Source organism: Melospiza melodia, chromosome 2 (genome assembly GCF_035770615.1).
Source record: "Melospiza melodia melodia isolate bMelMel2 chromosome 2, bMelMel2.pri, whole genome shotgun sequence".
Lineage (NCBI taxonomy): Eukaryota > Metazoa > Chordata > Aves > Passeriformes > Passerellidae > Melospiza > Melospiza melodia.
Window position 1 is genome coordinate 86,474,156 of NC_086195.1, and position 72,089 is coordinate 86,546,244.

Sequence of the window (72,089 nt, forward strand, 5' to 3'; positions counted from 1 at the left end):
TATAGCAAAAGCCCAAGCAAGGATTGTGGTAATTCAAGCTGCTACTAAAACAGGCCTTGAGTGGCTGCCTGGGCAGGTACTGCCTTATACCTCCAGTGATGACCACTGGGCTTATCTGGTTGTATGCTCCCTCCTCCTCCTCAGTATCTTCATCATCTCAGTGCACTTCTGGCTACTGGAACACCCATGAACTGTAAATCCTTTATAAAAATTTTCTCAGCCCCTTCAGTGAGGTCTCCACTCACTCAGAAGGGCTTGGGTTCAGATGTTCAAGTAACAGCTGGGTCTCCAGGTTTCTCCAGAGCAAGGAAGTCTTGTTCCTGGCTTGGTGGGCATCTGGGACATCGTTGTCATCAAATAGTTTGGGTTGGAAGTGACCTTTAAAGATGATCAAGTCCCAACCTCCTGCCGTGGGCAGGGACACTCCTGTAGACCAGGTTATTCAAAGCCCCATGCAACCTGGCTTTGTAGTTATCTGGGACAGCTTTTCCTGTGCCAGTGTCTCCCCACCCCCAGAATAAAGAATTTCTGCCTAATATCTTAACTAAAACTACCCTCTTTCAGTAAAGCCATTACCCACTTGTCCTATAACTACATGGCCTTCTCGTGATATAAATCTACATTTTAGGCAGCACTTCTCAGCTTTGAAAAATGGTATTTAATTACTCTACTTTATGACTCATTGTTCTTTTTTTGTTGTGTTTGATTTTGCTTGTACTAAGTTAGGTTATGTGGAGCTAGGGGAAGAGGTGAATAGTAGAGAGGATGTAATGTTTCTTTCCTTTGCTGAGTACCAGGTAGTGCTAAAGTATTCCTAAAATACTTTGTAGTTGTACCAGAGCAGTCTTGATCCAAGAACATTAATCTTATACTTGATACCCCTTTAAAGTTCCTAAATTGATCAGGCTTTTTTATTAATTGTTTCCATGCAGTCAAGAAGCCAAGTCTCTGCCTGAGCTGTCTCTGTAAATCCAGCTGTTTGTGCAACTCCTTAGTCACTGGTGAGATTCATTTGTAGAGCTGATAGACAAAGATGAGTGTTGTAAGTCAGGAAGAACAAGAGCAGATTAGATAAGGTTACAGTCACAATTGCCTTGTTTTCTGCATTTTAAGAGGGGTGTGGTTTATATATACGTTTACAGTGAGAGATGTCTGGAGTGCTGATTTTATGCTGAGGGAACACTAATATGAAATAGCTAAGGAGAAAAATGTTTCATCCTGAAAGTGCTGCTAACAGAGAGCTCCTTCCTGTGGCAACCAGTTATGACTGAATCTCCACAGAAACCCAGAGGATGAAGTATATTGGAAGGGATCTCACCATGGCATCAAGTCTGACACCCTGTTCCTGACAGGGACTGCTTGAACAAGGTTGCTCAGGGTAGTGAAAGTCTTGACACAGTACCTGCTGGAGACATGGAGGGGATTTCCTCAAGTCCAGCTGATGCTACTTTGGGCCACAGTTACCTTTCAGACTGAGCTTGCCGAAGCATTCTGATGAGGAGTAAACACGTTGGTGGAATAGCAGCTGATGGGGAGGGCAAGCACGTGCTGCACCTTGCAATGCTGCAGCCACTGCTGTGCCGTACCTGGGCAGCTTTTCCTAGGCAAGGGGATGGGACTGAGCCACCCAAGCAGCAGTGCCATGGAATGGCTCCAGGCAGCCAGGCTGCGAGATTTGCTCCTGCCACCTCCGGATGCAAACAGCACATTAATACTGGTGGTGCCGAAGAACTGGCAGCAACTGAAGTCATCTTCTCTCGACTGTTTAATAGGAAAACAAGTGGTCTACATACCATGCTGAATGTGCTTTATGACTCTGCCTCATTAGGCTCCCGCCGCTGCCTGCTGATGCATGGTACTGCTCCACAGAATCTTTTAAGAGGCTATGAACTGTTGATGACTCAAAAAAAAACCATTTTAAAAATCTGCTTTCAACTAAGTAGTCTTGCTGTAAGTGGTTTTAAATCTCTCAGGAGGACTGTCTCCAAAGGCTGAGCATTAATGAGTAGAACATTTATAAAGACCTTAAACTGACTACAGGTTTAAAGGTTCATGAAGACCTTTGAGCAGAAATCATCTCTTTCCAAAGTGCAGAAGACATTAGAGATGCAAAGTTCTATTGCTGTAAATTGTAAGAAACCTGAATTTTAACCAATTGCAATTCATATATATTAGAAAAGCCTGTAAAAGGAACCTTGTTAAAAATAAAGGGAAATAAATGGTTTATTAGCCTTATTTTTTATCTGGGCAAGTGTAATCTTATTTGCTTTTTTGTCTCATCCACCGCTCCTTCCACGTACTGTGGGCTTTGGGGAGGAGCTGTCAGCTTCTGTGTGTTTGCACAGCACAGTGGGCTAAGCCCCCAGAAACCATCACAATAGGAAACAACTGACACAGTGGTATCAGCCTTCCCAAAGGCTAAAAACAGATGGCTGTTGCCAGAATTGCCCAGAATCAAGTGCTTTGATCCAGTTTTCAGCAAATAGTTAAATTTGCTGAAATTCATCTCATGCTAATACAGGTGTTTTAAATAGGTCAGAAGAATCATGCTCCAGAAATGCCTCTTTTCTTATTAGTAAGGCAGTTATTAAAGTGACTACCTTAAATGAGATGCATGTATGGACTACATGGAAGCCAAATCCTATTTGTAAAATGATTAAAGGTAGACATAAAGGAAAGGAAAAACTGCTCTAAATTGACCGACTTCCATTTAAAAGTCGGTCTGTTGTTCCAAACAAACACTTGCAGAAAAAGCATCATTACTAGGCTGGAAAAGTCAAAACACTGTCATTAGGGTTCCCTTCATCTATTTTTGAATACATCCAGTGTAGCAGTCTACATTTGAGCTAATGACCCTGAGTTCTCCTTATACTCAGTGGGAAGACACAAGCATGCTCAGACAGGAGTGTATTTCACCTGCCTGAAATACCTTGTGATGAAACAAATAATGCCCCAAAAGAAGCTGCTTCTTTTCACTGGCCATTTTTCCAATTTTTTTCTGCAGTATTGACAGAAAACTGAGTTCTGGAACTGCCCAAGAGCAGATGCACCTCAGAACATTTCTCTTTGCTTTCTGTGAGGAAGATGACAATGCTGGGAATGTCTAAAAGGAACTCCTAGGCTTCTCTCTATATTAAAAGGGAAGGAGGCTTCAGCCTAAAAGACAAGGAAGAATCTAGGATAAGGGACAGAGCTAGATCCTGGACAGTAAAGGTAATATCCTCTGTCCTTAGCTGCTAAAACAAAACAAAACAAAACAAAACAAAACAAAACAAAACAAAACAAAACAAAACAAAACAAAACAACACAAAACAAAACAAAACAAAACAAAAAAAAAAGCAAAATCAAAAGGTGCTCATCCTTTGGAGCAAAGGTGCAGCTGGAGAAGAGGAGCAACAAACGTACTGAAAAAAGTTACCAGGATCTGATCACTTAACAGATACTGTAACAGAGAGAGATGAGGAAAATGCATTTTTCCAAACTGATGTCTCTAAAGTCTACTAAATAGTAAATGGCCTGGAATTTCTGTATATGATTATTATTGTTATTAGATTTCCTTGCTGCAAGAGACTGTAAAGTTTTTCCTGTCTCACAGTGACACTGCTGACATCAAATGGTGACAGAATAGGGTTCTTTGCACTTACAAATTTCCTATACAACTTGCTATTACTGCTCAAACTTAACAACAATTTATCCTTCTGTGCCCTGCTAAAGCTGCAGGCAGCTGAAGATGCATTCAAATGAAATAACACTGTTAGTTTACTCACTGTCTTTCTGGTGGATATTATTTCCTTTTGCATTTGTGATACAGCTGAAGATTTCAGGAGTCTTCTTCTAATTATTCAGGAAAATGTCCAGCACCAGATATTGTTTGAGAAGAAAAGAAATATTCTGAAAAACATTTTTTTTCCACTAATAATTCTACTTGTTCTATGGAGGAATGATGTTGCAGATATTTTCAGTCTTTCTGACCCTTGAATAAAAACGATTTTCAGTGGATTGTTACGCCTGGAAAGAAATAATCTCAACTCTTTCAGCAAAAGGAAAGATTATCAAAATGTCTTCTCAGGAAAGGTTTCCAAGTGAACAGCATTTTGCAAGGATGGGATTAGGGTATGGGCAATGGGTATGATTATTAGGGTATGATTAGGTTTCCCTGCTTACAGAAAGAACACAGACATGGTTGTTCACATAGATTCACTCTTTACTTGTTCATGGCTCCACCATGCCTCACCATCCTCTGCAGGCAAGGCAAAAGCTCAGCAAATGAAGAAGCGTGTACCTAAGATGAGAAACCATCCAGAGGGATGTATGGAGTGACTGGCAGGGAAGCCCTCTCAGTCAGACCTGAGCAATGCTGTCAGATCCCGAGGACTGGCCCAATACAGGGGATGGACGTGGCTCCCATCTCCTTCTCATTGCATCCTTTGAGTGTGGGGCTTTCTGTTCCCAAGATGAATGATAAAGTAATGATTTGCTTCTTCAATGCACAATTAATGTCCCTTTTCTGAATCACAGTTCAAATCCCTTTTAGGAGTACCTTGATATCAGCACAGCAGTCTAAATACAGACAGTCCTAATCTTAAAACAAGCTACATCAATACTGTAGAATGAACAGATTTAGTTTACACACCCGACACATATGCAAGTATGTATCTACTTTGCAAAAAAGCACTGGAAGTTAATTAATTTTTTTTAACTCATGGGCATATATTTAAATTATTATTTTTTTTCTTAGGAGCTTGTTGCTTTTCAGTGCAGCAGTACCATACCCTACTATGTTAGCAGTATCAGACTACTCAGATTGTCCAGAATGATCTGAGATAAGGTTCGTGTGCTGAACATGCTCCCTTCTCCTGCCAAATCCCAGGAGAGACAGTGTGCATCCAGCACTTCAGAGGATTTGTTGTCCCATCGTGCTTTGCAGTAGGGAGACAGACTGGAATGGCAGTTTAGTCCTTCAGTTCCCTAGATAAAAGTCACCTCTATGCATAAGTCCTGTGCACCACCTCAGGTCCTCTTCTGGACTTGAAATCAGGATGTAAGATGAATTTAAATGGCACAGAGATCTGATTTTGGTTGCCTGCAGAAGGGTGAATTTCACCTACTAGGAGCAGTGACAGACAGGTTTCTGAACCCACGTGGAAGTGCTGGGAATTTGCACCATTTACTGGCTTGGCTGGGGAATGAAAATGCTCACAGGAAATGTTTGACACTTTTGCAGGAATTTGGCTTATTTTGTACTAGAGAACAGATATGCTATACCCGACTTTCTAAACTTATTGTACTGGCATCAGAGTAACTAGAAACCACAAAATGAAAAAAAAATTAAAAAAGAGAGTAGACTATGTATAGATATATTTACATCTACATACATCTACATATAGAAGCTTCTGTTCATGGGAATTCTATAAGCCACTGCCTGCAATAGCATCCATCCTAAGGGAATTCTAGAGATGATTCTTAAGAGACTGAGGAGATGGGGTTGTGAGGTGAGCCCATCTGTGTCAGCACCTTATCCAGCCATTGCAATGGTCCATGCAGATGGATCTCAATCCAGCAGGGTGTGCTTGTAACATCTTGGCGATGATACTCTGCTCCCCAGCCCTATAAAAGGACCAAAAAGTGAGGTGTTTTTTTTTTTTTAAAACCACTCAAAACATTAAATCATAACTCCAGTGCTGATAGTCTAACACAACCACAGACAGTCCACCATCCAAGTTCCCAAGATTTGCTACTTTATCCTAGGGATAATTTTCTCTAAAAACTTAGCTCCTTTTTAAGGTCATTGTTAGCATAATTACCAGGGATTCAATGCTATTAAATTAAAAATCTCAGTTACACTTCCAGGTGCAGAGAACAACTAGCATGGAAAGGCCTGTTTCCAAGCCTGGCTGCCTGCAAACAGCCCGTGGGGAATGGTCCCTGTTGTTTGCACCCCAGGGACATGCCCAGGGAAGTCTGGCAGACTGCTATCTGGCACTGACAAAAAGCAGGCCAGCCTTTTTCATTAACAGGAACTAGGGATGGTCCTGGGCACTGCTTCGTGTATTGGTAGAGATTCATCCTTTGATTCTAAGAATTTAGAATTTCTAAGTATTTGCCTAACCTCTGGAAACTTCCAGCAGTTCCTATGTACCATACTTAGCCTATGTATAAATATTGCCCATGGGTTTTCTATCCTTGAACATGTCCTCTTTGCCAACAAGAGTTCCCAGCTGTCTGCTGTGGGAAGTCCTGCAGTAATTTCTCCAACTCTCTTGGGGAAGATAAGGGATATGAGGCATCTGAGAGAAGGTAGGGATGGGGTGCTGGCAGGGAGAAGAGAAAACCTGAAGTACCCATGCTTCAAGGAGCAGGTTTAAGTTAGGAAAAGACTTTTCTCTCAGAGGATGGTTGGGCACTGGAACAGGCATCCCAGGGAAGTGGTCACAGCACCAGCCTGTTCAAGAAGCTTGAGGGTGTGATTCTTGAGGATAGTGCTGTGCAGGGCCAGGAGCTGGACTTGATGATCCTGATGAATCCCTTTCAACTCAGCATATTCTCTGATTCAAGCAGGCACAGTGTCTAAGCAGTGCAAAGCAGGCAGCCTGACGTCACAGCAACACAAGGCATGCGAGTCACAGCCCAGAGTCTTGCAGCTCACCAGATGTCTCACTGGCAGAACTGATCTCAGATTTCCATAGGGCAATGTGCAAAACATGGTCCCACTACAGGAAGAGGATCTTCATTTGTGGGATGCTGATCAGACACTGAGTCATACCTGTCATTCTGATAAGCAGGCAGGTTGGTATTCTTGTCAAAAAAGGATATGAGGTATATTAAGACTGATGGCTGCCAAAGTCACCAAAATTTGAGAGCGCTGAGCAGCTCAGACAGCTGTGGCTGCCAGTGCAGCTACTTCTTTAGATGATAGCTGGAAAATTAGGATCAACACTAAAATGAGATGTCACCATAAGTGGTCTGGATAAAATCCATGCTAATTAATGAAGAAAAGGGGAAAGAAAGCAGAAGAGTAAGATATGGACCTGCCAAAGCCCAAAGAGTACTTCCAAACAGACAGCGTTTTTCTGAACTACAGAGCATTTATCAGACTAGAAAGAGCCTGCATTCACAGAACCTCAGATTGATGTTCTGTAAACGTTTGCATAAAATGCCAGCACAGTCAGACTTCTGAGGTGGTGAAGTCACAAGTACTCAACTGCAGTGAAGATATGCAAGAGAGCAAGTGTCAGAGGAGCTGGCACACCTTGCTGACAGGCAGGACAGAAAATCTAGAGGAACAGCAATTACAGGATTCAAGCACAATGTGCCAGGTTTGGGGGAGCCTGGCAGGTGGCTGGCCATCTCCCTCTGTTGGCAACTCCCAAACACTCCCAGCGATGCTGTCTCTGGCTGGAGCACCCCCAGGGGAAATGCCAGGAGGGCAAGGACTCTGATGCTCCCTGTATATCACTCTTGGGTTGCAGGTAGCCTCCTTCACCCCGGGACTGAGAAGAGCCCAGAGCTGGAGTTCTCTTAACGAGGGAATGAAGTGAGTACAACTTTCAAAGCTGCAGTGGTGTTTTCCACAGATGGTGGGAAGAGGACACTGGTACTCTCATGGGTCCTGCTGCTCCTGCCAACACTTCCCTCCTCCTGTGGGCAACAGCTCACTCCAGCCTAGTCTCCATGTCCCAGAGTGCTGAGCTTTCAAGTCTGCTAGGTGTTCCCCTTAGCCCCAAGACCTGGAGAGGTGTGGGAGGGATTGAGCTGGGTTCAGACCTCGGCTTGGAGAAACTCTCCATCTCTTCCCTTAGTGCTTCAGCTGCCTCAGCTGTGGAGAGGTGGCAAGAGCCAACCTGCTTTGGTTTTCAGCAGTGCTCAGTGGATGGAAGCTGCTTTCACTGATGATACACCCATATTTGAGCTCCTCTCAGCTGCTCAGTGGGCACAAAAAGGGCATCAGAGGGGACAAGACCTTCACCTCCCTCTGTCCCCATGCCCTACATCAGAAGAGGGCACAGCCCTGTCAAGTTTCTCATATCTCAATCCCTACCTATCCCTGCCTCCCAGCTGGTAGCTCAAGCATTGGTGGGGTCAGAGCAGGATCTCCAGCCCTTTGGGCTGTAGGTGACCAGCAGTGTCTGGACACGAGTCAGCAGAGAAGCCACAGCACTGCCCTGCACATGAGGGCTCTCTTGGACTATGGCTCTGACAGACAGCATGCCCTTTGGCACTGCATCCCCAACATCCAGGATCACTCCTGACCCCAGACTGAACACAGGAGGGCTCACTCCTTGGGAGGCAAATATTTTAGGAAGACTGAATAAAGGAAAGCGTATTTGCAGGCCAGGAAGAAAGAGCCTAGATGAGATTTGCATAGCAATTTTCCAGACGTCATGGGAAAGAGTTCAAAATAACTCCTTGCACTGGTCTTATGGTGACTGAAGCACAATAATAGCTGTTATTATTTCAACAAAGCAAGGTGATAATATGGCAGCAGCATTATACAGTGGATCAACACCACCATTTCTGCTGCCATGCTGGGCATGGAGGCAGATAACACATCAAAGAGCTTGCCCCTGAATCACTGAGATAATGAAAATATTGTGTAACTGGCTATACTGCCTTTACAAACAACATGCCCATTCATGTCTTCCATTAAAGAAAATGCTGTTTGTTGGGTTTCTTGCTTTCTTTTTTTTTTTTTTTTGCCCTAATGCTTGTATGTGAATAAGATTTCAGTTCACTCTCAAGAACAAAGCAGCAGCATGGGCATGGAGATTTTGGCTTGGACTCCTGGGAGAGATTACAGGGCACTCCTGATTCTCTTGAAGACTTAAGAAGATGGGTCCCCAAGGATGGCTAGAAAAAGTTAGACCAGAAAGATATGTAGGACTCAACTCATCAGCTCTGTAGAACTTAAGGAAACTGGACTTGAGCCTCAAGCACTTTTTGGTATCTTAGATGAGAATTCAATCACCTCAATTCAGTCATTTGTATAAAAATAAATCTGCAAGATAAAGGAACATATTCAAGCCATTTTTATGGTACCTAGCAGGACCAAGAACTTCTAATGGTGCAAGTGCTCTAGTTTGCAGGCTGAACATTGCTGCCAGCTCTCCCCAACAGCACTATAGCAAGCTGGTCTAGCATCATCTGGAAACTATCTCGAAACACGTGCCATTCTTTGGGGGTTAGATGCTACAACAGGCATGCAAATAAATCCTAAGTGCTAAAAGGAGTTGAGAGATCTTGTTCTGGTGAGAAGGCCATTCAGAAGGTTTGAGAAAGTCCCACAAAGACTGATAGAGCAGTCTTCCCACAGAGCAGTCAGGCTGTGAAAATCAAATATGAAGGACAGTAACAGAACAGTAATGGATTTGGTAGCCCCTTGTCTCTTCCAAATAACAGGGGGAAGGTAAAATATTCTTTTTAGTTTTCTGTTCTGCTTGCAAGAAGCCCTTCTGGTTGTGTGGCTGGCCAGAGTGAATATCATCAGAAAGTAAAACAGTATTTGTGAGGGATTGGGCACATGGCAAACAACAATTCTCTGCAAGCTCAGTGAGGGATGAAGAAGGACCCAGTGTTTCTTGATTAAGACAATATATACCAGTCTGTGGTACTGGTGAGACTGTAAATTAGCCTAAATACATAAGAACATTCTTTTCAAGTTAATGGCTCCATCAAGCTCTATTGCAAACCAGTAACATTGGGAGAGATCACAACTGCCTAAGATATGTGCTACAACATTTATATATTGCTAAGCCTTTCTGAGTTGAGCTTTTTGAACAGTCAGTGGGGGACCACCACCATGATTTCTCTGCCTATTTTCCACAGAGATTCTATGGAGCACCTGAATTTTGTACTCTCCGACATTTTCAGGTTGACCACAAAAGCTATTGATTTTGAGCACCCAAAAGTTTAAGGCAATACTGGAAAACAAGCAGTATGAATTGCTATTCAAAAGTTGGCTATCTACATCTTCCCTTGGAACGGATTTGATGTGATCTAGTTTTGCACCAAAGGATGCAAGAGAAAGCAAAAGCAAGGATGTAAGAGAAAGCAAAGAATCCTTACTTTAACAAAGCTCATTCGAATCGTACACATCTTGGTCAGCTCATACACCACTTCAAAACCATGATTGACTGACTGGGCAAGAAGCTGGGCAAAGAGCTGGTTGTTGAAGATCTTGAGGCTGCAGCCACTGGGGATCTTGCAGACCGTGGCAGGATGGAAACCGTGCTGGTAGTTACAGTTGCGGCTTTGCACAAAAATACTGCTGTCACTGACACATTCAGCATAAACCTCTCCACCAACGTAGTAAAGATGAACACCTTGAAAAAAAAAAGTAACATGTATTATGTCTCCATTTTTCACAACACACTTTATGCCAGTAATTAATTATTTTACTGGTTTGGGGACACAAGACCAGGATCCTTCCAGGATCTTTGTTTCTCAGTGCTGGTTTCTTTACTTTTACCCAACAGCATAGTTGTACTAAAGTAGTAACTTTATGACAAAATACACATACATAAACATCAAGCACATGTCAACAATATCCTAAACATCAATCAAAACTAAGCAAGAATGGAAAAATCACTATTGCATTACACAGCTAAATGTGTTTTTTTGCTGTTAAGCAAATGTGCACTGGCCAAGACCCACTTCACTGCACGCTGTTGTTTCACTACAGGGTCCTACTGTCAAACATTTAAAACACAGCATGGCATGTACTTAAATACTTTTCTGTATTTTGCTTTATCTCCCACATCAGAACCATGTATTTGCATTTACATGATGTGACTTACTCATCCGATCCTGTTCCAAGGGACCTTTAGCATGAAAATGACTGCTTTTCTTCAGAACTTTCCAGTTCCCAAGTGACTTACCAATACTAACTCAAATTTTGACTGTGACTTCGGGAAATTAGGGTGGAAGCACTTCTATCCCTTCAAATACTCTGATCCACCAAGGATATGTGCTTGCATGAAAACATACCTGAATTGGTGGGAGAATTTATCTTAGCCTAATTCAGCAACCTTGAATTTGGGGATCATCTGTAAGATGATAACTGTGTAGATGCCTTCTCTAGCTGATAGCTAGAGAGAGACGCTGTGACCAGATGATTCACTCCATCTGCTACAGAGTGCAGGCTCAGAGCCAGCTTAATGCCATGGAAGCCTGTGCAGGTGCTGAAAAGACTCTCCCATTCCCTGCCCCTGCTGACACACCTGCTTTCATGCTGGCAGCAACAGCTGAGGATTGGGCTGCTGTCCAGGCTGAGGAACTGAACCAGCTAATAAACTTGAAAACAAACAAAACAAAATTTATTTTCAGTGAGATCTTGTGAGATCTTCATCAGTACAAGTGTGGCAATGGGGACCCTGACTGCTTGAAAAGTGAGCATGAAGCCACAACCTGAAAGGGGACAAGTCATCTGTGAAAATGCCCAGTCACCCTTCCCATGGCTAGATTAGGGGAAATGAATCCTTCCCAGAGCCAAGAGAGGTGGAAGAACTCAATTCTTTGTTCCTGTACAAACCACTACTAAATAAAAATGAAATACTCCTTCCTAATACTAGGTATGCTCTTCAAACACATACAAACGTTCACAGAGCCTCAGCATACTGCCTGCAAAGATACTGGTAAATGTGCTTTAATAATGCAGCTGTAATTAGTTTTATTCCTGCTGTCTTTCATACAAACAGACTGGTTACATATTCCCAGTCTGTTTATCATTCTGCAGTCATAACAACAAGGGGCAGCAGCACATCCTTAGGTCAAAACCAGCCTCTAAACAGAAATGGGAATGGCATGGGGGAAAGCAGGTTGAGTGGGAAAAGAATCTGGGAAAAAATACACTCTCCCATAGTCTTCCAGGGTAACTCAGATGGGAACCCTAAAGTCTGTCTTCAAGCCATCACTTGACTTCTGAGCAGCCACAAGATCTGAAATGAGCTGTGAGTGGCAGGGCTGTGGCTCGGAGCACACTCTGGTGCTGCACTGGGAACAGCAGTGACAGGAAAGCATCAGCTCCAACTGCACCAGGCACTGTGGGGTGCTGCACACCACTGTGACTGATACCACTTGATCTTCTTTCCCATGGAAATGGGCAAAAGGGAAGGACAGAAAGGAACTTGATGGAGTCCATATAGCTGTCTGAAATAATCAGATGAAGTGAGAACAGAGGGTAGGGAGAGAAGAATTAGGACGTAAATGTGCACCACATTTCAAATCTTCAGGAGAAGCTATAGACTTGGGGTCACACAGAAGCTGCTAAGGTGAATTTTTTAAAGGCTGAGTTTTCAAAGTATATTAAGTAACCCATTTTCTGAAAAAAAATGAATGCTTTCAAAGGCATTGCCCAAACATTGTGCTACAATAACAAAAACATCAATGCCACTTCTGAAAGCAGAGGTTACAAATTGTTTTCTTCTTGTGAACTTTTTAAAAGCAGTAAATACAACACTAAACAGTGTGTATTCCTATTATTCTAGTACTCATTCACCAGAGGAAAGCACCCTAAAGGAAACCAAGCAGCTAAATACATATTTGTAGAACACCAAATCAAAGGTCCATATGTTTTAGTGGAATTTCATTGCCTCTGCAGAAACTGAAAATTCAGCAGTCTCCAAGCATCCACATCTTTTTGACATTGATCAAAAGTTACTTTTTTGTCCTTGAAGTCTGACTGCTGAAACAGGTCCAATTGCTCGTAGATGTCGCATTGTGTTCTGGATTGTTTTTAGCTTTGATGTGGTATTTCCAGGAAATGGTTTCACGCTGATACTCTAGATGACAATTCAATCACATATCCTTATCCTACTGAGCTAATCTTGTTTACTCACTCTTTTTTTCTCCAGTGTTAACATGTGACAATTGTATCCATTTCAGCAGCTTTCATCTGTCCACCATGCCTTTGAACTATACGCTTCTGGAGCTGCTCTGTGCTCTTCTGCAGGCCTGCACTGGTGCCACTTCTATTCCACTTGTATATGTTTTTTTAGGATTTGCATAAACAGGGAAGAGCAGTAAAATTGAGGATCTCTGATATATTAAGCTCCTCTCTGGGCAATCTGCTCCCTTCCCTTGGGCACATTCCTAGTGTAGGACTTTAAAGGACTTCCAATCAATTAAGACAGATCTTCACATTTAAATGGATGAAGACCATTAGCATTGACCCAACTTTATTTCTCTTCTGTCTCCTCATCTTTTGGGGCAGAAAGTCACAGACTGTAACATTTGCAAATGACAGCTGGGATCTTTTGTCATTCTTCTTTTAGGGCCATGCTCAGCTTTGATCCACATCCCTCTGACAGCTTACACTGATAGGATGTAAAGCTTTGCTTTATTTTCTAAGTAAGTTAGGACTAGATGTACAACACATTTGCACTCCACACAACGAACCACTATGGCACACATAGCATCTGCAACATAAGTGTTTTTCATTCTGGGGAAAAGTGCAAGAGCTTAGCACAACATTGCCTGCTCCAGCCTTCAGGTTCGCTGCTGTTTGCAAAAAATGTATCACATTTGTCTCAGAGCTTCCTCATATTCAGTCATTCAACACTAGACTATCAAGAGCCAATTAAAATATTGCTCTAGGCCTGGGAAATGAGGTGAGGTTGACAAGATAATAGGAGTGGAACAATTAGAGTTAATTAGCCCAGTGGGAAATGCATTCCCAGGCAGCTACTGGTGAGAGGCTGGGTTGGCAAGATAATGAGTCTAGACTGGATGTACCAGAACAGGCAAAGCTTCATCTGCATGGAGAAGTGGCTGGCACAGGGCTTCTGACTCACCACCACAAACAACAGTAAGTTCTGGGAGAATATCAAACCCTACACAACCCTGGGGAGCTGGGACAGAGTGTGTGTGGCCATGGGTGTCCAGGTGTGGACTCCTGGTGCTTGGCCCCAGCACTGCATGCTGAGGGTATCTGTACACCAGCGCTGGAGCACACAGAGCTGCACCAGCAGCCACTGGTGGGAGGACACAAACCTTAGTTTTACCAGTGAAAAGCTGACAAACCAGGGAATCAGACTGGCAGGAGGTGGGGGGGAGGGGAAAGCTACAAACACAACACCACCAGAGTTCTTCAGCTAAGTAACTGAACTACTAAGTGTTTCATCCATCTCCCTTTGTTACTTGGTGGGAGGAGAAGCAGCCCTGAGGCACCAGCAATTATCCTTTTAGTGGCATTTCAATGGCAATATTCCCAGTTGCCAGAAGCTCTAATAAATAAAATGAAAATACATACTGCTAAATTAGAACACACAACTATAAACAACATTTTTCTCTTTGCTGGCCAAGTAAATAGCCTTTGTAAGGAGTTACTCTGTTGATTGTTATCCAGTCAGAAAAGAATCCTCTGCTTTTCTTCTATTTCACAAGTAATGTCAGAGGTCTGATTTTAAGGCAAGCACATCTGATGAATCAGATAGGTTAGTTCATGCAATGTATGGATCTTCTGAGCTCTGAATATTATTCCTCAGGAGAGGGGATTTCCTCTTACCTTTTCCTATGTGTCTCCTGGTGTTTTCTATAGTAGAATTGCGGTTTACATTTGAGAGCAGACCCAGGCAGAACCTGTTTTTGTTATTTGAAGGATCTGTAAATCCATCTATAAGGATACTTCGAGAGGAGGCCTGGAAAGTCTCCCCTACTCGGTTGTTGAGTTCATAGTAGGCAACTGAGCACCAATGTTGGGGTTCCTCATAACAAACAGGCCGAAAGTCTGTAGGAAATAAAGTTAAGCAGCTGCTCAGGTTTCAGCAATATTTTTTAAACAATCTTGCTCTGTTTTCTTTCATTCCCTCCCACTCTCAGACCCCCATCTCTTTATCTAAACAGTCACTTATGTCATACTTTATCCTCACAGAAGCTTCCATTACTTCTTGATTTTATAACTGAAGTACCAAACATGCAAAAGGTTGATGCATCAGCTTAACTCTAAGCCTCGAAGAGCCCCACTTCTTCTTAAAAGTGGAAACTCCACTGCATTAAATCAACCACACTGACATTCCTTGCTGAACTGGGGCCCAAACTATACACTGAAAATAGAAAGGGATACATCTGCTCTGCACACCAGCAGGAGATAGAGATGACAGATGGGCTCAAAGCAAGTCAAAACTGAGCCAAGTTTTTGGTATTAGGCCTTCAGCCTAATACCAAACTCTGGAGTTCAGAAGTAATAAATCACTCCAATTTTTGCACGCTTTCAGGCTTTCCGCTTCCATGTGGGACTGTAAGCAGAAATGTCAGCAAGGTAATTTCTTTTGGATCTACCCCTGCTCAGGTTTTCTAAGTCAGAGACAGAGAAAGACTCAAAAATGTAACAGAATCTCTGAGCTTCATTTGTCCTACAGGAATTAGTAGGAAACTTTATCCTGCCTGCTCACCACAGGCATGTGAGCCCGCCTGCCCCCAGAGCACCTCTGTGCATAACCTCTAATAAACTTCCAACTAATATTCACTAGGATAGTGATCAGGGATGGTAGGCTGTGATAAAGAGATTAAACTAGCTTGACAATTTATTTATAAGTATTGGTGTCTGATAACCTGTTATTATCCAGCCATTCTGTGTCCCCATCCATAATTAGCACTATCCCCTCACATTCCTTCTGCTCCAGTTCCATGCTAAATACACACTCCTCACTGTTTCAGAAGGCTGGCAATATTTTTTTTTTAATGTCAGTCCTCATTCTAGAAATGACACTTCTTTAGGAAAATAATATGATGGACTAAATTAACATCAGTGATTTTTCATTGCAATAGCAGGAAGCCAAAGCAAAAGCTAGCAGAAGAATTCCATTTCCCCTTCCTACTCTGCAGCACGGGCTCTGAATGGTGGGGGCATTAGCACTAGCCAGTACTAGCCCAAAGGTAGGAAAGGCCATCAAGAGGAGAGGTCATCAAGTTGTTTGAGGGGTGCTAACAGGACCCCAGACCCTTCTTTGACCATTAATGCCTCTCACTAAATAATTCTTATAAGACGACAAAGACTTTGGAGTTCTGTCAAAATATCTTTGTACTCCACTAGAACATGTCCTTTCCTTTTCCAGCCAGCCAGTTCCATAACATTTATACAAAGATGGCAGTAAAAAGGTCCCTACCATAAGGCTTTAAAGTACTTGAAACCTAGAGCTGAAGGTGATAAAGAAATGAGTTCTGATATGGATAACTCTTTTGTGTGTTATATTGCCCCACCATCCCTGATTTGATATGTTTATCTTTACAATGTAGATAACAGTGTTTGCTTGCATTAACAGCTTTTTAACTGTAATAGTCCATGGATGCAAATAAGGTCTAAACTCTGTAACTTTGCACATAATTCATGGAAATATTACTTCAACCTCTCCTGCTAGCTAATGGATGGGTCTAGCACACAGCCTTACTGCAAAACTGACTGAAAATTATTATTACAGATCACTAACCCTTCATGTGCAAATAACAATTTTTTAAAATAATATTTTTTCTTAAAAGTTTTTATTTAAAGAATAATACAAATGGTATTTACTTTCAGCTTCTCCATCGGCAGATTTACCTCCATTGGGCAAAGACAGCACTAGCTGACTTTCAGCTATTGCATCCATTGACCGTCCATTGTGGATTCCTGGAGGTTCTCTTGCATGGTAGGGCGGAGGTGGAGTTTCCACTACAGAAAGAAAGAAAAAAGAAAGGAGAAAGAGAGGAAGAAAGACATCTAAGTCAGTATGTTGGTAAATTCCTCCTGGTTTTTTTCCTGGTGAGTATTTTACCACTTCAGTACTGTTTGGCTTGAGAAGACTGGGAAAAGCACAAATCTGAATCTGACTTCCCTTCATTCTCCATATTAAGACCATTGCATGTTCAGCAAAGATGGGAAGGAAAAGCTGTCATGTTGGACATGCAGTGCTTGAAAGAGAGAGGGGTGGTCACAACAGTGCCTCAGGCCTAGACCCATGTAAAATCAAGTTCTCTGTTAACACTGGTTGTTACCCTAAGAAAGTAATGCAGTTTCATCTGTTATTTCCAGATTTCTGTCTTTAATTCAAAACTTGTGGAGGACAATTTAAATTTTCAGGTAATTAGGGCTGTACTAAGTCAGGAGTTCACAACACAAACAGAAACTGACTTTATTTCATCCTCTGGGAGAAAGCTCTCTTTCTTCATAATATGTAAAAAAAGCTTATGGAAAGCTGTAGAAATCAGACTTGACAAAACTCCCTCCAGACTTGTCTTTTTACCCCTGTCCTACAGGGGAAATGTGTCCCTCCCCTGGTTTGTTCCGTCTCCCATCAAAGAGCAATAGATGTCATGAAAACATTGGGAGGAAAGTATCAAGTCACAACTGCTCAGTTCCTGATTTGTTTCATTTACAGCAACATGAGCTAGAAAACAGAAGGTGACTCTACAGTGGGGATTACCCAGAAAGGCTGGAGGCTTTAGAAAGCCAAATTAAAAAGGACTTCATTTTCATATTATAAAATGACAACATTCAGTGCATAAGCACTAAAAGTGTGTAGTTTTGCCTCATTTGAACAGCAACTCAATGGGATAATATGAAAATTATAGCCATATACAAGCCTGCAGGACCAAGGGTCTCTCTAAGAAGGGTTTAACTTGGTTCCAGACTGAAATTCCCTCTTGTGTTTGGGGTCTGTTGTCTGTCCCTCAAAATGAAGCAACTTGACCCAGAGTGGATAACTGTGAACTGTATCATTAGACAACCACTGAATCTTCCAAGTAAGCCACATTATTCTATTCTATTTAAGCACTGCTCAGGACCTAGGAATTTCATACACTATATGATATTTCTGACACTTAGATGACATAACCCTCCAACAAAAAACAGTAAAACAGAGACAAGAAAAAGTGGAAGAGAAAATAAGTTACAGAAAGGAATATAAACACAGAATCATGTGGTTATATGGATATTTTTGATGTCTGCTCCTAAACTAGTCACATTTAGGTCTCCTTATATCCACTAAAGAAAAATAGGAACCTGCAGACACAGTGTATTGGACATACACAAGAAGATGCAATGAATCTTTTTCTGGGAGTGTCTGTTTTCCTGCTCTGGTTACAGGGAGAGTGTAGACAATTCCATGAGATGCAGAAACCTGCATTGCTGACATCTATATTTGGTCACAGCAATCCCTCTCAAGGTTCTTGATGCAACTCCAGTTTGCTTTAGATAGCCTTCCATCCCTAATTGTTACACAGGCAAATTATGCTTATCAGTTAGCCGTGTGCTGTGATATACTGAAGCTCAGGTTGAGCCACGTCCATTATTAAGTAGCTTTGCAAGGTCCCAAGTTCAGTTAAATGCACGAGTCAGAGTCATTACACAGCTGGAATGGGCCTGATTTACCTGTCAGGACCAGCTCCACTAAATCCAACTTACTTACACACAGGAGAAAGAAAAATATTGGCAAGACAAACAAGTCTTGCTACTTGATGAAATGTTTCAGTGTTGCTAAATATGATATAATCAGAAATAGAGATCTAGAGAAGAAATGAATGAAGGCACATTCAATGAATGAAGAGGGAAGGAAAAACATCACACTGTGTTGAAAGTATTCAATTTAAAAGGAAGTTCAAATGCTACAAAAACCTTGTAAAATAAACTTCTTTCTTAAAATGAAATAGGCATATCATTAAGGACCTGAATTTAAATGCTTCATAGTTAAGACACTAAAATCTTAAATTACAAGATTCTGACCTGAATTCATCTTTGTGAAAAAGCTGACATAACTGAAACTGCTTGAAAGTTAAAGTGCTGAAGTGAATCTGAGCCATTTTTTGATATTAAAACTAGCTCTTAGCTGTGTTGCATTAGCAGTAAAAGCACAGTTAAATTTTCAGGTAATTAGATCTGTACTAAGTTAGGAGTTCACAGCACAAACAATCTGAGTGATATAAACCTGTTAATCTCAGAACTGTAGAACATGTTCCAACGTCACAGGAACTTGCCTGGTGACTCCTCCAAGTGTTGGGCCAGATTGTTAAACATCTTAACTTTCTGAAATTTATACAGTCAGTAGGATTGCCATAAACTTTAAAAACTTTCTGCACACCGGTTTCCCCATTTTATCCTGTCTCCTTGATGGAGTTTCTAAAGGTTCCTACCCTGACCACCCTAGGTCCCTAACTTAGGTCTTGCAAGTGCTCGTTTCTGCCGCACCGGCTTCTCTCCTCAGTTTTTTCCCCAAAATAATCATGTCATCACACCCAGACACCTCTAGGAGCAGGACAACTACAGTTCTCAATCTCTTGAGCATCTGTCAGAAGGACTGAGAGACAATATACAGGAGACAGTCATGAGAAATCACATTCCAAGTCCACTCTATCCAACAGTTCAATCTGCAGCCACAGTCTGGGGGGAGCACAGAATTGTCACCTGACCCCAGGCCCTGTCACAACCCTCAAATGCCTCAGTGAGAGTGTCCCAAAGCTCATTCTTACCTGTGAGCTGATAGGGACTTCCTGGTCCAGAAGAGCTTTCTGGTGAGTTGGGGTAGCTGATGCTGTTGGGTGACTGGGAGAACATGTGGCTGGGGGATGAAGGGAAAGGGGTGCACGGAGGGTGCTGGAAGGAATCCGGGTAAGTGGCATTGTGCGGCATCAGTGGCTCGCTGTGCAGAGAAGTGTTTCGAAACTTGGCAAGGAGGCTGAGGTGAGGGTTAAATTCACTGTGTCTTGGAACAAGTACAGGAGGTAGGACTGAAAACAAAAACAACAGAAAAAATGGTTAAAGCTGTGTTCTTGAAAGTGTATCTTGTAAGTTAAAAAGAAGCATATTCCATGCTGCTCAAATATTGCTGTCTGCATACAAGTCATTGAAGAGTAACAAATCTGTCCAAACCCAAGAATCAAAAGCTGAATTCTTGGACATTTTTCTCCAGATCTGCAGCCAGTTACAGCAGTTTCACATGAAAAATAAGGAATCTTGACTTGAGCAAGGTACCACAAGTATGGCATGCAGAAATTCAGGAGGTACATCTCTCCCTTCCAAAATTACCTATTCCTCTCTTCTTCAAAAACTGAACACATCAGAAGTTTTCTAAATGTTATCACCAGGATGTGCCAAATTTACAGCCAAGTTTAATAACAATTAATAGTGCTCTACAATACACTGCATATTTTACTATCAGCATGTTACAGATGGGCAAAAATAAGTACAGACCTGAAGCCAGATCTAAAATGTTATCAGGTACTTGAAAATGCTGCCAGACAGACAGTGGGATCTTTGAAAGGAAATGTAAATGGCAATTCAAACATTGCAGCAATATCAATTTGGGTCTTGCAATATAGTTATAAAAGATCTAGCATAATAAGGCATATGTCAGTGGTTGGTATTTAAGACATGAAAAATGCAGGCCAGAAAACTGAAATCCAAATTAACCCATTTAAAAATTAGCCTAGAAGAAGATACTGCCTATCCACAAATTCTCTTCCTTTTTATCTCACACTGTCAGTACTGTTAACAGCATTGCCCCTTTGAGAAACCCAAAGCTGATCCAAATTACTTTGGATTCTGACATAGTAGAATTAAGACTCAAAACACTTTGAAAATCCTGACTAGTGAGATACCTATGAAGATGCAGTCCCTAGGCTGGAACACAAGGAGGCTTGCTGATAAGTTTACAATATGAGACTTCAACCTGAGGCTTTAACCATGTCTTCCATAATCCTTGGTGGGGAGAGCAGTCTCTACAATGGGTGATTCCTGTACTCCAAGATTTCTCTATTAGCTACTAGCTCACATAATGCCTAATTATCTTAGTTAAGGCTTTCAGCACAGGTAGGGAGAATGAATTCCCAGTTGGTATCGTGTACATCTAAAAGCTACCAAAGAAAATAAGGAGGCAATTTGAGTTATTGTGAGAAGGATGAATTGTCCCAGCATCAGGGACAATTCAGCAGGCTTGTATTGACTGATTTAGTATCTAGAGTTCCTCTGGCCTAAAATTCAGCAGCGCATCATCTTCCAGCCTATCCTTACTGGTTTATGGAAACAAATAGCAATGTACACTCTTGTTTTTAAATGTTGATGGGAATATACAGTTTGAACATGTTTTAACATATTGCTTGAGCCAAAGAGCTGTCTAGGTAAGGCAAATTATTTTTAGGTAGGTTAGCTAACAACTTTTAATTACAGCAAACTCTCATTTATCCAGCTTAATGAAAGAGTGGCATAATTGCTATTGAATAAAGCAAATAATGTATAGATAATGCAAAACATGTGCATGAGAAGAGGCTGCAGGAACTCTGCTTGGAATGCACATCAACTGCTCAGAGAGCTGGGGCATTTACAGTGCCTGGTACCAACAATGGGTTCACAGCTTCTTGCTCAATGCTGCAGTAGAGGCAGGGTTAAACAACTTGTCTGCCCACCCACTGGAATATACCACTGGGAGTTTGCTAATCACCCGTGACCTGAAGAACTGAGCCCTAACCCTGCAAAAGATTGGACTGATGGCAGGGAGTTCACTGGAGGACTTATCTTCTCCTCTGCCCACAAACAGAGGCATCGGCATAGCTGTTAGGACACCACACATGCGTGGTTCTCTGGCCCAATGCATTGCTAATTAGCCTCTGGCCAGGACAAGGATTGGTGCTCTGGAGACTATTTTCTTTCCTTCTGCCTCTCATATGCCCCTGTTTGTGGCATGAAGAGTCTGCTGTCACTTTCTTGTTTGGTAAAGAAAGGTATTTCTGCTTCTTTACTGTTCTTTTAGCTTTAAACATCCAGGTAGGACTGATACAGGCAATACAAGTGTTCACATCTGGCATGCACTGCCCAGTCCCTGTGGATCTCTTCACAGCCAGTGGAGAGGAATAAACTCTTTAACTGCTATATACTGAAACAAGACCAATACCAGCACTGCAGATACAGTTTTGGTGAGCTGTATTCCTCCCATCCCATGCTCCTGTGAACAGCTCCAGGCTGTGAACTATTGCTGCTTCTGGAGTTTTCCTTTGCTGCTTCTGGAGTTTTCCTCAGCAGCTCCATGAAACTGGTCTGATGCTTGTCAGGTCTGCTGCTGATCAGCCAGCTCCAACCAGCAGCCTTCAAAAATGAGGAGCTGGAGTTCCCTCTGCACCCAGCAGAGGTGTTGAGCAAGGGGCAGCTGTGTGCATCAATGTCCTGCAGTGTTGAGAGGCTGACACCTCACTGTGGGCACCACAGCTGAGGGAGCTGCTTCCTTCAGCCCTGTGAGAACTCAACTCCTTCTCTAAATGAAAGCTGAGAATCTGGATGTGTGAACAGCGCTTGCCAGGGAAAGCCTTTGATTTGCCTTGAGTGAGTCAGCAGGAAGAATTTTAAGCCTTGAACTCCTTCCCAGCTCTGACCATGGCACTCTTAATTTCTGCTCTGCTGAACAGTTTGTTTGCCACCTCACTCACTCTTTCCACTGACTGTTCTGTGACTGCCTGGAGGGCTAAAGCCTCTGTGGTGGGGAAGCGTTCCGAGATGTTCTTGTTTGTGGCTAAGAGTATCCCCCAGGGCCTCGTTCTCCTTGTTCTTTCGGTAACATGTCACTCTCCAGGGCTCAACCACTCTGAAGGAAGTGTGACCAGAGGCATAAAACTGAGTAACTGAATGTGTTGGGACCTGTCTGTCCTCATAAATTACCCACACTTTCTCCACTCACTGGGGTCCTTTTCTTCTACGTGCTACTGTCCACCAGGGGCCAGAGGTGGAATCCTTCCTTCTATGCATGCTGAAGTGTTGATGATCTTTGTCCAACTGAAGACAAATATGGTCATGTCCTAAGTCCTGCCACTGCTTTTCATACCTTTCTCCCATTCCCTTTAGGCTTAAATAGTTCTTGCTGGGAACCTGGCTGTGCCTGTGACTTCAGATGCTAGCAAGCAAACTTCGCCTCATTTTAGTTTCAGGTACAACATCCACACTGCAATTTCTCACACATTAATCCATCTCCACACAGTTTACTACTTTTGGAGACCACTCTCCAGTGAGATCCATCTCTTCCCTGTGCCCATGGCTACTCCCAAATACACAGCCAACAGTGAAGCCATCAGGTGGTCTTCCACCTTGCAGGCTATCATATCTTAGTCCCACTCAGGCTTCATGAAAGCAGTCAGTTAGTCTAAGTCAAAAATTCTCCTGTCCAGAGCAATGGTATACACCCTCAAATTTACAATACTTACATATGAATGATATCTTATAAAAACAATAGGTTACATGTTTAGGCAGCTTCTGCTGACAACAAACCAGACTTCTGAGAAGCTCTTTGAAGGCAACAATGAAGGGAGAAGCAGAGCATAACCAACATACCTACCTCCTTCAGATTAGGTGGCTAACTCCTCTCTGCAGTGGGATGTTGCACACATATAGGAATATTTTCTGCTTTTTTTTTCCTAAGTGGCACCTGCTATTCAGCAGACCTGAGAAGAAATCTGCCAGGAATAGTTGCAGCAGCAATAAAAGCCATGTGTAATCTGTGCAGTTTCAGTAGCAGAGCCTAAAATGGGACTGGGCAGCCTGAGGACACAGCAGCGGTAATGAAATCCCTGAATCTCTGACCAGATTTCAAAGCTGTACTCTAGTAACAGAGGATTTGCCAGGCTGTCAAAGAAAGGATGAGGCCCTCCCATCTTGGACACAGCTCATTCATTCTGGATTGAAGTTAATGGATCTGGTCATGGAGTGGTTGACTCAGCAAGAAAGACTGCAGTGATGGAAAATGATCCCCAAAAGGGTGGACATTCATATGAAAATAATGCTGGTATGCAGATTATAAAAAATACAGTGTTGACTTATTCAGTGAAGGATTCTTTAGCTCCAGAGGATGAAACTCAGAGAATCTCATTTAAGCCTAAAATCACCAACAGCCAAGATGCAGATTTCCTGCAGTTAAAAGAGGACTGTTGTTTAAACAGACTGGCACCTAAATCAACCACTCCTAGCCTTTTCTGCGGTGGTCTCACTGCTGCCACTTTCTCATGAAGCTCATGTGTTCTCTTGCCTTGCCAACCTCTCCTTGCAGCACTGCTTTCTAACTGGAGCTGCATTGCACCACTTGCAGTGGTGCAAGTTCTCTCTGCTGCTGCTGCCCCAGCGCACCCGAGTGGGTTGCACTCTGCTATACTGTACAAATATATACTATGGCTGTGAGCCAAGGCTTCTGAGTTGTGCCTGTAAGCAGAGTTGTAGGAGTGAATACAACAGCCTGAGAGCAATTCCTGGGTCCTGTGGAGAACTGGCACAGCACAGCTTGTATCCTCACAGTTGCACTCACTTTCACCTCCAGAACAAGGTGGCCGAGTCCAAAGTGCCCAAAGTCCCTCCTGTGGGCTAACTCTGCACTCTGAGAGCTGCTAGTCCACACGAGTCCACATGGGTGAAAGCTGTTCCTGGGATCATGTTACCAATTCAGCAGTACCCAGACCTGCACCTTGTCCCCTTCTGCTTTACTAGCACAGATACTGCCAGTCTGCTGCACAGACAGACAATAGGGACATGTTCACAGCTGAAAGCTTCTGAGTTTCAGGATCAGAACAACAAACTTTGGCAGCCATTTAGCAGCTGCTGGACTATTCCATTAGCAGTGTTTGTTAGCTGGCACTGAAAAGATGAGAAAAGCAGGGTTGAAATCAGCACTGTTCAGTGCTGTCAGCTTTGAGGAGACTCCATTAACTGCACCAAAGTTACACCAGAAGAAATAAGACTCTAAAGACTGCAGCCTGCAAATAAAGAAGTGCAATAAACAAAAAAAAAAAAAAAGGGGATATTTTATGAGCATCTTTTCTTAAATTATTGAAGAGTTTAGTTTAACAAGGCATGAGATCAGCTTTGTCCACTGAAAACTGTTGACAACAAGCGCCGCTCAGTGTAGCTATAAAATATAAAAATTTTGACAATGTTTACAGGAGATTGGATACACCTTCACAATGGCAGCTCTGCTGCACTGGAAGGATTATCAGAAGAGGAAGCAGCCCCTAGTGTTTAACAAATGTTAACAAATGTCTTTCCCTTATTTCATCTGTGTGAAAAGAAACATCCCACGGTTCACTTATCTGATCAGAATGTCACCTCAGAGTAAAATTCATGCCAGACAAGGAGTAATCTCAGAATAAAAAGTATACACTTACCAACCATATCCATTAGTAAATTAAATTACCGTGATTTTTGGCAGTAAGGGAGAGCCAGGTTAGACATTAGAAATCATTTTGAACTGTAAGGATAGAAAAGCAATAGCTTCACTTGCCTGGGGAGGTTGTAGAGCCTTAATCACATGGGATTTTTAGAGCTTATTAGGAAAATATCTGTCAGGAATGTACCTGGTAATTTTGTTTGGTTCAGGAGTCTGGGCAGAGGAAAACAGGATGACTGCTAAAGACCTTTGCCAGCCCTGTTTTCCAAGATCCCTATAGAAGTCAACACTGAACACTACAATTTTTTAACAGCTGTTTCATTGACATAAAGCCCAATTAAATGACCTTTCAGTGAGGTCATAAGTTTTTAGTGCAGTCCAAAGAGGGTTATCAGTAGAAAATGTCAAAGTTTTATGGGAACCTGATGGATTTATATATTACATAAACTCTCCATTTAGGTAAGTAAATCCCACTTAAGGCAGTCCACCAGGTATTTTAGGAAGAATCAATTGACCAGGTTTCGTATTCACTGCAAAATATGCCATTTTACTGCAACTCTTATCTTTAAAGAGAGAGCTAGTGTTTCCTGGGGCTTAATGAGTCAACTGCTGGTTTTCAGTGAGACATAAATCTCACCACGGTGGTGAGGCCAGGCTGGTGCCCGGACTTCATGCAAACCAGTTCAGATGGGGAGGATTCAGCACCCACGTCCAGGGAGAGGAAGCTGCTTTCAGCACCTTGGACAAGATCCGGGCACCCTCAGGGGTCCGACGGGACTCAGACCCCAACGGGAGAGGGGCCCCTTACTCCCTCCCTAGTCCTGGCTGCCAGAGCTATGATAGCAGCAGGCAGGGTAAGACACAAGATCCTTCCATCAGATGGAACCTGCCTTTTCACATTTCAGAGCACGGCTGTAGGATGCACCAAGACTAGACCGGCTGGAGCAAGAGCTAACACAGAGATGCGAATCATCGGCAGATGGCATAATTACCTGGGGTTTCCACCCTCCGGTAATGGTAGGGGTTGATGCACACTTCTTTCTGTTTTGAGCCAAAAGGGAACTCACAACATTCCAGTGGTTTCAGCTCATGGTGAGACTGTAAGTCAGGCCAGCGCCACACTCTGCAGTATATGACGTGGGGAAGCCCCTTGCGGTGAGACACCTGCAGCCGCCCGTCCAAGGAACGTGGGATCGTGACGCATTTACTGGGCTGACCCGGGCAGCTCAGAGCCCTCTCCAGTTCTTCCATGGCTCCTTTTTTCTTCTTTAACTTCTTCACCAAGGAATCAACAGCTTTTTCTGCCCACTTTTCTTCTTCATCTCCTTGTTTCCAGCCCAGCAGCCTTTTCACTGCGGGGCTGGTGAAGGAGAACAAGGAGCTGATAGGGGTGCTGGAGTGCATAAGAAGCAGAGATTGCGCACGAGCGTCAAGGGAAGCACAAACTGTTCTCCTGCCTTGCAAGGCCTGCACGGCGTTTCCACAGTGCTGTGATAGACGCTTCCTTCGGTGGAAGAAGGAAGAGAGGTTCTTTCACATGTACGTTTTTGTAGTCTTAGGCACAAGTAGTCCAACAGGGTGGGTCTCAGAACTTTCCAAACATCAAGAAACTGCTGATGAAGCCTGGAACAGCAACACAATACATGGTTAGGCTTCACACACTATTTCCATTGTTCCTTCAATAAAATGTTTTGAAAGAGAAATCACTGAAAATGTGTAGTTAATTTTCAGTGGTTTTCTGTTTGGTTTTTAATGTTTATTTTGGGCCCAAGCCTCTCTTCCACACTATCCATCCCACTCATTTTAGAGTTGGGGATTTCATGGAAATTGTAAAGTATCCAGTCACTTCAACTTGTGTTTAGAGTTTAATGCACCAGGCAAATGGTTGAAGGACTAAGATTATTATTAGTACAAAATAAAATTTACCCTCTTTTTTATATGCTGGTAGCTGTAGGTTCAGCTCAATCATCTTCTATGAAAATAAATCTGTGATACCAAATTCTATGGAAGCAATGAGTAGAACACTGATCTGATTTCAACTCGCTGTCTGCCACTCCAATCTCACTGTACTGTCAAGAGTTGTAAAATATTAACTGCAAAATTAATTTAAAATTCTCCTGGATTTCATTTAAGGCTTTTGAAAGATTTATTATTATTCTCTAAATTTATTTATATTTTCTTACATGGAAGAGAAAAGTCTTGTTTGCCTATACAGTCTGTTTCTCTCTCACCAACAGTTCACAGCTTTCTGGATCCAAATCACAGACTTTTGGACACAGTTTGTGCTGGATGGATCCTGAGTGGATGGATCCTGAGTTATTTTTGCTAGGAGTTGCTACATCTGACAAAGTCCAACAGAAAGAGTTTAGCTCTTGAGGGCTTTTCCTTTTTTTTTTTTCGTATAGCTGGAGCCAGTCTAATTTTAGCTGAAAATTACATATTTCCACTGACTGGAACTCTGAGGAAAAAATTTCCTTGTATGTCAAGCTATTTACTGTTTTAAATATATTTCATGGACCCCCTGTGCAAAGCAAGTCCAAAAGTCTGAACTACACAGAGGGCACTTGAAACAAGCGATGGGGCCAGCTTCCAAATGGATGCCTCTAGAATAGCAGCTCCATGACTGCCCTAGCCACCCTTGTGGACCTTTTTGCCCCACCAATAAAGGCCTGCTCCCAGCCCTCAGCACCACTTAGATGCAGCCACTGGGGAGACAGATATTGCCCAGCACAGGGAGCGGCAGAGCTTCATAAACCATATTTTGTGCAATTTCCTTGAATATACAGGTCTTGTAAGAGTTCAGAGGGCACCCGGAGACATTGTGTGCAGGCACAGGTACAACACAGTGAGACAGGAGGCCAATCCCAAGGACTGGTTCTTTGGCATACTTGGATACCCTCGGCGCCACGCAGCTCTGGAGCATGCTGCAGTGTGAGCACACATGGCCCAGGGCATCACAGCCTCTTGGACAGACTGTGATATTTACTGAGGACCAAGGACTGCCTAGAGCTGTTTTTCTCCCAGCTCTTCTGTTTTGTTCTCCTACCCATCCCTAGGCCCCACTGCATTTCCCTTTGAGAGATGCCCATCACTGAGAAATGCAGATACATGGAAACATAACAAGCTTTTTCCCTTCCTCCACAACAGCAGCAGTGGTGGGGGAAGGAGCTCAAGGTCCCAAAAGCCTTCCACTGCACTAGGAGGATGGAAGCACTTGGCCCCACAGCGCAGAAATCATGAAAGCAACTCTTTGGCAGCAGCTGCTCTTCCCCGAGATTTTCATACGCCAAGCACCATAAAAACATGCACAAAAGAACGACAAAACAGGAAAACAGAACAGGCACACCTTGCTTCAGGCACCCACCAGAGCACTGAGCTCTGGCTTATGCAATTTCTACATTATCAACTTATGTGTGTGTCCATTTGTCCCCGACTGTCAAGAGGGGCTCTTGACACAGCACAGCAGAAACCCCCTCCCTCATGCCCTTCATCAGTCAAAGATCAATTCCACAGGACTGTGGAAACCTGTCCCACCATACAAAAAGAACATTCAGATTCCAGATTTTTTTTCCCTGCTCTATATTAGTAGAAGTCCAGTGACCTGGAATATTTAACTGGATAGTTACTAATGCCTCTAGACAAAACCAAAGTCTATTCCAAACACTTAAGGGGTACATGTGAGAATGAAGGAAAATCAGAGTGATTTATCACAGGAAAAAACACCCTCAATCTGTTTGTGGATAAAATTTAAACAGGCAGGCTCCAGCCCTTGCAGGAGCAGGCTCAGGCTACAGAGCCCAGCACCAGCCCCATCCAGACATCCTGTGCAGTGGAGGTGTCTGTCCCTCACTGCCCTGGTGAGAACCTGTGGAGGATCCACCATCACATTGCTGGCATTGCCTGGTGGCACCAAAACTCATCTTCACACGAGAAAATAAAACAATGCTGGGATCACTGTGGATCAACCCCGAAAGCAGCAACAGGAAGCAAGGAAAGCCTGGGATGAAAGCCCACCAGACCAGTAGCAGTGTAGAAGTCTCTGCTCTATGCTGAGACGGAAAAGGCTCACACTTCTTATCTGAGGGGGTCTCCTGGGCATTGGCATGTGTAAACAACTACTCCTGATAAGTTAATGCAACATTACAATCATCAGATGTGAAAACATACATGTTCACATAAAAGTATTGTCCCGAGATTTTCTTTTCCATTTTGACCAAGGTTTTAAATAAACACATTAATCTCGTTCAGTCAAATTAAATAACTCAACAGTGACATCAGTATGAGTCTGAGCACTATTGTTGCTGGTGGGAGAGTCGCCAAGACTATGTGTATAAAAGCAAAAGCCGTGCTTTGCAGACCATGTGATATAGTCTCAGATAAGTACATTGCACAATTTCCTACCACACTCCCCCCAGTTTCTTCTAAAATCCTTTTTCCCCAAATTCAACTGACATATAAAATATAAGTGGTATTAAATAAACTAAACAGCTTTCAAATAATATTATCAGAACATCCTAGTTTAATGTTATTAAATTACATAATACTGCACACTATTCAGCAGACTAAGCCCTGTGTTGATACGCTTAGATTCTCTATTGCGAAACAGCGAGGCAGCCACTCTGCTCCAGGGCTGCAACAACAGAGATGTCAATTCACAATTTAATTTTAACAGTCTTTCAGTATAGCAGTTGCTTAAGCCATATACCTTTGGTAACAAGCAACTTGACTGCCCAACTGGAATGTTTCAAACCCACACTTGATGTATTTTCTGTGCTGGTGATCTATTGTGTTTCTCGATGATTGATGCAGTTTAGAGTGGCAGTGGGAAGGGAAGTGTTAGAGTTTTGATCTATATTCTCAGTACACATCCATTATACAAGGATGGAAGTTCTGGTTGGTCACCTCTATCTCCCTCAGTGACAATATTATGTGCTACCATGAGGATGAGTCAGGCATCGCTCAGGATACATTCCTTACACCATTCCCCCCCCTGGGACTACAAGGAAGGCTTTGTCTATCTGTCAGCTAAGTGAAGGGTCAACATCAAAGACGGTCAGTCTTCCATGCTGTAAATCTTTATTCCATCACTGAGTATAGCCTAAGATCTGAAGCTTGATTTAGGGAAGAGGTATAAGACATATGAGATGTGAGCATGGACCCACCCTTTTTTTTTCCTGCAGCCTGCAGGAGAAGGTGGGACTGGAAACATGTCAGCCCAGTTCACTGGCTCCATTCTCCCTAAACATAGGGTTGACTACTATTGCTGTGGCATAACAGTGGTGGGAAATATCTCTGGGCATGGGAACTTTATTACCTGTAGCATGTTATTACCACAGCATCTGGAATGGCTTTGGTCTGTGCCAGCAGCACTCCCCCAAACCACTTTTGTGCAGAGTTCAAGAGTTAGGAGGGAACAGGGGTCACTCCTTATAATAAGTCTGCATAGAGCCACCATGTTTTGGAGGGTGAGACAACCATTGCACAGAAGTAAGCCTCAAGGCCAGGGACAGTATAAGGCATGTTTAATTTATTAGTATAGAAGCAGTCTTTCAATAGAATTTACTTGGCCACATAAACATGTCCAAATTTTTATCACCCATCTGACCTACTCATCTCCAAGTCCCTAAATCTGTATTTGAGAAGAATATGTGTGTACATTGCATGGAGCATTTTACATAAAGGTAAAATCTAGGAAAAAAAAAAAAAGCAAAATCAGGCACTGCATACAGCTAATGTGTGAGATGAGACACCTCAAGTCTGAAAGACTGCTGCTAATGGCCAGCAAAATGGACACAAAGTAGAAGAGACTAGGATATTTTCTTCTCCTTCTATGCCCATTTTTTACCTTCCGGTATAGAAATAGCCTGTAGGTCCTCAGGTCAACAGGAGAAATGTGTTGCTCCAGGAGCTTCACTTCCATAACTTCTACTGTGGTACTAAAGAGCCTGACACACCAGCAGCAGAGGAAAGCACACCATAACTGTGGGCTTACAATTTCCTAACTGGAGACAAGTCCTGATGAAGCCAATAAGAGGGGTTCCAGAGCTTATGGATATTAAACATGCCCTCCTCTCTTTCTAGTGCAAACATGCTGACATCTCCACAATGGAAAGATTTGGTAAGTTTAGATTTTACCTAATGTAAGAAGGATCCACTGTGTCAGGGAAGATTCACATCACACCCTAGCAGAATGCCTGTGCAGTCCAACATGCTGATTAAGTTTCCTCTAATTCAATTGTCATAGAATCACAGAATCATAGAATATCCTGAGCTGAAAGGGACACATTAGGGTCATCAAAGCCAACTCCTGGCCCTGCACAGGCCAGCCCAGGAGTCACACCATGTGCCTCAGAGCGTTGTCCAAACACTTCTTGAACTCTGTCAGGCTTGGTGCTGTGACCACTTCTCTGAGGAGCCTGTTCCAGTGCCAAATCACCCTCGGGGTGAGGAAACTTTTCCTGATATCCAACCTAAACCTCCTCTGACACAGCTTCATGCCATTCCCTCAGGCTGGGGGAATTTCACTCCCATAGGCACAGCAGGGAAATTGTACCAGTCCTTGTTAAATTTCACTCTAAGCTTTCTGCAGAAGTCAAAAAGGAAAACTTTCACGGATGCTAATGACAACAGACTTAAGACATCACTGTGTAAAAACAAAGTGTCCAACATCCTTCAAAAGTGTATCTGTGTATGTGCATGCAAGCAAAAGTGTGGGCAGATGTGTATGTACTCATGATCTCAGCATAAAGCTTCAAGGTGCTGCCTCCATTCCAGCACTTGCCTGGTGAGAGGCACAGCTATCTGTCTTGAGAATGCCTGACATCATCAGTCTCAGTGTCACTGCAACAGCTAAGTAAGACCACAGAGGGAGATTTCTCAGAGGGTCGTCTAGACATAAGCTGTGCAGTTTTTGGAGATGCATGCAGCTGGAAAACAGAGCAGTGAGACAATTATAGCTGGAAGTCTGACACTCAGCAACTAAATCACAACAGAACTGGAAGGGAGAAAATTGTTTCAGTCAATCAGTGTGAAGAAGAATGCAGTGAACATGCTCTTGGTTAGTTATTTTTACCTAGTGCTGATTCAGTTACTTCTACCTACTATGAAAGAGAGAAGCATGTGAGTTTTCTTAAATTAAATGATTCTTGGTATGTTTTCAAATGTGCCCAGCTGGCAGCAGCCTGCACACACCCAGGGCTTTGCAAGAACCTCCCGAGTCAAATCATCACTGCTACTCGCTCTGGGGATCTTCTTCACATCAGGAGGGAAAAGGGTTTCAAAACAAACAAACAAACAAACAAACAAACAAACAAACAAACAAAAGTGTGTACAAATATGTGGGTCTCAAATGAGTGGCAAACATCACCAATCTCGCCTCGGGCCTCATGCACCAACCTTTTTATATTTTTGCCCAAATAGCAACTTGGAGCTGGGCAGCAGAGATTTCACATGTACACTCATTCCAGGAGAGCAGTGTGAAAGCACAACCTGAGCAGCACAGTCCAATAATCAGCTCATGGCTGAGCAACAGTGGCTACATGTTATTTTTGAAGCATGTAAATCACTTGCTCCGCTCATGGCACCCTCAGCATCAGTTGGGATCCCCCGAGGCTTCTTGTTGTCCTTGGGACCCACCCTTGGGACAAGGGTGCTATTATGAACCCATCTGAAACCACTGTCTTTCACACACACAAGAAAATACAGTGAATGAATTATTCATTACAGTGTTCCCAACTTCTTCCACAACCACAGAACCTAACACTTGGGTTTTAATTTAATAGGATGAAAAGAAGGTTGGGGTTTTTTTAATTAAGAAATTAAATTTCTTCCCAGTTTGACCCTGGACTGCTCCAACTAAAAACACATCCAATGATAGGAGGTAGAGTGTTTGAAGCTCAAATGTATCTATGTTTTGCACAACCCTGGCAGCATCTTGTTTATTCATATAAGCTTAAATGAATAAGCTTCTGAAACTAATTTTCTTGAGTATTTTTCAAGTTTGTTTAGAAAACCCTTCTAAACAGTGAACTTCTAAAACAGTGAACTTTATGTGCAGGCATCAATATCACAAAGCAAATCTCACAGTGCCTCATGCTTCTCCAGGCACTTATTCACCCTGTGAAGCCTTCACCTGAACTCACTGCCTCCCAAATAAAGTAAGAACAAAATTTGATGCTAGTGACTAAAAATTTCAGGTATCCACATAATTGTTCTGAGCTCATGTAACCACTCAAGTATTACCTCATCTACTCAGCATCTTTTAGCTTCTCGTGACAGGAATAACACATTCTTACTTGATACAGAGGAGGAAAGATTCAAGTATATAAGCTGCATACCTTAACACAGCTATGTGCACTTCCACACAAACAAACAAACAAACACCTGCAGATGTGTTTCAGGAGCATAAATTTTCTCACAAAAGAAAATTAAGTACCCAGGTCATGTCTGGTAAGCCCATGATGCCTGACTAGTAAGCAATTCCTGCCATAGGACTGCTGTGGGACTGTGGATGAGCACATTGGCAGATGTTTCAACAAAGCTTTGTTGGTGTGACATAAGATGGGGAGAGCAGAGGTGCTTGGGCATGGTAACAGTACCCCCATGTGCAAAGTCTGATGCAGACAGGATAGGGGCAATCCATCTTTCATGTCCACTTGAAAAACCAGGGAGTACATACGAGTAGGATGGATACGTGTTGGGACAGTTGCTGCTGTCTGCGAGGGCATTTTGCACATCTTGCTTCAAGAATAACTGTGCTGGCCCTGGGGAGGAAGAAGAGACTGGAAAAACCCCTTGAGATGAGCCCTTATGACCCTACGTCCCCTACTACAACCAAGTAAAAGGGTTTCTCTGTTCTGGTGTAGCACTGGGCTAGCATGGCTACACTGGCTTTGACCCCTGGGCTACTTTCATCCAGCTGCTGAGGATGGCAACCCAAACCAGAGGGTTGATGTTCCCACCAATTTTTGCCTTTGAAAATCTCCCACAATATCTGAAGGCACCCCACAAAACTACCACAACCAAAGTCTATGTAAAAATATTAAACTGGACCAATTTATCACTATGATCTCTCTCCGACTGCACTTCCTTCCTCGGTATTAATTTTTAAAGGAAACCAGTGACTGGGATGTTTATAAGGAGTGAACCACACAGTATTCCCTGTCTGGGCCACACCAAAGTTTCTAAGATGCAATCCCACAGGGACACATCCTCTTCTCTGCTTCACACCCTGCTCCCTGCAGGCAGGAAGAAGACCCATCCACCCAGTCCCTGCCTTACCCCTTCCTGAGGCTGCCTTGCTTACACTCAGTCCGGCACCTCCAAGGAAGAGCCCCTCTCTCAGCTGCTTTCCTCCAGCAGAGCTGCAGGCTAAGGAGCACTCATGCCATGGAGGAGCTCTGAGGGTGCATCTGTGGGAGAAGGCAGGAGGCATTGGGGTGATGAGGAGGTGCATCAACCTGCCTTAGGAAGCCAAAATGTCTTCTCATGGCTCTGGCTATCCCCATTTTACAGCCAGTCAGTCCTGCATTCCTCACATACCCACCATTCCCAGAGAAACTGCAGCAAAGCCCATTGGTGTTTCTAAAAATGGAAGGGTTAGAAATACGCAAAAAATAGAATTCCCGCTTTTAAAACAAAAGCTGATTCGTCTCTGATACAAAGCATGAAGCCAAGTGCCTCCAGAACAAACACTTCACAAAGGTAGAAGGGAACTTGAAAAGAACTTCAGCTTCCATGCTAGTCTAAAGTTTACAGCCACAATAATCGGATTCCATAATCCTTGTTATCAATCACTGGCATTCTTGGAGTCATTCCCAAATACTCATTTTAGGAAAAGGATTTGCTTAGATTCAGATGTTAAGAATGTTGTGAATAAGGATACTTGTAAAGAACAATTACTTCACCAATGATGTGGCACATAGTGTGACAAGAACCTATTCTGGAAATTTAGTGTCTTAAACTGTCAGAAGAGAATATGCTTTTGCATACCTGGTTGTGCCTTTACAGTGCACACAGGGAAAAAGGACAAAGCAAATGTTCTCACATTGTATGGTAGCACATCCCACCTCAGGGAGGTCTGTCTGAAGCATTACTCAGTTCTAGTGTTAAAATAGGAGACATCTTTTGCAGATGATTTAGCATCTCGCAGCTTGGAAAGTGAAATACAGATCAATAAAAAACGCAAAAGGAAGAACTTCCAGAAGCACTTCCCCTCTGAGTGGCAGCAGGCCTGGGGTGGAAGCAACAGTACTGCTGGCCACGTCTCTTTCTCTGCAGGTGAGACAGCCTGGCTAACTGCACAGGGGGGATAGATTTCACACACAAGACACTTTCTGTACACATCACACTAGCAAGCAGTTGTCCACGGAATCACATTAGCATTTCATTGTGTTCAAACCATATCACACTCGAATCTGTTTTTCCTAAAAGGCCTCCATTGTGCATCACTGTGGGAAATTGCTAATGCAATAAGATTGACATATAGGTTCTCCTGCATGAACATCCGCAGTAATCTGTGCTAATTGAGCCCTCAGTGGCTTGTGAAACCCTGCAGGGGGGAGGAAGGGTGGAGCATCCACACGGCCTGCATCTTGGAGAGCTGCAGCAAATAACTGTGTGGAGAAAAGGTAAACACTAGTATTAGTGTGCTTTATCCATGTAAAGATCTGGTCCAGTGGCAAGGATTGCCTTGGTCAAGGGACCAGGACATTTTCTTTGAAAAATATCCGGATATGCTTGGACTGTCTGTGGAAGTTATTTCCCAACAACAGGACTAAGAACAAAAGGAGCGAGAACTTGCCTATCTAGTTCCCTCCTGTGGGGAAACGAAGGAGACAGTTGGCCATTCCCAGCGACTTCAGCTGAAGATGTGGGTGCTCAGATTCTCTGTAAACCAGAACATCATCTTAGGAGATTAAACAGGTTTCATACGCCTACATTTGAGCCTGGGAATGAAAAAACAAAGACTGGATTCTCTTTAGCATGTAAGATGACATGTCATGTTATCTACCAGCTGTCTCAGAAGGCACAAATCAGGCCCTGAGTCCTTAGAAGAAATATTTTACTCTTCTTCAAATCCATCTCAGGATTCCAAGGAATATTCCATCTCTTCATGGCTGTTGCTACCCTTCCTCTCCCCTCCTGAGTGCCTGGGCCACTCAGCTCTGGTCCAGGCAGCCCCTACAGCCCAAGGCTCCCGAGGAGGGCACCACCAAGAAGCCTGAGTGGTCCTGTAGGACCATGCAGCAGGACAGGCATGGGAGCTGCAGCCTCCCATGGGAATGGATTTTGGTTTCTCTCCTCTAGATGTCTCTGTGAAGGTGCCATGCCCTGTGTGAAGTAATCCAAGATCTGTTGATGAGAGAGATAAATCTGCTACCTCACGTACGCTGCAGGGTGAGAAGCTGCACCTTGGCAGCTGGGCCAGAATAATTTGACAGAGACAAGTAGGTTTGGATAGGCAAGACCAGCAAGCAACCAAAGGAGAGTTTTGAAAAGCCACATGAACTGCTTGTGCCTTGGGTCAGTTTTGTGCCCGCCGGGCAGCGTGTGGGATCCCTTCCTGCCACAGGCCTCAGGGTAAACAGCCTTCCCTCAGGTGCATCTGTCCCACAGGTGCCCTGACAGAAATGGCTTTGTAAAGCATGATCTGATGAGTAATGCAGCAAAGAAATGCTTAAAAGAAAAAAAAAAGTGGGGTTTTTGGGGTTTTGTTTTTTGTGTGTGTTTTTGGTTTTGGTGTTTTTTGGTTTTTTTTTTGTTAAGGGAAGGCAAGCAAGAAAACACACATAAAAAAAAAGATTAGGCATTGTTGAAATGTATTGACCTCAGCTGCAGGGTTATTCACACTATAAAGGATCCTTCATTAGGTGGAGCTTTGCTGCTGGCAGACAAGGCCTGCTGGAAAGGGCACCCCCATGGCCAGCTCCTGCCTGCTGCTCTGCCCAGCATGGCTGCGTGACCCAGCTCACCAGCAGGCCGAGCAAACACAGAACCACCACTATCAAGAAGTGGCCAGTCTGGCTCCCATTGTAGCCAGGTAATGAGGGTGAAAGGAAGCCTGCCGCAGAACAAGCTCTAATGACCCACGGGTCTGCTAATTTTCTTTCCCTCTCATTTCTCTCTTTTAATGGACACTGAGTTTGAGGCCAACAGTGGTAGGGAACTCAGGATGTGGGGAATATTTTCAAAACCTATACAAAGGCCAGGCATATAGAGAGACTCCAGAATGGGAGATGTTTCAGGAAGAAAAGCAAAAGATGCAGGATTTTGCATCTGGGAGCAGAACGCAGGTGGGAGAAGAGTTCTTGCTGGGAAATGGGAGGTTGCAGTATCAAGCTGGAAGGTTGCCACAGTGTGGACTAATGCTTTGGCAGCTGCAAATAAAAGGAAGGAGGAATGTAAGAAGTAACACAAAGAAAAACTGCCAAGAGATATCTGGAAGTATCACAACCTGTGAGGAAACAGAAGAGGCAAAGATGATGCTAAGCTTGGCAGAGGGAGGATGGTGAAGCCACTGACAAGGAAAAAAGAGTGGGAAGGAAACAAGTTCTGGATGTGATGTGAAAGATACGGCTTTGCTTCTCCCAGTCAGAAACACACTTCAATCTTAATGATGTCTCAGAAAAACAGAGATCAATTATCAGACTTTCTTCTTCTGTTTTTTTTCTTGGTTTTTAAAGTAGGGGTGGCTGCATAAATTGGGAAGTCTCCTTCACTCCATGTCCACCTCCACCATGTCCTTGCTGTGCCCCTGTTTAGAGGAACCGAAGCTCAAAGAGAGCTACTCAACCTTACATCTGTCTAAGGTGCAGAAATCTGAAAATGGTCCTGTAGAACAATCTGCCTGATGTTTCACCTGCTTTAATTAAAATGCAAACATGTATTGGTCAGGATCTCTGTCTGGGCTCTGGTCCTGCAATCTATTAAATCCACTCATCTGCAAAAGCACAGCCAAATTTTTAGCTGCTATAATAAATACACAGGGCCCAAATCTCTTTAAGTCACCTTTCCACCTGTAAAATTCCCACAGTACTAACCATTCAAACACTGCAGGCAAACTATCAGATGGGAAATAATTAGGGATATTTTTGAAAAATTAATTTTGTTGCACTGTGTTCAAAGTCTAGTGCTTCTCACAACTGTTCTCAAAGACAGTAATAGGACTGCAATGATTATCCCAAATTGTTGTTGTTATTACTATCCCTTGCTGCTCATGCACAGTAACACTAATGGTTCTTTACACCCACCTGTATCAGGAAACCAGGCAGTCAGACAGAACAACCTTTACTACGTATATTTCTGCTGAATTGTTTTCAGTTAAAATATTTCTGATGCATTATTTGGGGTTTTTTTGTCTTCCCCATCCCTGTAATTATTATTTGTAAAGGGTATATATTGCACAGAAAATGGAATCTCTCTAGACTATCACTGTATTTTTTGCAGCAGACAAATTATAGAGCATGTGTGTATATATATATATATATATATATATTTGTCTCCCCTTATTCTTTTAAGTTTCTTTGAAACAGGCTGCCCAGTACTGCTGGTGTTGGAATTACTGTTAGTCAGTATCAGCGCTGGTGATAAACTCCAGCTAGTGTTTTGGTTAAAGGTCACTTGTAATTAGTAGTCATTGTCCTTTGAATTTAACAATGGAAAAATAAAACTTTATAGCGACAGATTATCCTGGCCATCAAAATTACAGCACTTTAGCACTCAGGAGAGAGGATTGCATGACACACTATCTCCCTGTCTGATAACAGCAGATAGCTAAGAATTCAAACATGAGACGCAGAAAGCCTGTAAAAGAATAAAAGGAGAGAAAGGAGAATTAACTGTGCAGATGTTACGTGATACTTTGTATTGACACTTCCACACTCCTCTTTCAGTGAGCTGGGCCTCATGTTGTACCCACTGAAGCAAAGATGGAACACTGCTGCCCATTTTTGTGAGAGTAGCTTTCAAACCCGAGGTGCTATGGAGTTCCTCTACACCACATCCCCACCTTCTGCAGATACTTGGCATGTGTGTGCATGACTCTTTAATGAAATACCAATTCTCAACTTCTTCACAAAGTTGGGCAGTTGACAGCTTTGTGCGTGTTCGTTTCGGTTGCTGCACGTAAATAAAAGCTCTCTCCACCTTGTATCAGTTTACAAATACTGACACGGATTTGATGCATCCATCAGGAAATCTCTTGGTTTGCATACATAATTTGGATATGATAAGGATTTGTTATAAAATACACTTGACCCTTATTCAAGGCACTTTTGCAGAATTCCTGTTTATCAGCTTATGTGCAAGCTAATAAAGTGAAGAAGAAAATGTTTCTAATTCCATCACAAAGGGCAGAGGGAAATAGGAACTACTGCTAAACCCAGTAAATACAAGATATCCTTCCTGACACAACTGACTAAAAATGTATTTTTGGGCATGTTTATTTTAGCTACTAAGTCAAATTAACTCAATATTTAAAAAACCAAAAAACAAACCACAAACATCCCCAGCGTCTGCTTTAAAATCTAACAGGAAGCAAAGATGAACCAGCCAGACACTGGTACTTATCAAATCTGAAAGAAGGGAGTTGTCTGGCTGGATTAAAAGAGATGAGGTTTGTTTGAGCGATGACATTTGTCCTACCGTTGCTGAGGAGAAGAATTTTGCAGCACTTTCTTCATCTCATGCTCCTGAAGATGGGAAGATTAGTCCTACCACACCAATACTTGCACATATAGAGGGGCACATTTCCACACATCGGAGATGCTGAAGAGTACTGAAACTTGCGTTATCTGCAGTGCCCTTCCCAAACCACTGCAAACTTGAATTCATTCCCAAGCCGTGGACACAATTTCCTACTTCTGCCAAGGGAGAGCTCCTTCACTAAATAGTTGACCATTCTGGGCTGAAATATTTATTTCACTAATTTATAAGATGCAAGTAATTAACAGTGGGTGTGCATGTCTGTGCATCTGCACATATTTTTATTCCACTAATGCCTCTTTTAAAGCAGACCTGGCTAGCACGAAATAAATTGACCCATAAAATCAAACACAAAGTTACCAAACAATATCTGAATTGTTACCAATAAGCCGAACTCCGAATTTCCCCCCACTTAGAGCTGCCTGGGCACGGAGATAAAATTGCAGTGATTTCTAATTTGCCATATCGAGGACTATTGTTTTTGGAAATGTTGGTTATTTGCTAACCAACAAACGTGTAACGTTTTAACTTCGGAGCCAAAAGACAAGAAGCCAATCAGAGTCACCGTTCGTAGCTGGAATAAAAACCCCGAATCCCAGCAATTCTGCTCCGTTTTTCCCGGGAGCGTGTCCAGGAGCGGGATTTCTTGAACAGAAAATAACCTCTGAAAGGAAAAGTATTTCCAAACGTGTCATGTGGGGCTCTGTTGTTTCTTTTCTTTTCTTTTTTTTTCTTTTTTTTTTTAACCTCCCCTCTCCTACTTAAGCGAGAAAGAAAGAAATCCTGACAGCGGGAAGACTTGTCACCGTTTAGCCATCCATAAAAATGTTTTTCCCCGCGCTCCTCCTTTCGCTCGCCGTCCTGGCGTCGGTCTGTCTCATCTCGCTGCTCTGCGGCCCCAGCCCCCGCCCGCACACCGCCCCAGCGCAGCGGGGCCGGGGCCGCCACCCGGGGGGACCCCGGACCGGGGCGCCGCCGCGGCTGCTCCGCCGGGCGCTCGGGGATGGATGCTGCGGCCGCCCCGCCGCCCCGCCGCCCGGCACCGCTCGGGAAGGATGCGGGACAGCCCCGGCGCGAAGTTTGGAGCGACGGCGCTGTCCCCCGTCCCCTCTGCTTCCCCCCTCGCCCTTGCCGGGACGCTGCCGGGAGCCCCGGCTCTTACCTGCCACTGGCGCGGGCTGGGGTCTCGGCGCGCCGCGGGCGGGAGCGGGGCTGCAGCTGCGCGGCGGCGGCGGCGGCGGCGGGGCCAGGACGCAGCGGCAGCGGCAGCAGCAGCCCCGGCCGGCGTCAGTCAGGCGGGAGCCGCCAGGCTGTATTAGTGCGCCGGGCTGGAGCGCGGCCAGCAGCGCCGCGGCCGCTGGCCCGCCCCTCGGCCCCCCGCCCCCCCGGCCGCGCTCACACACACACACACACACACACGATCGCACACACACACACACACACACACACGAGATCGCTCACAGCCGAAATCGCTCGCACACACACAAGCGCACATCCACACGCTCGCACACTTGGCACCGCTCACACACACGCGCATCCACACAGATACCGATACACACACGCGCTCAAGCACACACGGACGAGCACACGCCCATGTGAGTTACACACGCACACTTTCATCATGCACCTCCCCGCACCCGCCGCACGCCGCCCCTCGCAGGGCTCACCGCTCCGCACCCGCCGAGTTCTGCCCCTCGGGCACACGGGCTCCCCGTGACAGAGCTCACCCGCAGGGACAGTCACACACGAACCACACCCGCCGAACCCGCCCTTCTCACACCCCCGCTGCCGCTCGCCCCCAGCCCCTCGGGGGCCGCCATCCCGCCGGCCCGGACTGCCCGCCCAGGGGCTGCCCCGATCGCTGCCCTGCCCGGGGCCGTGCGGGGCCCCGAGGCGTCTGTGTGTGACAGCCGGGCCCCCCCGGGACATCTCCTTCCCGAAAGTGCCCCCGCAGCCGGTCCTTCCCCGGGGTTCCTCTCGCCGGTGCCCGAGGATGGACACCGGGGCCAAGCGGGGCGTGGGCAACTTCAGCCCCGTCCTGCGCTGCTACCAGCGCTGCTGACCCGGCTTTTGTGCACAGGACACAAATGCCGGCTGCGGGCAAAGACTCGGAATCAACGTCGTCCCTCTGGGACGGCTGGACAGCACAGCTGCAACGGGTTTGGGGATCAGACTGCGCCTTCCCGCGCCGGGCTGCGCGGAGGTCCCATCATTTCTCGGACTGGTCAGAGAACACCAAACTGCAGCTGGCACTGATGAGCAGATGCATCTCCTGCTCCAGAGATTACCTATTAAACCCTCATATTCCCTAAAAGTAAGCATCTCTAGCTATGTAGTGTATTGCATTAGCCGTAATAAGGAAGGGCTGAAAGAAGGGAAATCAAGTGGCTTCAAGGACACCAGACATAAAAGCTACTCATGAAATTGGGGCTCCGGGCAGTGCTAGGAACAGGTATGTCTGAACCTGACCCTGGCTGCATCGAGGGGCTCCAGTTAAATTGCACTGTGCCTTTTGAGGTCAATCAATAAATATGATTAAAGATACCATCCTGCTGACATTTTCACCAAAATTTTTTACATTGTAAAACATGACAGCAAAGCTAATGTTGTTTGAGTAGACATCAAAAAGCCACAATGCAATTACGGCTCCGCAGAGCAGTTTTGTCCAAGCATGCGTGCGTGAGGGCTGTGGTGCAATAGGGAGATACAATGTAATGCCCCAAAATATCTCTGTTTCCTGCTTTGACTAAATCTTCTTCAAATACTGGTGGCTTCCCCACTGCTTGTCGGGCTTCTTCTACAGGAGACTTCTCGACAGATGAGTGGCTGAAGAGATGCTGTTAATTAAAAATCACTGTAAATATTAATAAAGTGCCAATCACACATTCTAACTGGCACGTGCTTTCAGATTTTATGTCCACAACGCTGTTTATTTTTAACTGAAGACATCACACTGCAGATGTATACATGGGTAATTTTGGGGAATAGTGGGGGTGGGTCGGCAGAGGTGTGGTATGTAACTTACTGAAGGACAACCAGATTCTGCAGGGTCTCACTGCATCTCTTTCAGGTATTGAAACTTCTGGTTTTTCATGCCTCTGCTCAGAGTTTCTGCTACCAAAAAAGGAGTGGCAGGACAAGGAGGTTCTTTACTCCTGCTGCTCTGGTGCACAGCCTGCTGTGCTATCTCCAGTCTGTCTTCATTGGCAGGGTACATTAAAATACCAGTACCACTACTGGAGTGATCCCAACCAGCAGAGCTGCTGCCTAGATTGAGCAGTCAGTTCCCAAAACTTTGCTTTGATTGAAGCTTCCAGTTAAATAGGCATAAATTATTTGTGAAATGATTTAATTGCATTCCTATTTGTGTGGTGGCGCTTTTAACTGTCCCATATCAGAAAAAAGTCTAGCTAACAGAAGTCATATGTGTGTGTTTATACATATATATATGTGTGTGTGTGTACATATATAACACTAGAGTTTGATACATTATAGATTATCTAGCAGGCAACAATTTTTTTTGTATGCAGTTGTATTTCTGATCACGTGGCATGCACACATACATGTTTTATTACAAGAGCTGAATATATGCTGGTGTTACCTGTGATCTGCTTGGAACAACCTTTGGAATGAGGGATCTCCTCAGTAGCAGTGCTCACATATCCCGCCTGTCCTTTCCACTCTCTCCACACACACTTTCGGAGCTCAAATCCCTGAGCCCAAATCTTCTTCTGCACAGCTTTCAAAGCCAGTGTCCTCTTTGTAAGGCTCTGCTCCTCTTGCCAGGGTGATTCATCACCTGTTACTCCTCTGCACCACCTGGGCTATGCTAATTCCATTTCTCATTTGCCATTATCTCTCTCCAGCGCCTCATTTCCCATCCTGCCCTTTGCAAAAGCCCTCCCTTAGCCTACACACAATGTAACTTTCTCAAATCCCCTCCCACAAAACATGGACCAACCTTCTTTACTCATAAAACAAAACCTTATTGGAGTATTCTTATTTTGGTCTGTATTTTGTATTTTTGTACTGGATAAGTATGTAAAGAAAAGCACCAATAAAAGGTTATGTAGAAAATAGTAAAGACTGGATGTAGCTGTAAAATGGATGAAAAGGTACTAATGCCTTTTAGTGCTGATACTGTGTAAAATATAGAATAGCATGAATTTTCCACTTGGATGGAGCTGCAAGTTCCTGAGAGCTGTAAATACACTGACTCTGCAGGTACTGCTCCAGGGCTCCAGTGGAGTACTGGCAGTGTCCAGCACTGGACAAGGAGCAGCTGTTACACCAGCAGTGTCGTGTGCCGGGTGATGGAGATCCCTCAAACAGCTCCAAGTGTGCTGCTGCAGGCACTACAAGACTCCTAGCCACGGTATCTTGGACTAACTGCATGAGTTACATTTTCCTCAAGGGCTCTCTCCAGGCAAAGACACAGCAGGCACTTGCCTCTGGCAGCAGATTTTTGGGAACAGCAACATAGTTGTGGTTCTGTTGCCCGCTTTGCCTGTGCCAGAGCCCTGGAAAGGGAGGGCTGTTCCAGTATTGCAGGGTGGAGTCAGACATGTGGGGCAGCATTGCCAAGATGAAGCTGATTATTCAAGCAGCAGCAGTCACCATCTCACTCTCTCTGTGGGTGCCTGAACTACAAGCCCAAACCCTGCCAGGATGCCTAGCTCCACACCTTTTACTCCCCTTCCCAGGATAGGGCTGGACCAGCCCCAACTCCTTACCCTTGGGTTTGACTCTGATATTTCTTGTGCTGTCTGGAAGCTTGGAGGGTATCCTGCTTCTTATTCACAGGAAGTTTGGGTATCTCTGTATCGAATTAAGGTCCTAACAGTTGGGATACATCTGTATCAGGTTTACAAATAAGCACTTGAGCCATCAGGGAGTCTTCCTTCACACATCTTTTCCAGGACAAAAAGGATGAAACATTTGCTTTTATAAACATGTTTTGTGCTACTCGCATCAATTTCCTGCATGTTTATGGTTTAAGATGCTAATTCTCAGAAGAAAAACAGGTGGAAAAAGCAGCTGCAATCTTGTGCAATGTGTTGGTGAATGCAGCACTGCAGAGACTGTGCTGGGCAGCTGGGTGGTCTGTACTGTCACAGAAAAGGAATTGCAATTGCTCATCTCACTGCTCTTCGCTTCAGATTCTGCAAGTGAAGCTATAAATCCAGAGAGGCAGAAGCAGGCAAGTTTGGAGGTGTATGCCCAAAGGGAGAGAAGGAATAAAGGGAATCACCAGTGGAGTAGACGGAATAACAACGACCACCTGAGAAAACTGAAAAACAATAGTTCAGAAATATTGGGAGACACAGAGGTGAGCAGGCTGAGTGGCTTCAGGTACTGCCACCAGGATGGGGATTCTCTCCCTTTTGGGTCAGATGACTAGTGAGATCTGCAATTTGTCATTTAGTTTCATTGCACTTTTAATCCAGCGTTGGAAGAGGTGTCAAGAAGTGAATGAGCATACTGTGGCATGAACAAATGAATTTATTCTCTGTACGTTTCAATTACCAGTTGAAAAAGACTCTGCAAAATATTTGGACTAGCCAGGTTACTACAGTTTTTGTAAGTGGAAAGGATAATCCAGTACCATAACAAGATTTTTGTTAGTGTGTGTATGTAAGTACCAGCTAAAAGAATGAAATCATATTTGTTATTAAAGATTTTGGGGACAATTTCTGCTCTGAGCTAAACAGCCATAAATTCTAAGGAATTCCAGGGAAATTTGTCTTCATCTTATTATACTAAATCTCCATAGGGTCCCTTGATTTTTTTCCTTTTCTTTGATCCACATACAATGACTTGACTTTAATTCTCCAAAGCTTTTAGCGCACTGAGATCCAGCTACCTGTCTTGTTATTGGTGCTGAGTTTGTTCTCTGCTGCAGAGAATAAGACTTGAGATGCTCAGAACAATATGATTCTTGAGATGTCTTTTTATTCCAAGATATGTGGATTGATGCCAGACTAGCTGAGATTAGTTGGAAGAAGATGATCTTCCAGTTGACAGTCTGCTACTTTGTCCTCAAAACTGTGAGACCGTGTGGAGGAAGAGGACAGAGACAACCTACTTGTTCCTTTAGCACAGCAGCATTGATGACTTAGTAAACCATAGTAGGCGAAGTCTGCAAGGATTCTTTCCACCCTTTTCAGCCATCACTGGCTGAAACCTGTGATAAATCACCTCCCTGATGTTTGCTTGACCTGGATGAAATATTTATGTGCCTCTGGCTCAGCTGGCATGGATTCAAGAACTGCTGTAATCCCCTGCCTTCACTTCACCTTCTGAACTTCACACCTAGTGTTGAGAAGAACCAGATGAACTCTCAGCCATTTTATCTAAGCCCATTCTTTATCTTTCTAATGTCAGCAGTTTTCTTGTTGCTGAGGACTTGCTTGGATGAAAAGAAAGAGTATGGAAGAGAAACAATATGTAAAGATTCATTGGTAGTAAGAATAAGCCACTGTTCTTTGGTTTCACATATATACAGAGGTCCCAGGATTTCCCTGAACTTTGGCATCAGAGCCAACAGCTATGGTTGAGCTAGAGCAAATCTTCTGGAAAAAGAGATTTTGAAATCATTAGTGATGGAAAATCCATTACAAGTCTTGCTAAGTTGTTCCGTGGTCAGGCTTGTCCTCGGCTTACATGGTAGCATAAGCACAGGCTGTAAAAAAAAAATGGCTTTCTCTGTTCTGAATTTTTCTAACTTCAGCTACCAGCAGTTTCATCTTGTGTCTTTCTTTACACATGGGACTAAAAGTTCATTATTTCTGCATATTCCTTTACAGCCTGTGCTTATGTTCTACCTTTTCCTTCATACACTTGGCAATGGCCCTTAAATATCAGGTGATTAAATAATCTTAAGAGTTGCTGGACTCCCCTTTGATTCCATTCCAAATTTTCAACATTTTTTGAATGGTGGATATCAAGAACCCAGGCTTCTCCAGCTCTACTAGAAATCAGGGGACATACACAGAGAACAGTTGACCTTGTAAGTCTCTATTTCCACTTATGGAGATCACACCAATATTTAATAATTTTGTCTCTTGCTGAGATGAAGACCAAGATTTATTTAGGTTCTAGGTTAGACTCCCCATCCTCTCACACCTTGACCTGCAAACATTCTTGACTCCAGCATGCCACCTTACAGACAGGAACAGAGTGTGCAGAAACATGCTGTTTTCTTGAGCCAGGCTTACAAGCAAGTACTGGAATAACTTCCCCATTGCTGAGGGAGAAATTCTGCCTCTGAAGAGCAGATTAGGCAAAAAATCTGTCAGAACAGCTGGTTCTTTCATGGAAATGGGGAGGGATAGAATGACTTTGAGGTCCTCACCTGCACTACTGACAGTCTAATTACAGATTCTCTTCAATTTTTTTGTCCTCCTTTTTCAACAATGCCATAATTTGTGTCATTGGCAAAGTTCTCAGTAACAACTTCATAGATTCTTCTATGTCATTATTAAAAAGATAGTTAAATCCTGTTAGGTCAAGAAATTATCTCTTTGTGCCCTCATTAAAAATCCATCAAGCTGATAAAATTTTCCCCATTTATGGTGATGTTTTCAGACCTAGGAACTAGTCAGTTTTTAATCAATTTAAAATAATACAAATTCAATACAGCTTACATTAATTTCTTAATTAAAATGTCAGGTAGCGTGAAGCTGAATACCTCTGAAAAGTCTGTAATATCAAACTCATTTCCTTTACCAGTTAATCTTTTAATTCAGTTTTAATTTCATCAGATGCATTTATTGAGTGGTGGTACATATGCCATCCTCCTGTTGTCCTCCCTTAATCCTTTAGCAACCATGACCTGTTTTAACTGTTTCATAGTTTTACCTGGAACTGTTTTTAAATCTGAGAGATCTCTAATCACCCCACATATTCCATATATCTCATATGCTAACATAATATTAGCTGTCTTCTGCTTTACTGTTCCTAACCTTTCCAAATCTGTTGAAGTAACGTGTGTTGGCCATAGAGCTCATTAGTGCTCACATTTAAAATCCTTGAGAACAAGGTGTTAGATGCTGAATTTTTAAGACCAGGGAATCCAGTAAGCACAACTTTTCACAAGAAGCTATTGAGCTGATGATTTCAAAACTTCTTAAGTCAGGGTTTGCTTTTTAACATCATCTTCAGTTATTGTTAAAATAGAAAATGTTATTACCTTGCAGTATAAGTAATTTAACTCCTTTTTTTCCCAGATAGTTTTGGAAATCTTTAATTTTATTCTCAGTTCTATAATTTTTATCTAGTACTGAACAAATAATTGTTTGAATTACTTTAATTTATCTGGAATACTTAACCCCTTTCTTACTGCTACTTTTGCCATCCATGGATTTATCCTCCTTTTTTCTCCATTATGATATTTTTTCTAAAATCTCTATTTCTTTTTTGTCTTATATATTTTATAGAACATATTTGCATTCATACTCATTTGGGGTCTGTCTGTTCTCTGTTAACCAGAATAGCCTCCATTCTCAGTGGATTGTGGCTTTGAAAGTATCTCCTAGAATGTTTTAAGCAGTTCCTAATTATTATTTCCTTTCTATTTATTTTCTTTCTTTTCAGCTGATTTAGCTTCAAAATGCTTTCATAAGACTGAATTTCTGGTTTTGGTTTGTGGTTTTGTGTGTGTGTTTTTTTTTTTTTTTTTAATTTATTTCCAAGAACACGTAGAGCTGTCCGAACTATCTCCTGATCACACATCACAAGTGCAATTGCAATACCTTGCAATTAAGCAATCTTTGTAAAGCAATCTCTCTATTTCAGTGATAGGCTTCTGTACCAGTCAAGACTTTGTCCAACACATATTATTTCCATGTTAGATACTAAATTTTTGAGGCCAGTGAAGCCATCCTTGATGAACAGAACTTTTCAGAAGAAACTATTGACCTGACAGGGTATCATTCCTGACCTTTTCTGGAAGCAGATTTAAAGTGAGTCCATAGAGATAATTTTTTTCTCTTGGCCACATTGTCAATGAAGAAGAGGTATGAAGAAGATTGTGGAAATATTGAGTGGGGTCATCTTGATGTGTTAATTTCAGTTCTGATGTGCCTCCTTCTGTTTGAAACTCAGCTTGAACAATTCCGTCACTCTTTACAAGTGCCTGAAAGGAGGCTGTAGCAAGGTGGGGGTTGGCCTCTTCTCCCAGGCAAAACTAATGATAGAGTGGTTACACATTGGAACGGGCTCCCCAGGCAATGCTGGAGTCAGCATCCCTGGAAGTGTTCAAAACCCAAGAAAACGTGGCACACTGTGATATGACCTAGTGGACGTGGTGCTGTTCAGATGAAGGTTGAATTTGGTGGTCTTGGAGGTCTTTTCCAATCTAACTGGAAACTTTGTCTTATCTAGTGTAGCAGTTATCCCTAAAATGTCCTTGTGTGTTCTGTTTACTTAGAAGGTATGGTTGCTTGGATTTTCACGTGCTTATATGGTTTCTTCATATTCTTGCTCTAGGAAGGGAAAAGAATGCTCACAACAACAACAAGCCAGTAATTCTCCCCTCCTCCACCCTTTTTCTTTTTTATGGAGTTAAAAGCTCATTAACAAATTTCTCAAAACAGAGACTGCAAAGATGTGTTTCACTTTTGGAGAAAGCCCATCTTGGAAGGTCATTTGAAACTCTTATCACTAAATGGTGTCCTCAGCCTTCCCTCTCCAGATGAAAACGTAAAGATGTTAAAAATTAATGTTGACTGTAAACATCTCCTTAATAATATTTTATTTTAAAACACTCCCACAGTTTAAAGAAAGACAGTATATGTGCCTGCCAAGGGAGAAAAAAAGACATCTCTATAAACTAGACTATTTAAAACTCAAAATATAAAAAGGAAAAAACCCTCAGTGATACATGACTATAACATTGTACTGATAAACATATCTTATTTGTTCAGGGTTGGCATTAAAGCAGGATGCAGCAATTAGAAGGGAAAATGCCATCTGTTCTAGAAAACTCAAAGTATTTTAATTAAAAACTTGATTTATATGGATCAGATTATCTGTATTTTATTATCTGGCAGAAAAAGAACCTCACAAATTTACAGTTGCTTCCAGCAATAGGGGTCATGCAGTGCATCATTTTACCCTGTGTCTTCTTTGAAACAAGTTGGGTACTGGCTGAATATTTTGCTTAGGAGTTCCAAGAAGGGGACCACTGCACTCTAATCCGCTCCTTGCAAACATGTTGTTGTCTTGGAGATCATGAAGTTATTGCCACTCCATAGGACAAGTAGGAACAGTCTGTTTGGAGATCTGTGCTTTTCACAGGGAGATGCATTTGGTAATTTATGCCCTGATTTAAAAGTTGACTGCAGTTCATAGGAACTAACATTAAGTTATAGATCAAGTAGTTATTAAATAAGGATTGCAAGACTAAGCATGTGATAAATTCACTCCCCTGGGAAACACCTGGCACCAAATACCAGACCTCATATTTAATCAAGTTATCAGAGAAGCTGAGATACATAAAGATCTGTTTTACTCAGCATCTGTTCAGGGACTATTAGACATCTGAAATGTACAAGTCCTGAAGAATGTTTTTATAGCTACAAATATTTTTAACTGACTCAATGCCTAGGATTAAATACTTTGAGATAGTTCATTAGTCTTACATTTTCTAGTCTTACCATAAAAAAACTCGCAAGCAAACCAAACAAGAAATAAGGAGAGAAGAAGCTATTTCTTATGGAGGAAAGCAAATCAACATTTAAAGATTTGCCGCTAAAGCATACCTGTAGGTATATCACTGTATGAACTTCAGACAGGAAAATCTTAAATCAGCTTAAATCATAAAGCAGCTATTTATTTTCTAGAGTCTTACCACATTTGAATTACAGAGATGATGTATAGTACACGAGGCTGTTGCCATTTCATGATGTCTCTTCATCCTTTTCCATGCTCAAGACTTTTTTTCCAGAAAAATTTCATCATTCCTTTCACAGAAACATCTGTCCAACTGTAAAACCAACCCCTTTTTTGTTGTTGTTTTGTGGCTTCCATCACAAGACTTAAAGGCACCATATTTTACAATGTAACACATTTAGATTCAGTGAAACTCTATGTTGCTGCACACTAATGTAATAATGAGAAATGTAATTAAAGTCACTGCTATAATAACATCTTATCGGAATGCACAATGAAGATAAACTTGCTTATTCCAGAGACAGAGGGCTTATTGCATAGGAAGCAGTTTGTTCTGATGGGTTCTTTGATCTACAACCGGTATTTCTGTTAACTGGAGGGGTGAGGAAGGGCTCGGAATATATTGCCACATTTTCTTTTGGCTGCCAAAAGGGAGGATAATTAAAATAAAGGGGGCTTCAGGATCAAAGAAATGGAAAAAGTTATGCTAGTCAATAAGCTGAGGGAAAAAGTTTTTTTAAAAAGATCTTCATTAGTAAATATTTAGAAGGCACAGATGCTGAATAAACACCTCATTTAGCTATAGAGTTCAGCAGAACAATTACTGTATGAAAAAAATCAAAAGATTCAAAAGAAAAATAAAACTGGGTTGGTGGCTAGTATGTAAACTGTGTGTAGAAATACCACAACTATGCACGAGGTATCAGGTTTTCTTCATAAAGGGCGAGAAATTACTCTGACTCATCTCTCCATATTTTGTACACAAATGAGACTGGATGGCAACTGAAAGCCTCAGAGAAGGCTCAGAAGTCAATCCCTGGGAACCGGGTGAGATAGTTTCAGCAAACTGGCCCTTGGCACTCTGTATCTCAAAATGGGGTGCCCAACTAGCTGCAGTCTCCTCCAAAAGAGGCACTAACAAGCACAAGGAAAAGAGAGAAGAAAAGGAGTAATGTCTTTATTCTGCACGAGGCTTGCGAAAGCTGGGGCACAACATTAATTGTTTATTCCAAATACTTAAACACTCAGTGCAAGGGTCCATGTTTGCAGAGTCCAAGTGGAAATGACTCAGCATGCTAAAAAGAAAAAGAGCAGGCTGTCCTGTTGTAATTCACATAATTAAAATATTCTGCCTAAATGCATTACATCTCCCCCCACACATCAAAGGCTTGTGTTTCCTCAAATTCTCAATTTACATTTAGGGAAGCAGAGTTCTTAAGCTCTTATGAGAGAGAAAATATTATGTGGTCTGGGCATCTCTGCCTTGCTGTGCATAACAAATCATAATACTGTGTAAAATACCAGGTCCCAGGCAAAGATGCCTGATTTTCAATACATACCGCAGCAGCACCACTGCTCTGTTACCCTGTGTTGTATGAAGGGCTGTGTGTCTAATTCAGTTGGTACATTAGCCTGTATTGACATGAGCCTGCCTGTGAGCCCACCAGCAGCCCAGCAGCGCTGGAAAACTAGGTTGCAGGTCTTAAGGAGTCAGCAGGAATTGGTATCCTAGCTGGCATATTTTTAAAGGTTGTTTTGGTTGCTTTTTGAAGGTTCTGTGGGGAAGTCCTGGGAAGCAGAGGTCTGCCTAGAAGAATGGCACTTGTGATGTGAATGGGCAAGGGCCTGCTGTTGGCATTTGGAAAGGGCTGCTCTTTTCCTCTGTGGCTTTAGACAGCACTGAGGAAGGCTTCATCACTATATGTGAGGTATTTGCTCTCTGGCCTGACAGCCTCCAGGTGATGGAAAATGCAGGTGGAGAGGCAGCAGTTTAGGGAAATAAGGACTCAGCAATCCCCATGATGGAAAGAGCTGCAGCTGTGGGCTTTGGGCCAGTAATAAAAGTGACAGTCATGGCAGGGGTGTCCTGAAAAACAAGGAGGAGTCAGCAGTAATGTGGACTGTTGTGGACTGCTTGCACTGGGACAGACTGGACTGTGGGTGCAGCCTTGTGGGGCTTTGCTGGCAAGAAACATTGACAGGGAAAATGAGGGGCAGGCACTTAGCGCTTATTGTACCCTCTTGTATCATGCCCTGGAGACAAGCGATGTAAGTTGAATGATGAAAAGTTTTAGAAGAAAAGGTGGTTGCTATTTTCCTTTTGTAGCCCAGCTGGGCCTACAGCTGGCATGGTTTTAGGTCAAGGATGATAATGCAAAGAGAGTAAGGGTAGGGGCCAGGGCATGGTGGTGTTGCCCTCTGGTCTCTGTATGTGAGGTCAGATCTTTTCCTTGGCTTAGGGGGCTGTGTTCTGGCTGACTATGTGATGGATTGTATTAGGACTCCTCTGGTGGGGGTAGCCCCCCCAAAAGCTGGAGCCTGTCACCTGGCCCACATTCCTCTTGGCTGAAGCAACATCTCCCTACACATTTCTTTAATGTAATTTGGTATTTCCAGTGGATTGGTGCTGTTTACTGGGCTATTGTACTGTGTATCATTTGAAGACAAGACTTAGGACTAACCACTATAAACAACTACCACATAATTCAGGAGATGAAGAAATGAGCATGTTTTAGAAAAATCTTCTTGTTTGGTATTTTCCCATTATACTCCCAATCTAGTTTTCTCTAGCAGCAGTAACCAACTATTCTGTGGCATTTAGTTTTATGCTACAAAACATCAGTGAATTTTCCCTCTTAGTGAAGAGTTGAGGCACAGATCTCATTTCTACAACCTGGGTGTATAATCCCTTTTATTTTTTAGAGCTTTGAGGAATTAGAACAGTTCTCCTTACCTGCCTCAGCCCCTCAGCTGAAAGCTGTTGGGCATAAGAGGTGGGCTTGGTACTTGTTGGAGAGGGAGAACCAGACCATCATCTGAAGAAGGTAGGAAGTAGGGGCTGTGTCACCACAGCAATACAATGTCTACAACAAAATGGAGCAGACAGGTTTTGGATCCTACTTAGCTTAAAGGAATTTAATCTGTGATACCTCCTTTCTGAAACAGCTATGGAAAGGTCCAGCATGAGGCCATTGAAATCCTTTGGGCCACTGTTCAGCAAAGAGTGCAGGACTCCTGAGGACACAGACAAAGTGGAGAGGTACACACCCTCCCTTTTAACAGAAAAATGTGTTTGAGAATGGGAAGTCTTGGTTCTTGTCCATGTGCTGGAAACTGCTTCACAACACTTGCCCAAGAAGCAATTGAATAAAAAATGCCTCTGCAGCACTGGAAACAAGACAGAGGACTTCTTTCCCAAGGGGATATTTAAACTTTTCATTGGAAAAGATTTAAACTTGTCATTCGACATATTTTGTCAGCAATGATTTTATTACTCAGTGGCTATTAATCATGGGCCTTACTGTGGCATTCATATTTCAAGTCATTAGCCTTTTATTTTCTGGCAAAAATGTAGTAGATCTGTAAGAATGACTGTTCCCTGCTGTTGAGAAAGCCATGGCATCATAAAACTTGAGAAGCCTTGCACTAATGTAATCAATCTACTAAGTGACAGCTATATTTGAAATACAGTGTGCATGTACAATGCCTCACAATGGAAAGCAAAATACTGGTAGCACTGCCGTGTTGTGGCTCCACAGCAGCAATTTGGGGAGTTTTCTTGTGTGAAACTACTTCCATGCTGCAAACCCTTCTTTTTCTTGAAGGTCTGTTACCTCAGGCTTGGTGGTGCTATCAAACACCAAATGGTGTGTTGGCCACAGAGCATTTTGATGTCAGGTTTGCATCCTAGAAAAATAACAACCACATCTTTTTTTTGGTTGTTTTAATTACATTACCTTTCAGATATTAAAGATAATGTTTGTCACTAACTTGACATCCAGTGAATCTTTCCTGTAAGTTTTTTTACTGTGTTAAGCAAAGACCCGTGAAACCTGAGTCAATTTATTTTGAAGTTCTTTACGGTGGTACTAACTACAAAGACAACAGCCATCCTAGGAGCATTGCATACTTTATCTGTCCTCTTCTCTGAGAATCAAGAATTAATCTCTACAGGACACAGTCCCATTTAGTTTGGGATTCAACTCCGAGTGAATGTAAATGCAGATTAAATTGGGGGAAAAACACTGTCGAGTCTGTAGCAGCAACATGGAAAAAACAAACCTTTTGTAGAGCTAGGAATTTCCTAAGAAACTTTTAAGGTCCTTGTAAATTATTATCTAGGCACAGCTGAGAACATCAGTCTACATTCCTGCTGAATTTTCCTAACTCTTAATTATCTGACTGAGTGCAGCAGTGCCTTTATGAATGACCATTCTGCAATTTTTTTCCCTAAACATCAAACATCTTGCTTGATGGAAATAAAAGCTCTTGTACATTGCTTGAACTTGTGCAGTGATATTATCCATTAGATTTGCACTTAGTAGCAAAGACAGTATTCTCCCTAAAGTAATCACAGTGCATAATAAAACTTCTTTAAAGTGGGGAGTGTAATTGCCTGCACTCCTACAGAACTATAAGCCTAATGCTTGCATTGATAGAGAACATCTCAGAAGGAGAGGAGCTAAAACCCCAAAATTTTTCATGCAACCTGCAGGCAGGATAATTGGAATTCCAGGTAGTTGACAAAATGACTTCATATTCCCTGTGAATGCTTGCTGTTCACAGTGAGTAGCTTCTCTTCCGACATATTAAAATGTTTTGTCTTACCATTGAAAAATTCAGCAGAGGTTTTTTGAGGGTAATTAAATTATCATGCCCATCTTCTAGATTAGGGGTAGACTGATTTACTGTATAATCTTGAGTAAATAAGGAGAAGCCAGGAATAGAAAGAATGCTTCATTATTTTACAACCCAGAGAAATCATTACATGTGAAATCAGATTCTTGGAACCATGCAGGTCTGTTCAAGGCACTCCTGAAATTCCTTTGTGATGGGCAAGGGTGCACACAGCAAGATCATTCTTCCCTCACTACTTTCTCCAAAACCTTTCCATATTGGAGGCAGAGCATTCATGGTTTCAGGGAATAGAGTGGGCCTTACACTGAATTTTCCTACCTTCAGTCTTCTCAATGTAAGATAAAACCCCATTCTCTTGCCTCTGAATGGCTGTTCAGGGGTACCTGAGCAGTGACCCTGCTTTATCATGATCCTCTTCTACTTTGTGGAAAGGGGAATGTCCAGTATATGAAGTTAGCTTTACCCTGGTTCTCATGAACCTTAGGAAGGCACTGGCAAGTATGTGAAAGACAAACATGACACATGTAGACAAGATGGTGAGTAACATCTCCACTCTGCAGTATTTCTGTAGGATCTGACAAATCACAGCATTCCTTATTCTTTGTTTAATACTAAAGATGAATGGCTCTATTAAGTTGTCTAGTTCTATTTATTCATTTTGGTAAACAGACTTTTCCAGTAATTAATTTGTTTGATAAGTGAACTGAAAAGGTCCAGATTTATTCTGCCATGGGATTACTATATGCAGATATGAGTGTGGGTGCAAGAATTTTAGAGGTGTCATGGAAATTGAGGCAATACATGAAAACATGAGTAATGCATGCCGAAGTTGCTTAAATCGGATATATTCTTGTTTAATCAACCATTCTCTTTTTCTAGCTTTCTAGCAAATACTCAAATGAAATTGCTTGCTGTCTCCTTTATGAGAATAATTTTTGTGTTTGTCCTTTCTCTAGTCCCCTTGCAGTACTCCTACAGAAAATGGGCTATTTTTCATTCTGTTCCTGTTCTTATGAAGCATTTTATTGAGAAAATAAATTGTCAAGAATAGTAAATTAAACATAACATCAGAAAACATTTTTGTGAGATCAGATTTTACTCCTTGATTGAAAACCAGTAAAGGTTGTTCTAATATCATCTGTGTTTCATCTTTCATTATCACAAAACCTTCTACCAGGGCAGAACCTAGCCAGACTTGTAAAACAACCAAAGGGAGAGCTGACACAGTTGATTACCACTTCCAAAATGTATGACTTGGCTTAAAAACTGGAAGATGGCCATGGATATGGTTTTGGTTTTTTGGCAGCAATATATGGAAGTTATCAGCAGTTCTGTTGTTGAGACCTTAAATGGCAGACCAAGTCAGCCAAAAGAGTTACAAATTCCTTGTGGTTTTGACTTTTTTTCTAGTTTGACAACAGATGACTCAGAATATGCAGTGGGTCGTTTATGACAGCCTATGCTGTGCAACTAAGGCTGTAGTGAGGCTAAAGGGTGAAGCCTGTCCTTGACACAATTAGCTAAACCTTTCTCTACTCTACAAAGATAGGAAGATAAGGATTAGTGCCACATGTGGAAGGCTGCTTTCCAGAGATGAGGCAAAGTGAATTTGCCAAAACTGTTTGCAGAACTCCATGATTTTTCATCATCCTGTAGGTTCAAGTACCTCTTCTGATCTCCAGTCCAAAAGCTGGCACTCAATATTTCTCTTTGTTTTGCAATGGGATCTTTATACAGCTCCAGAATAACCCCAGATGAAACACCAAACCATGGCAAAAACCAGACGGAACTGCCAGAATTCATGTCACCTCATTCTTCAAGAATATTGCATAGAATGTGCCAGCAACAAAGGCTTGGATTCAGTCTAGATATTGAAGTTCGTTCTGCTAAAACAATGGACTGATGAAAATACAATGGAGGAAAGTGACCTTGACAGCAGAGCATGAAGAACCAAGGAAAGCAGAGCCTGACTGGTGTGAAGGGATGTACCTGAGGGGGAAGTTAAGGTCATGTAGGTAAGAAGGATCACCTGTGGCTAAGCCATTTTGGAAGGATGTTTGTTTCATTTACAGCTGTTTCTTGAGCACCAAAGAGTGTTCTGGTACTTGGAAGACTAAGCCCAGCAAGCAGGCCTGGAAAGGTTTTATTTGTTTCTTTTTTACACCAGAGAAATATCTAATTATACAGCCAGGGCAGTTGAACAGATCCATGAACGGAAAGTTAAGTAGATTAAAAAACACTGAGGGAAATGGAGGCTAGTTAGCCCTCTCTTTTCTGATGGATCTCTTAAATGAAATCATATTCTAGCACACCCCTCTCAGCTATGATCTCACAACTATTACTAATGCTTGCTCATATGGAAATATAATTTCTTTCCTGGTAAGAAACAAAGGTTTGCTGGTAGCTTCTCCCCTGAGCCTCAATGACCCCTTGGGCTTGTGTGCTCAAGACTCCCTTATGTGCTGTTGGATAAAGCAATAGGTATGACTTGGTATCATCCCATTCCTTGGTATCATCCCATTAACCTCTGAATCTCTATCCCAAAGAGGTAGACAACTTATGGTCCAGCCGGCAGGGTGCAGCCTCCAGCAGTGTGGGAATACTACTTTAATTCATGCCCCTTGAGCTATTACAGACATGCCACTGCATCCCTAAGAAACACACACAGATCATAAATAAGGTTAGATGTTATTTTAAGTAATAAACACTAAGATACAGAGATTTCATTGCAGCCTTCTGTCTTTGTCTGTCTCTTCGTTTTGACTATTTTTAGTTTGCAGTCAGCATTATGACTGTGAACTCAAGGAACACTTGGACAATAGGTACATAAATAATTATGGATAGGTCTCCAGAGCCTTAAACATTAGCAAAGAATTCAAGTTAAATACTGGCTGGTACTATTCTGTGGCTTGGAAATACAAACTGTACTTATACACATTGCTATAATTTTATTTCCCATGACCTGGACATTGGTGGTGGTGGAAGGGTCTGCACAGAAGCTTCAAGAATTTCAAATTGATGTATTACTGAACACAATTCTGCAGAACAAACTGGTGCCATCTTCTATGTTTATCTGCTTATACTTCTCAGCAGTGAACTTTGAGCTGTCACAGAAAACATATTGCATATCCACAGACATGCCTAAGAGTAAAAAGAAATATTTTTACTGTTTTTCCAATTGATATTTAAAACGTGAGTTAAAAAAAATAGCTTGTAAGGATAAAAGCTAAGTGTGTATCAAAGGACATTGCATGGCTATTGCTTTGGGTTGTGATAAAAAACAGTAACAGTAAAGAAAACTCATGTTAAATACTGACATTTTCTAGTAACTTTTTTTTTTTAATGTGTTTTTCAAAGAAGACTTTAAATTGCTGCCTTTTGAAAAAATCACTTGTTAGTAAACTGGTGCAGAAAACTAAGGTTTTTATGCAGATATGTAATTTTTTTTTTAATTGAAATTTATATTTATAAAAGCGCTGCCTACGCAGACATCGATGTTGGTAAGAATGCTGCAGAATTACCAGATTTTCTCAATTTGTTTTATTTTCTTTTCACAGTCTGTGAGAATACTTTGGATCTTTGGAGAGCTGGGTCAGGACAGTGAGTAATGTAGAAGACTTTCACCTCCTGCAGGTCACCCCTGCAAATGCAAGGCTAGGAAGAAATAGTAAAATTAGGACTCCACTGGAATACAAATAAATCTATCCCTGAAACTCTACAAAGAGAATAATGAGGACAAGTTAGGCAGAGCACTGGTCTGAATGACAGCCTTGGTGATCAGGGAGGTTCTTTGTTTATGTCTGAGGCACTTAGTTCTCTACACAGAGAAGGCCAGCATCAAGTGTGAATCAATCAACTCTTCTCCTACTAGGAATGACTGAAACATTCTACTCAAACTTCCCATTTCAAGTTGTACCACTTAGTAAAACCAAGTGGTGTCTCTGGAACACGTCAAGAGGCAGAGCCAAATCTTTCTTGATGGAACAGAGTAATTCAAGGTCTCATTTTGAGAGGGCAACAAGACCTCAGGTCTTGTATAGGTTTAAAAAAGGAGGAATTTTAATTTACTTTTCCTGCCCTTGAACAGTGAATTAGCCTCCAGGTGACAAGTCAGTCTACAAACTTGTGGTAAGTTCACAGCCACGAAAGGGGGCAGCTCTCCTTTTGCTGCTGCACCCTCTGCCTGATAGACCGTGCAGGGAGTCATTTTAGATTACTGAAATGGTAGAAAACTATCTCAGAAGAAAGGAAAAAAAAAAGCAGACATGTAGAAGATGGCATCCTGCCATTCTAGTGAGCTGAACTGGCTCCAGGGAGACTAAGCAGCTCCAGAACAGGTGTAGAGAGAGAGCAGGAATACTCCTCTTTATGCCTCTGTGTCATTAAACTAGTATATCTGCTTCTGAAATGGAACCCAGGAGAATCTTTCCCTGATTCTGGGATCTCTGTGCAACAATTGAGGTGTGCTGGGCTTGAAGGAACACGCAGGAGAGCAGAGCAAAACTCTAAATGCAAGTGTGAGTCTCAACCATGCTTTTTTAGAGCATGTGTGTGGTGACTCCTGGTCTACTGGTACTGCCTGTGTGTCTTGTATTTCCTAATCTGCAAATAACTGCCTGGGAGATGAGTATGCTACCCAGAAGACTTCTGACTGCTACATGAGTGACAGAAGGCCAAGCCAACCATCTTTCTCAGCTAAAGTAAATCTTCCATTTCACTCTAGCTTTCAACCTCAGCCCTGCACCTTTTCTTTCTTCCCATTCTCCTTCCATCCCAGTTGGCTCCTTCTTTTATTCCAGTTCAGCTCTTACCCCCACTGCAAGGGAATGCATCAGGCTGCACCTATAGAAGCAACCATTATAGGTCCCTTCCAACTCAAAATATTCTCTGATTCTGTGAATCCACACTGTAGCAGGTGTCCTGAGGAGCTAGTATTTTATTCTAGTAACAACAATGAGGAGTGGTGATTGATTCCGCAGAGGTGACAGACACGTATCTGGACAAGGTAAGAGAACAAAGCCTGTGAAGTCAAACTGAATATATTTTTTGAGAATTTATTCCAGCACTTTATAGAAAACTGAGGTAACCCTAACAAAGGCAAAACTCAAGTCAGTATTACAGAAAGAATAAGAAAAATCACCAGTGAATTTATATGTGAAAGTACAACCATACTATTCATTTTTTTAAATTCTTCAAATTTGTACAAGTTTCAGGAAGACAGATTGGCTTAGATTGTTGGCAATTCACAGCTACTTTGAAAGCACAAATGAAACTGTTACTGTACTGTAATGCAGCGTGACATTAGTATGAAAGAGTCAAGACCCTCCCTCTGCCTCTGATCTCATTTGAAGCATGACAACATCAGACTGGCATTACTAATACACAGGTCCCCAGTGTACACTGGGTCTCACTTCTGCATGCTCTGAGCTTCCCATACCCTTTTCACTACAGATCTGTAGATGTCAAGGACTCCTAGCCTTGAGCATGCACTACTATGTACGTATGAGCAAAACACATTTATAGAAGACATTTTTAAATTAAATGTGCTTTCTCTTGGACCTTCTACAGTCTGGAAAAGATCTGCAGTTGGATCTCAGGAAAACTATTTCAGCTTCAGACAAAAACATTTGGAATGTCAAGGGACTAATGGAAGTCCTGAGAACAACTTTATGAACATTACTGCTAGAACTCAGTAAAATCCATTAATGTTTCCCATAACGTTGAATCTAAACATGCATCAGCATGAACCATGAATGATAATTCCAAGTTGCAATATGTCCTAACAATTCCAGATATAATAGAAACAAATGGCTGTGGTCATTCACAACAGAACATTGCACAATGTCGAACAGAGTGCCTCTTTTTATAAGGAGATTCCAGATGGATGATGAGACAAAAACAGATATATTTATTTGAATGAATTTATAAGCAATGTTAAAGCTGCTATTTAATAAAATAAAAACCTGATTACTATGTAAGAAAATCTTTTTGGAAATGCTTTCTTTTCTCAAAATGTAGAAATTCTCCACTGACAATCTTATAAAACACATACATGCTGCAAAAATGAAACATACAGAGGAGCAATGAAGAATTACCTCAGCTTTCACCACGACTTCACTTGATTGAAACTGTTCTTGTGTTCCATTAAGCATAATAATATATTTGGAAAATGTAAATAACCTAATTACATTTTTTTGCTTCAAGCTTCCAGGCACCAGTCATATATCGCAGTCGTATAAAAAGAAGATCCCTGCCCATCTGCAGCCAGCTCCAAAAGGGAACTAACTTAGAACCTGTGATTAATGAAGAAGAAAATCAGAATGACATTGTTAGGAAAAAAATGAGCACTGGCAAGACTCACATTTAAGCAGTCACAAACCCCTGCATTCTAAGCATACTCAGCCCCACAACCTAGATCTTAACATTAATAAAAAATATGTATTTTGAAAGCAATTGCTTTACAGTATTACATTATGCCATAGGTGAGACACTCTAGTTTGCAAGCAGCACAGTAATTCCATGTATGTGACAAGATGTGCACTGCTCCCCATGACAAGGCTTTGTTCAAGTAAATAGGAACCTGAGCACCAATAGCTAAGCAAGTAATTTATCTAGCAACTTTGTAGAAGAGGATCACCAGCTTGTCTTACAACAATAATATGAAGGTACCTATCTTGAGGCAAGGCAAGGAACCCACACTACAAAACCAAGCCTTCCACCATCTCTGTTAATATTTGTGTTGGGTGCAATGTACACATGGAACTGCACTGAAAGGAAACATTCCTAGTGAAGTTGGCTCAGGACATTCTCTACTTGCACCATTCATCATGACTACAGTTCATTATAATTTCTGTTGTCCAGGGGTTGTGCTGAAGAGATCTAAAAAAAGATAAAAACCTGAAAAGGGCAAAAAAATAGAGGAACCATATTTGATGGGGGGGAAGTGAGCCAAAGAAAGTAGAACCTCTTAAGCTGGTTCTGCACTGAAGAAATATGCATAGAGCTATACTTCCCAGTAACTCAGTGGCAGAGACCTCCCTACAGGTCTGAAACAATATCACATCTTAAGAAGACATGGTAGTCTAGAGGAAGCCTTAGTAGCTGAGAATTTTGGAAAGCAAGATACAGTGAAATGGAATTTAATCAGTAAGCGATGATGGTCAGACTCCCTGCACAGTGTTTTAAAATTGCACTGATTTATTGACACATTACAGCAAGAAGACATGCCAAAACAGTGTTTTGTCTTAGAATTGTAATTTCTTACTTTTGTCTCCAGTGGGACTGCAGTTTCTCTGCCATGTTACCCCTTCACATACACTTTCTGTACCAAGCCATAGCAATAGGCTGGCAAGGACACGAAATTCAGTATGGAAAGAAGACTGTGTGCTATCAAAATCAGGTAAATAGGGCAATAACCTTGGATCTATTATTCTGGATTGACACGTCAGGAATCTTGCAAGAACATGAACTATCTCCCCACCTTCTATTTCAGTCCAGTTGACAGCCACTTCTGCTATAGGTATTTTCAAGCGCTGGGCTATATAAAGAAGTTCCACATCAAATGCCCTGAAGAAGAACAGGAAATACCAAATATAATCACACATACTCCCAGATGAAAGACAGTGGAAATGTTAATTAAATGACTGTTCAGTTATGCAGTTGATACCAATGCTCCATGGGTCAGATACACATGGATGGGAAATTAATTTTCTTGACTAAACATCTCACAACATAGCCAAAATACAGACAACAATAACAATACTTCACTGTGTTCTATATTTGAAGGTATAGATCAATCTGTGTTCAGCCCACTTCTTGCTTTTCCTTCTGTCACAATCAAAATTTAAACATTTTTGAAGACCATGAAGACCAAGCAGTCAAATGCACAGTGTCACTCCACATCTCTAGTAGTTTCATCAAAGAGGACATCTACCTGCTGTGGCTTTATGCTCATCTGATGGGTGCTCCTTTTATTTTCTCAGTCAAGGAACTCAAGGCAGCAGCACAGAAGTGAGAAATTATTTATGTTACCATGCACAACCGAATTCAAACAACAGTTTAGTGACCACTTAATGCACAATACAAAAACCCTCTTGAGAGAGACGTGGGTTTTTTTGGCTCAATTTTTTGCAGGTTGTACGGCAAAATTAATGGGGGCAGTGATCCTGCTGTGTCAGGTGCTCCTTCCTATTCACTTTGTCCAGAATGCACCTTAATCCTCTCAGTTGTCTGCACAGAGAATTGTCTGTGTTTCATTCCTGTAAATGCAGTCTCAAGTAGGCCTTCTGGCTCTGAAACACCAGACTTTTGATAAGCAACAAGTAGTTTGGCAGCTTTTAATGCCTGTTTAGAAATCAGCATATGAAACTGCCAGTAGCTACTACTGACAGGGTAGAACACAAATCACAATTAAGAAGATTCTGATAATTTGCCTTAAAGTCTCGTTGCTGAATCAAAGACAGTTTTCTTTCAAAGTGAAAGAAAATATTTTGCCACTGGAGGAAATGTATGCAATAAAAAACCCCCAAAATTATTCATTCGTGCTTAAAGAGTTGCTTGAATTCACATCTTTGGTAATTCCATTTAACACTAGAGAAAAGATGGAAAGGGACAAAGTGATGAAGAGCAGGCAGAAGACACACTTTAGCAGGTTGTTTGCCAAGTTCAGATGTTACTTCCTTCTACTCCAAGCCACCTTCTCCTTTTAAGAGGTGCATTTCTGTAAAACTATTAATAAATGCAACAACAGCAGCAGTCCACTCTGAAATGTGCACGTAGGTCTGACACACACAGGTAGGTTCCCCCTGAAGTGCAGACCACAGCAGGCTGCCTTGCTGGTGGAATCACAGGCACAGACCTGGACTCATTCTCTCTGTGTACAGGACAGGAGAGCCACTGATTCCACATGGGACAGCACTAAATCAAGCAAAGGCAGCACAGACAGATGTTGTCTACAGAGGCTACAGCTATTGTGTATAGGGAATTTAGAGCTCCTTTGCAAATCTGATTTTGATTAGGACACAGGCCTTCTCACTGTCACCAAAAAAGTTAGAAGAATAAATTATTTTTTTACCGCAGTGAACTAAATCTGCTCCAAGCCGCCCTGTCATTTCACTGCTGTCTTTACATGAGTGTTGAATATTATTTTATTAATCACTCCATCGTCTCTTCTACTGAAGAGGTAGTATTTAATTTTTTGCTGACATTTTACATTTGTAAGCCAAAAACCCAATGTATTCACCTTTGAATGTTTATGAATCATGTGTATTAAGACTAAATCTAATTTTGTAATACTTACTTAAATGACTAAAAATCTTAAGAGACGCAGAATAATTGTCTGATGAATTAGACTGCATGAGCTGCTCTAAAAGTATTACATAAACTATTAGCCTAGTGAACTAATAGTTATTAGCAGTAATTCCTGTGGACAACTGATTACTGGAATGTCAGCACATACATCACAGAACAACAACATTAAATAGTTCTGTGAACTACAGGGCTCAAAGTAAGAGATTAAAAGCACAGGAATTAATCAAGTTGAACACTAACATTGTTACATGTTGTTGCCATTTGGGTCACAGTGAACATATCCTGAAATTTAAAAAAACACAACCTATTCAAAGCTGAAAGAAGAATGACTTCAGTAGAATACCACTGGGTTATCGTTTTTCATCCCTTTTCCCCACCACCTTTCAGTATGCCAGAATGGTTAGTCAGGGAATACAGAGTGCAGCATGCTCAATACACTGACAGCAGTACAGGCACACTGCAGACCACCAGATCCACATGCTACAGGAGAACCATACAGAAGCTTCCACAGACAGGATTAAACTTGGGTGTGTTAAATAGAGCCCACGCTAGAGGAGATCAAAGCCACACCCGTGGATGAGCTGTAAGTGCAATTCATGGGCCATTTGTGAGCAGTTAACCCGTGACAGAACCGCTCCCAGAAACAGCAAGATATTATTCACACCATGTACTTCATTCTGCTGCCTCTTGGGAGGGGGACACACAGATTCCAATCTAAGTATACAGAGTTAGATAGCCAAAAATCTGTGGTGTGAACCATTTCCCCATCTATTTCTAATAGTAGCTCCATGACTTGCTAATTACCAGAAACATGTATTGTAAAGAAAAAATTCTATATGTGGTTGTGTTTTGGTTAATTGTGTTACAATTTAAGACAATGCTGGCTAAAATTCATCTGAAAACCAAGCTGGTAGGTGTTTAATTGAATTCAATCTTTTTAAACTGAATCCTTAAGATGCTAGAGCTTATAAAATATCTATCCTTAAAAATTATTCTGTATTTTAAAATTGCACTAGGACTCTTTCTGGTCCAGTTTTATGTGTTTCAAAAAACAAAATCAGACCTTCAGCTATAATGTTCTAACTGGAATTTACGAGTTTTGTACATCCAAGATATGTTTTTTCCAAGAAACTCTTAAAGGCAAAGAAAACAACAAATGGTCAAAGAGGTCTAACCATGAAACAAGATGCCAAGTGGGCTAGACTGCCAGAACTGCCCTAGCTGAACTTGGGCTTTTGAAAGTCCACGCCTCCGCCAAGAGCAGGACTTTTTAAAAGACAAAACAGACAGAGGTAAAACAGCAAAAATATTTTTGCGTTGACTAGACACTCAGAAACAATTCTACTTGCCATGCACAAAACCAGGAAAAAACCAATTAACTCCACTGCTTGTGTTGGTCTACAATGGCACAAAAGCGGGAAAAAAAATCACTGCAGCAATATGAATGCTTATTTTTCTGTAACTTTTATATAGCAACTCATATTTAGAGATTAGTGACAAACTGGAGAACCATTTTTTTTTACCAGTTTCTTTCCCAGTTTTAAATGTGAAACAAGTGCACAAGGCACAAGTTCGGTGCACAAGGCAATTTTATAGACAAAAGTAATAGCAACAATTTGATCTCTTCATTGATCTGCTGACTTGTACAATGCCATCATAAATTGCCACTTCACAAAAATACGTCCATCAAACTAGGATTAGAACTACATTTTGAATTTCCCCTCCTTTTATCATAAAGGTAGGACTGCAATTGCTATGTCTAGTTCTCCTAAGGATAGACATTTTCTGGCTGGAAGAAAATGTATCTTTTTTTTTTTGTTGTCAGAAGAAATCAATGATCAAATTTAGGATAGGAAAACTCAGCCAGCGAGACCATTTAATTTTCCAGTATTTCTCCTGTGCATTAAAATTTAACATGAACAGTTACATCCTTTAGGACAAGACCATAGATGCAGAACTAGATCTTCTTTTATAGCCTGAAGTGACTAATTTCAACTGTCTCTGTTATGTTTTTATAATATCTCTTTTAATTTTCTTTTAAGTTTTAAATTAAAAAATCTGCTCCATCCATTTCTGAAAAACAGATTAGCTGTGTAATCAAATTCAGAATCTAAAACAGAAAGCATATGCTCTCTGTTCAAAAGGTTGCTTTCATTTCAAACTAATGTCAAAACTTTGCTATTTAGAAAGTAAATTTCAAGAATGCTTCGTTTATATTCATATATACACAGCCAAAGGATAGTTAAACAAAAAAGACAATGAGAACATTCACCAAAAAAAGCCAGTTTAGGATGTAACTATCGAATGTATAAACAGCTTGTAGTATCTATTAATTTTCAAATGCCTTCTAAAATTTAGGGTTAGATTAAAAAATATTCTAGGAAATATCTTTGTCTCTCTTTAAGAAGCGTTACATGATCCTTATTGCCATAATAATAAAACTGCATTTTTCCTTGTATGCTTCAGTTTCAAGATTTCTTAAATGTAAGCATCTATAAATCATATTCAGTGCAGCAAGAAGAAAAATTCTGGTCTGTTTTCTAGTATTTTTAATATTAAAGAGGTGATATTCACATCAATGTGCACTGGAATGGAAAAAGCATGGGAAAAGTATTAAGAAGTGAGGGTCTAAGCAGGCGGGAATTATTAGATAGCTGATTTTATAGTACTTTTGTATTAACTTGATGACTGAACATGTTATGCATCAATTTTACTCTAAGTGTTTTTTATAAGCATTTCACCTAGCACTGTAGTACCCCCACAAATCCAAGCCTGACTAAGCTTGAGCAGACAGCATAGACCATTTGGTTTGTGCAGAAGTCCGGTTTTCATTCCCTTCAGCACCTCACCACACGTTCCAGCACAGCAGCTGGGGAGCCCCTGGCAGGCTCAAGGACCAGGGTGCTTAACTCAGATGGCTTTTATCGTTTTAAATCCAGCATCCTCCTCCATTATTCCCTGAACATCTGAGCACTGACCACACAGAACTGAACACCCCTTCAAGTACCTAACAGACCTGCACCCCACTTGTGGGATTTTAAGAGTCAATGAGAATCAAATGTCCAATTCCTTGGATGTCAAGTAGCCCCAGTGAAGTGACATAGAAGCAGAAATAAATCCAGATTTCAGAGTCTGTTATCCAGTACCAAGAGAGTGGTTCCTCTGCTACCCCTTGCTGACGGTTTCTGTATGAACAAGTTGCTTTGTGAGCCAACTGGAGCCACATTGTTCCAGGTCAGCAGAAGTACAATTCCAACTACTATTTCTTATTCTTCTGTCTCCATATTCATGATATGTACAGAACCTCTATGGCACAATGTCTAATCAGTTTGTATTTTCCTTTTTACACATGTTATGCAATAGAAAGACATCAGATTTGCTAAAAAAGAAGTTTCCAGCATTGAGCTATTTCAGATTCTTACACAATTACATACAAAGAAATCTACTGCTATGGGATGAATGTTTGATGTCCCTATATAATTTCCATAGCAATTATCCTAACTGTTTGTACAACATTGACATTTCACTTAGGACTATCATTTCCCTGAATATATGCACTCTCCCCACATACTTATACCTCCCCATCTCCCAGTTTATTTCCAGATCTTTTTAATATTAACTGGGAAAGGAACAATACTTGATTTGTGCACTGACATGCTATCTTCCAGTTACAGAAGCTAAATGACTAGCTGTGGAGCAGAAAAGTAACTTTTGAGACCTTTGAGGTTTTTTTCTTCAGCGGTGGCAATAATCTGAGTTTCGCTCCTCTAAGAGGGTTTAATTTTCCACACACCTTGCCAAAGCTTTTGATCTTGAAATCTCTACTGTTCTGTCAGATTTGGTTTAAATTAGCCAATAAATATAAAAAAGAAGGCAGGTAAACACAAAGAGTGTTGATTGAGAGATGAGCATGAAACCAGAAAATACATTGCCAGTTTGTACAGAAGTAAACCAAATTTTAAAAGATCCAAAAAAATCTATAGCTGTTTTAGGCAATTTCTGACTTTTAATTATCTGAAGAGCTTACTTCTTGGAAGAACTTGAGTTGCTCTTTTCTTGACACACAAAACAAGCATTCTTCATCACTAACTAGCACATTTCAGATAAATAATAAAACATACAAGGGATTAGTTTATGGATTACTGTAGATAAAAGAGCAAGAATAGAAGGCTCATCTTCTAGTGGCACACACAAGGCTCAATGAACTAAGACATGAAGATCTGCCTGTATGTTCCACACCAACGACCTAATTACTATAAAATGTTAGCAATATTCCTTTTTCATTGCTTCTATTCCTGGATAACAGAGTACAGCACAATTTTTTTTACTCTTTCATTCTTTTGGTGCTAGATAATTGAAGTGGCAGAAGAAAGCTTGTTTTTACCTAGAAAACACTTCATATAACCAATAAATACTATTACAAAAAAATCCTTAATTTTAAAAATGAATAAAATTTAAGATTGGATTTTTACAGCTGAAACTGATTATCCTCATTTATTTCTTTCAGTTTTCTTCTTGAAATGTTTAATTTATAAAATGAAGTTAAATAAGACAATTTTGAGATGTGCACTTCTGGGCCTCGCATATGAGTTTATTACTAGTACTTAGAAAAATCCTGTATGTGAAATTTACAGAGCTTTATAGATCAAGACTGGGTTTGGAGGTAGCAGCACAAATCCTACTTCTGGCTCAGGCACAGTCTCCTTTAGTGCAATAAGCAACCCACTCAGGTGGGAAAGTGATTTTCTGACTGTTGACTGCTCGGTTCAATGCAACAATAGCTCTCTGTTCCACACGAGATCTGTGTGCCCAAACACCACCTTTGCAACTGCAGTCTGGAGGGGCAGTACAGCTGTCAGAGCTCAGCCTGAAACTATACACATTGGAATTGGCTAGGACTGTGGGATTGCACACAATCCTGTTTGTGTTCAGCAACACTGTTCAGCAGTTCTGCTCCCTGTCAAGCAAACAGAAGCCCATGAGAGATTTTCTTGAATGAAGACAATAGTTTGAATAAGTTTGATTACACCTAATTAAACTATCCTTCTTAGCAAGGCTTGTGGCATAGAAAATCTACAGAAATTATGGTATTTGTGTGAAAATAGTGCTTCAGTCCCATAATAGCTGTCATGGCTGTATAACTCACATATGGGAACTGTTGTAGCTAAATTATAACTAAAGAAGCTCTAAAGTAATTAAAAAAACACACATAATTTTCAGTTTTCTGAAATTAAAGATATCTGTCAATGTTCCTCACATTTAATACTTTAGCAAGAAAATAGTAAAGAATAAGCATTTGCTTTCACTTTACAGTCCTGAGCAATTACAAATACCTTATCAGATATTGATTTTACATAAAATGCTTTGGATAGGCATTACTGAATTCTAATGTATAAAAAATAACACTGATAGGAGATTTGAATATGATTAATAACTCTTAACTTTCCTAATCATAATAACAGCTACTGTCTATTTCTTACTCTGCTTGCATGGCTTATATCTGTAAAAGGAGAGAGGACTCTCAGAAATTGGGAGTGAATTACAGCACCATGAAAAACTGTTTGTTTGAAATTTCTTCTGGAGAAAGATGAGTTATTGGGATTTTCAGTTGTTTGAGGCCTTTTTGCCTCTTCTTCCCCTCTCCTCTTTCCTAACCAATTACCATTTCCTATGACAAGGCAAAACCAAAGTTTTTTATCCTACCTAGGGTTACAAACATCTTCTGAGAAAAGAGAAATTAAATAAAGAATAAAATTAAATACCCAACTAGTTTGCTACAACGTATCTTAATAAGAACATAGAATTTCTAGCAATTACCAGGATACTTTAACATAACACGAAATCAAAGCTGCCATGCAGGCAATACTATAATTGGCTGAGATGCATTACACAGACATCACATGCTTCATTGTAGCTGCAACGCTAAAATTACTTTTTCAAACCCATGTTCAATTATAAAAAAAGACCACTAGCAAAAAAGGAACAATTTACCAGCGTTCTATGTGAAGATTTGAGAAAGTCTGCAAGGCAGCTTGTCTGGTAAGAAGTTTAAATCCACACTGTGTGTCCCGGATCTCTTTGACACAGAGAAACCACACCAGGAAGTGGAACCCATACATCAGGAGAGTTCGAAAGTAAGAACGCTGTGGACAAAAGGCAAGAAGTTATCTGGCTTTATTTGAGTGATGAGTGAATTGCTTGAAGAGAGCTGTCTTACAGGACAGTAATCCTGTTTCATTATAGCTTTCAAAGTTTGTAAACTGGTTGTATTTTGCACTGGAATGAAAACAGAACTTAAAAATTGTTACAGTACAAACAAAATATTGGCTGAAAGAGAAATATTTTGATCTAGGGAAAGACTTCCCAGTCATGTGTATAGTCTAGGATAGGAGAAATCCAAATTCCTTTTTCTCCTCTCCCCAGTTCAGAGCAGTTTTTCACTCTGGATTATGCCTTATTAAGTAAAGGAGGAACCTGCACCTGAATTTCAAATAATTAGTGGAACAGCCATAGTATCTTCTGAATGATTCTTTGGAAGTATATAATGGACTAAGTGAAAACCAGGTCTAAAGTAAAGACTGCTGTGCAAGATACTTTCTTTTATATTTCCAGCAATGTTACAGTCATCTCTTTTGTTCTTTTACTTTCACAGATATATTTTACATTCCTGATATTTGTACCCAGCCTATTCATTGGTTACACTTGTGCTCCTGACATAATAATCATACAGATAAGTTTGGCCATGAACTCCAGAGGCTGGAGTCTGGATTTGCAGAGGTCCCTCTTAGTCTTTTATTCAAGACAGTTCCTAAACAACTAGAACTGTGATCTAAAAATTGCTTCTGAGCTCACTGCTGTTCTCAAGCGAAATTTAAGTGATTGTATCTATGACTGCAAGCCATATACCATGTAAAATCATTAGGAGCCAATGATTCAAGTGTTAAGTGTCACTGGGTGATAAGAGATGCCTCCAAAGCCAACAATTTAGAATCTCACTTGAAAAATAGAGAAGATGCTTGGCTTGTTATGTAATAGCCTTTGGCTTAAGAAAAACCAAATTCATAGCTTGTGTCTTATGAAAAGTGCTCCTGCCCCAGGTTAATGGTGGATCTGGTGTGGCTTCTTTGGCACTTTGGGCTCTGTGACCAAGAACACCAGGCTCCCACCAGGGCCAGAAGGGAAGTGCTAGGAGGCTGCATGACTGTCACACAGTGAAACTGTGCATTTACTTCACAAAGAGGAGGTCTTGGGTTATACTTATCACTCCTAAGACTATTTATGCAAGTCATAGTATATATTCATTAAAGGACATTAACAATTCTGGAGGCAGACCAGAATTCTTGATGTATTGAGACTGAACATAAGGGTGAAATTCTGGTTTTAATAAATTCAACACAGCTGCTTATCACAGCCTCATTCTACTGTTTTAGATGCCAATAAGTCCAGAGAGAA

General features: G+C 41.8%; 2 protein-coding genes across 5 annotated transcripts in view; both read right to left on the reverse strand.

The window, feature by feature from the left end:
* Positions 1 to 4,183: 4,183 nt before the first annotated feature.
* SMAD9 (SMAD family member 9) lies at positions 4,184 to 26,714 on the reverse strand. 2 transcript variants are annotated; one of them, XM_063149183.1, is made up of 6 exons: positions 26,087 to 26,714; positions 19,435 to 19,692; positions 16,532 to 16,642; positions 14,501 to 14,722; positions 10,063 to 10,319; positions 4,184 to 5,607 (listed from the first exon to the last, which is right to left on the reverse strand). In XM_063149183.1, the coding sequence occupies exons 1-6, from the start codon at positions 26,496 to 26,498 to the stop codon at positions 5,464 to 5,466; spliced, it is 1,404 nt and encodes a 467-aa protein (XP_063005253.1). In that variant the 5' UTR covers positions 26,499 to 26,714; the 3' UTR covers positions 4,184 to 5,463. The 2 variants fall into 2 exon arrangements, with proteins under 2 accessions (XP_063005253.1, XP_063005251.1); XM_063149181.1 differs by having other exon boundaries at positions 16,505 to 16,642.
* Positions 26,715 to 60,351: 33,637 nt separating this feature from the next.
* ALG5 (ALG5 dolichyl-phosphate beta-glucosyltransferase) overlaps positions 60,352 to 72,089 on the reverse strand; it is a 20,942-nt gene continuing 9,204 nt past the window's right edge. For all 3 annotated transcript variants that reach the window (XM_063149196.1, XM_063149195.1, XM_063149194.1), the window contains 3 exons: positions 70,629 to 70,780; positions 62,809 to 62,894; positions 60,352 to 61,621 (listed from right to left, as the gene is read on the reverse strand). In XM_063149196.1, the coding sequence (XP_063005266.1) occupies positions 61,509 to 61,621; positions 62,809 to 62,894; positions 70,629 to 70,780 (351 nt within the window). In that variant the 3' untranslated portion in view covers positions 60,352 to 61,508. The remainder of the gene's footprint in view (positions 61,622 to 62,808; positions 62,895 to 70,628; positions 70,781 to 72,089) is intronic.

What these genes read in the sequence shown, in the direction of transcription:
- SMAD9 (XM_063149181.1), bottom strand. Translation starts at nt 26,498, where the DNA reads ATGCACTCCAGCACCCCTATCAGCTCCTTGTTCTCCTTCACCAGCCCC. An exon ending in CAGGAGACACATAGGAAAAG is followed by an intron (nt 10,320 to 14,500) that starts GTAAGAGGAAAT and finishes TTTTTTTTCAAG; the next exon opens with GTGTTCATCTTTACTACGTT. An exon ending in TTCGAATGAGCTTTGTTAAA is followed by an intron (nt 5,608 to 10,062) that starts GTAAGGATTCTT and finishes GTCCTTTTATAG; the next exon opens with GGCTGGGGAGCAGAGTATCA.